The following is a 72,089-nucleotide window of genomic DNA, read 5'->3' as shown; positions in this document are numbered from 1 at the left end:
AATGCCTTGGACAAAATTGGGATAGATTCTGACACTACTCCTGAGGGATTAGCCAACTTCCTCACAAGTGACCTTCCCATTCCAGTTAATTTGATCACTTTTTCCGACAAAGATTTACCCCCAGAAGATGACATACATTACAAGGGATTAAACCTCATAGTAGTTTACAAGAGGATGAATGTCCCTTTGACTCTTGTAGACAATGGATCGGCCATCAACGTTTGTCCATTTAGAACACGAGGATGCTCGGCATTAAAGAAGAAGATTTAACTCCGTCTACAAAAGGAATAAGGGCCTACGACAACACTCGTCGTCAAGCTCTTGGCAGGATTACCCTAAACGTAACAGTAGGAGCAATAGAACATGCTACTACTTTCCAAGTGGTAGACATTAAAGCTTTGTTCAAATTGCTTTGGGACGCCCTTGGCTTCATGATCTAAAGGTCGTCCCTTCATCTCTCCACTAACAAGTAAAAGCTATAGTTGGAGGAATTCCAATCACCATCGATGCTTCGCCTATGAGGATCAAATCTATAGAGAACCCAATCATTAATGTGGAGCACGATGAGGATGATGAAGATTTATGGGGCTTTAACTAAGAAGTCTCTTTAATCTAGGAGGATGAAAGGACCCCTCTTTGCCATGACCCCCATTCCAACATGATTGTCAATGCCATGGTGAAGAAACAAGGACACTTTCCTGGGATGACCCTAGGAAAGAAGAAAGGAATGGCAAAACTGCTGGAGTCACCTAGCCTCCCTAAGTTAGACACTTTCGGACTTGGTTTCGAACTGACTCGGAAAGATCTCAAGCGAGCCCAGGAAAAGTCAAAAGCACGTAGGGATGCTCGCATTCAAAAGAAAGCAATCACAATGGATCAATACCCTCTTACGCTTAATGACAGTTTATAAAAGAAGGAGAGGACTATCCATGCCATGAATTTCCAGAGCCATTTGTTGTAAACGGCATAAGACAGCCGGGATTTGAGATTTTCTTGGATTGCTATTTCACTGATGAAATCCCAACTCCTATCTACAAGGAGAAAGCACCCCCATGCTTTGACTTTAACGTCATAAGATTACTGTTCGGGCGAGAAAAGAATGAGCCAACTTATAAAGAGGATAACTCCTCGCTCATTCAAACAGTCCTACAAAGGGAAAGCTTCGATCCCTCAAAGTTAATCACTCCAATTGAAGGATCCCTACAAGGGTGGCGCAAGACTATCAAGGTGACTACTCCAAGCGGAAGGAAGATATCCATCATGACAGGGCAAGGACCGATGTTTGAAGAGTCGTCTAAGTTTGAGTCTGAGTTAGAGTCTTTCCCCCTAGAGTCTTCTAAGTCTTTAGTTGTAACACCTCTCCCTCCTATTTCTCCTCCTAGGATAGTTAGTGATCCAGTCCCTGAGGACATATCACTCTTTGATGTCAAGAGTATAATAATATTTCTCGTTCTCCTTACTTCTCGTGTTCTTCTCTAACCCAAGATGAAGAGCATTGCTTAACTAACAATGAAACAGACAAAGAAATTATTAAAGCAATGGAAACACTCGAAAAGAAAACACCGGTAATTGAAGAAACTGAAACAGTTGATATCTCAAATGATTCAACTCATAAAAGAGAAGATATAATCGGATTAACACTGAATAAACAAGAAAGAACCAATTTAATTAACTTACTTAAAGAATTTATCGATGTATTTTCTTGGTCATATGAAGATATGCCAGGCATTAATAAAGAAATAGCTCAACACACTATACCACTAATTCCAGGAATGAAACCTGTAAAGAAAAAGTTACGTCGAATGAAACTTGACGTAGCTCTTAAAATAAAAGAAGAAGTTCAAAAACAAGTAACTACAGGTTTCATCAAGGTATCCAAATACCCCGAATGGGTCACCAACGTCGTCTCAGTTCCGAAGAAAGACGGAAGGGTAAGAATGTGTGTCGACTATCGAGATCTAAATAAGGCAAGTCCAAAGGACGACTTCCCTTTGCCACACATCGATGTTCTGGTAGATAAAACGACAAATCACGCGCTTCTTTCATTCATGGATGGATACACAGGTTACAACCAGATTCTTATGGCAGAAGAAGACATGCAGAAAACAACTTTTATAACACCATGGGGCACTTACTGCTACACGGTAATGCCATTCGGGTTAAAAAACGCGGGTGCTACTTACCAACGTGTAGCAACTGCCTTACTCCATGACGTGATGCATAAAGAAGTCGAAGTATATGTCGATGACATGATTGTAAATTCAAAAGACCATCCAGGCCATCAAGTAGCCTTAAAGAAATTTTTCGAAAGGCTAAGAAAATATAATATGAGGTTGAATCCATCAAGTGTGCTTTCGGAGTCACCTCAGGCAAGCTTTTGGGTTACGTCATAAGCTCTAGAGGAATAGAGGTAGACCCAACCAAGATCAAGGCAATCATGTCAATGCCACCGCCCAAGACTGAGAAACAGATTCGAGGATTTATTGGCCGGTTGCAATACATAAGTAGGTTCATATCAAAATTGACGACAATATGTGAACCAATCTTCAAAAAATTCAAGAAGAATGTACCAGTGATATGGGATGACGAGTGTCAAAAAGCCTTTGAAAAGATCAAAGCCTATCTCGCAAATCCTCCCGTATTAGCACCAGCACTTCCCGGAATACCTCTTAGGTTATAATAGACGGTTACCAAAGAGACAATGGGAGCTATGCTAGCACAAGAAGTAGAAGTCAAAGAGAACGCAATCTACTACCTAAGCAAGAAGATGCTCGAATACGAAGCACGCTATACACCGCTCGAAAAGTTGTGCCTCGCCTTGGTGTGGGCCACAACCAAGTTAAGACATTACATGCTAGTGCATACCGTCTTTGTAGTCTCATGATTAGATCCACTCAAGTATCTATTCGAGAAATCTACACTCAATGGACGCATATCGAGATGGATAGTCAATCTAACCCAGTTTGATGTAAGGTTCATGCCACAAAAAGCTATCAAAGGATCTGTGGTGTAAGATTTTCTAGCAGATTTTCCAATAGAAGACTCGACGCCAATACATGACAATGAATTTCCTGATGAAGACTTAATGGTCACTGAAGATGATACTTGGACCTTGTACTTCGACGGAGCCTCAAACCAAAAGGGATGTGGCGTTGGGGTATTACTAGTATCACCTACAGAAGAGCATGTTCAAATCTCCATAAAGCTTGATTTCGACGTCACCAACAATGCTGCTGAATATGAAGCATGCGTGGTAGGCCTTGAAACAGCTTTGGCATTGGGAGTAAAAAAAGTTATGGATATTCGGAGACTCTTCTTTGATCATCAATCAGATATCTAAAAGGTGGAAAGTAAGGAGCGAAAGCCTAACCCCTTACCAAACCTATTTGGAAACTCTTACCGATCAGTTAGAAAAGGTAGAATATACGTATCTACCTATGGAAGAAAACCAATTTGCTGATGCCCTTGAAAGATTAGCCTCAATGGTTAGGATTCCCACGGAAATTGAGCAAATGCCTCTAACTATAGAAAAAAGACACAAACCGGCATACATCCAGGCTATAGAAGACGATGAAGTAGTCGAAGGCGAAGAAGAAGAAGAAGAAGAAGAAGAAGAAGAAGAAGAAGAAGAAGAAGAAGAAGAAGAAGAAGAAGAAGAAGAAGAAGAAGAAGAAGAAGAAGAAGAAGAAGAAGAAGAAGAAGAAGAAGAAGAAGAAGAAGAAGAAGAAGAAGAAAGAAGAAGAAGAAGAAGAAGAAGAAGAAGAAGAAGAAGAAGAAGAAGAAGAAGAAGAAGAAGAAGAAGAAGAAGAAGAAGAAGAAGAAGAAGAAGAAAGAAGAAGAAGAAGAAGAAGAAGAAGAAGAAGAAGAAGAAGAAGAAGAAGAAGAAGAAGAAGAAGAAGAAGAAGAAGAAGAAGAAGAAGAAGAAGAAGAAGAAGAAGAAGAAGAAGAAGAAGAAGAAGAAGAAGAAGAAGAAGAAGAAGAAGAAGAAGAAGAATCGTGGTACACGGACATACTCAATTATGTCACAAAAGGAGAATACCCTCGTCATGCTGACAAAAGAGAAAAACGAGCATTAAGGCTTTTGGCTTTCCAATATGTACTCATAGACAACGAGATAAAAGGGTACCTAAGGGTCGAGCTCTCTTATGTGTAGGAAAGAAGGATGCACAAAGAGCAATGAGGATACTCCACGAAGGAATCTGTGAAACACATATAAATGGCAAAATGTTAGTCCAAAAGATAATGCGAGAAGTATATTATTGGACTACAATGAATAGGATTGCCATCAATACGTAAAAAGATGCCCTAAATGCCAAATTTATGCCAATTTACAACATGTTCCACCATCTTTGCTCTACACCTATACATCGCCATGGCCATTCTCTACATGGGGAATTGACATCATAGGCAAAATCATTCCCCCAGGAACAGAAGGCCACGAATATATCCTAGTAGCAATTGATTAATTCACAAAGTGGGTCGAAGCGCAATCATACGCTAAACTCATTGCAAAACATGTAGCCCTCTTTATCGAGAGAAATATTATTTGTCGATACGGAGTCCCACATGAAATGATAAGTGACAATGGAACTCACTTTCAAGCCGAATGTGAAGGATTGCTACAAAAATATGGCATTTAACATCATCATTCTTCCCCTAATAGACCTCAAGCAAATGGAGCAGTCGAGGCAGCTAATAAAAATTTAAAGACTATCATCGAGAAAATGACGGAAAATTATAAGGATTGGCCTGACAAAATTCACTTCGCATTCTAGGGTTACCGCACGTCAATCCGTACATCAACAGTAAATACGCCATTTTCCTTGGTATATGGAATGGATGTCGTACAACCTGTCGAATTAGAAATACCATCTCTACTCATTGTGTTAGAGAGTAAACTCGATGAAGTTGAATGGACTAGGGCAAGATATGAAGAATTAATTCTACTCGATGAGAAACGACTAGAAGCTCTACATCACACTCAGTGTTACCAGACTCGTATGGCTAGGCATTTTAATAAGAAGGTCAAGACAAGAAATGTTAGAGTAGGAGACATGGTGTTAAAAGCACTAAGGAAAAATATTTTAGATCCAAGGGGTAAATTTAGACCAACTAACTGATAATCCTGTCAAAACAATCACACTCAGTGTCTGGACCCTACATTGTCAAAACAATCCTGTCAGGAGGTGCAGCAAAACTAACTGATATGGATGGCAATGAATTCTCGAACATGACAAATCTTGACCAACTTAAGAAATACTACACATAATTACTTGAGTAGGATACTCAAGAGAGCTACGTTCGGCCTGATTCCTTAAGAAAGGATACGTAGGCAACCCTTTACGGGTGCGGCCACCTTATTTTTCGACATCCCCGTGTCCCAGAATTAATTAAAAATTCAACAGAAAATCGGCGAAATATCGGCGTCACAGAGTAAAACATGGCGCCAGCCAACAACCTTCAGCGCAAGCCGATGAAATTGGCGCTTGGCGCCAGACTTCAATGGCAAGCGCCAATCGCAAAAAAGTGGCGCCAATTTAAAATAAATTCTGGGCGAATCTCGGTGTTTTTTTGGAAAATTTTCGACTTCCGTACTCGAAGAATTTTTGGAAAATTAATTTTTTCGCTTTTCATTGCTTTAATAAAATAATATTAAAGTAAATAATTTAATTAAAAGCTGAAATTTCGTTAATATAATAAAATTACATTATTGATGGAATTTAAATAAAGCTGAAATAAATTAACTTTAAATGAAATAAGTCTAATAATTTGAAGCTTAGCAATGCTCCTAATCTTTCTTTTTTTTTTCTAGCCTTTTTCCAATTTTTGTCTGCTTCCTCCTCCTCATCCATAACCTTAGCTAGTAGGCATCCTTTAGAGGACCTACATTCAATCTTAGAATAGATAGTCTCCCCTTCAGCTAGTACTCCATGTTTCTTTTCCACCCAAGCCTTTTTATCTGTGGTGTCAGCCTTCCTTTTCCCTCTATCCTTGGTAGCCCTTTTCTTCCTAGGTATTGCAGGTGTTTTGAATTCAATTCTTGCACCTAGGCGCTCCTTGGCAGGAATCACACTGTCGCCTAAACGACTCTTCACATCAGTTTTACCCTTCGAATCCTTCGAAGGCTTCTTCAGCAACCACTTCTTCACATCATTGGGCAAAGAAGGGGGAGCCTTTTGGGTAATCACTTCCCATAAAGGTCTAGAACTCCAGTAAGCATCAAATCTATCTACTTCTTGAGAAACAGGGTACTCATAGGGAGGACGAAGATCCCCGGAAGGAATATTCTGAAGCAAGCCGTATTGTCTTTTTACCCTGCAGGGGTAATAATAAGTTACACGAGACAAGCTTGGAAGACGGCAGAAAGGTTGCTTGTTGACACCAACCATCCTTTCTATTTTCCACCATGGGACGACCTACTTGATAGCAAAATTGCGAGATTCGAAGACCTTTCTCTACCCGTGGTGCCCAATCTTAGGGAAGCGTTTCTTCCTCCTCATGAAGCAATTGGGAGTATACTTCTCAATATCGTCCGGAGGGCTAATTAATTCTAGCCTTTCCATTAGCAACATCTGTAAAAAAATTGCAATGCAAATAAATTATTATTACAATACAAAAATATATTTTTTGATATCTGTAATTAAAAATGTTATTTTTTTACCTGTAATAAAATTGGAGAGCCGCGAAAAGGTGCTTTTGGGTCCCTTTTCAATTCATCAAGACTAATCATAGTCTCTCCAACTATCAATGGCATTGGATTTCTCCCTGATTCAATTTGTTCTAAAACAATGTTTATAATTGATTGGCCTTCATTATTTTTACCACTACTAAGAAAAAATTGATTAAGCATGCAAAATAAGAACGCCCTTCTTCTATATATATGAAATGATTCAGAAAGAGGTTTATCAAAATAATAATGTGCAAATTCTTTCAAATTAACTATGTTTCCATCTACTATTTTTGATAAATCCCTTTCTTTTAAGTTAAAGAAGCGCTCGAAATCTTTATAATAATATGCATCTACTCTAGGGATTACTACGAGGTCTATTGCAGGGAAGCCTAAAATAGCACCAAATTCTTCTGGCGAAGGGCTAATCTCATCATACCCTATTCTAAAACAATGAGTATCAACATTCCAAAATTCTAGAGCGGTATGTATGAAATCTAAGTCAAGATTTACCCCTTTGATGCCATAAATTCCCCCCAAGTGGAACAAACCTAATTATTTTCTCTCTCTAGCGTTAAGAGATCGACACCATTCATGAGTGTATTGGGTGAAAGTTTTGGTGACTAGAGACATGATTATAATTTTTCTAAGGCAAAGAATTATTTTTGCTCGAATTATGAGAAGAATCGGCTGGGCAGAGGGCTATTTATACACAAATCGCGACAAATTTTAATCAGAGTGAAACACAGAATCAGCCCCAATTAGCCTCAGACTCCGTAATTGGCACCAGCCGCCAGCATTTGGCGCCACACGCCAAGTGTAGCGCCTGGCGCTACGCGCCATTGCGTGGCGCCAAGTTGCCACATCAGGCGCGCTTGCTTAACTTGCGTTTTTATCCTAAACTCGAGTCGGATAATGACTTTATGGCTCCGTTTATATTTTCTAAACATCTTTTAAAATTTATATAGCTATTATATTAATTATATTGCTCTTTTTTGGATTTTTTTTAGAATAATTTCCAAGTTTTTTATACACACAAACTTTTAGTTGATTCTTCCTTTTTTATTTTGAATTTTTGGGGGAGAGAGTCAGATACCCTCCATCAATAATAAATATGACGGAATTTTTGCGCAAAATTGTTTGTCACACTTCTCTTGCACACACAAACATACACATAATAATAGCAAACAAAATAAACTTATAACAGCATAAATATACAAAATATGTCTAAAAATAATGAGTCTAAGGCAAAGTTCTATGAAAAGTCAAAATAAAAAAACACAGGAACAAACTACGGCGCCGGAGGACATATACCCATCATATCGTGAAATTGCAACATACGAGGAGTCACCTCTCCACCAGCTCCAACTCCAATTCCAGCTCCAGCTCCAGCTCTAGTCTCCGCAGGAGGAGGAAAACTCAATGTAGGTCAACTCCACCCAAGATCAACCTAAGGCTGAGGCTGCTGCGATGACGAGCCTACCTTGTACATCCCACCACCTCTGAAAGCTGAGGTAGGCTCTCCTACCGGTGCAACATGACCACCCTCAGAAGAAGATCCCGATCCCTCTGCAACGTCAACACGAGCAGCCTCAGAGCGACCGCCTCTACCCCCTGACGTAGTACGACGACGTCTCGAGCTAGACCTCGCCGGATCCCTCCGCACCTCAGGTCTCGTGCAGGTGTGAGAAGCAATAGGTTGGCCCTGCAAAAAGAATGAAATCAGAAATAAGGCAAAATCGAAGCGGTAATGCAAAATATATATATAAAGAATGATTACCTCTCGGATTGCGTCGTCCCGACGGCAGGTGGCTGCATTCCTCATCCGGACGAGCTGGCTCCGGAAGTCATCTATACATCGTGCCATCGCCGAAACCACCTCGCGCGAAAACTGTTAGAGAAATAAGTTAGTAAATGTGCATGATATATGAATAGAAAAAAAAAATTTGAATAACTAGGCTTACTCGAGTCTGCTGGCAAGGAATCGACCGCTCTACGAAGCGCTCGCCTTAGGGAGCTGGAGGAATCATCTCCTCAATCGGCCCATATGTCCCCTGGTAGTGGATGGACATACAAGGTGGCACGAACTCAGTAGCACCGTCCTGATAAACCAAAAGATCAATAAAACATTACTTGGGGGCTACTCAATGGAAAGTAAAAGCTGAAAAATCTTACCCTCACATCCTCAGTCGGTACGGGGGCTGGAGCTAACAACGGCAGTAGCTCCTCAGCATAGCACTGCCCAGGGATCACGTAGGACAGCCAAGGGGTAGCAGCTCCCTCAGACATGCTCAACAACCGCGCGTCAACGAACATATGACGTGGTGGAGCAGCAGGAACAACGAAGACATCAGAGGAATGCTGTCTAGCAACCCTCTCTCCTAAGTATACGATCGCTCCATAATTCCCCAGGAAATAGCGACGCTCAGCAGAATACTGTGCGGCTAACCCAGGGACTGTCCAGCCGCCCCACGACCGGTATACCACCTTAGGCCCCTACAAAGAACATCAATCAGGCGAGAGTATACTTAAAGCATCGCGAAAAAGCAAATAAATAATGAAGTCGTACCGCGATGATCCAGTTCCGGACATGTGTAGTAGACATATCAACATGGCGGCCGCCCCAAGAAGCACTCACTGGAAATCCGCGCGGTGATGGTCTCGCCGGCGCAGCAGAGGGGAAGTGCTCGTAGAACCAAATCTACAAGTAGTTAAAATTGTAAGTAAATGCTAGCTAAATATGTAGAGCTAAAGTTTATAGGGAATAATGTTTACCTCTACAACCATCCAAAAGGCAGTCAAAGCAACATTCGTCCCAAAGGACCGGTGCCGACACGAGTTCCTCAGTGCACGAACGAAGTCAGCGTAGGCCAAGCTGGCCCAGTCATAAGTCCCGATCCGGTGAAGATCGCGGACAACAGGAAGGTAGTAAAGCAGCGCCCTACTACCTTTGTCAAGGGAGAATGTCCCTGACAACAACATCAACGCAAAGATGCGCACCCGCTGCTCTCGGGTGGTCGCATCGTCATCAAAAGTCGCTGCCAGCGTCGAACGGCGAATTCCCCTAGCACAAAACTGAGTTGTCTCGACCTCAGTTCGGGCCCGAATAGCGATCGGCCCCAACAGCCCGACCTCCGCAGAAAAGACGTCGATCCCACTGTCAAACGGCAGTGGCACAAAGTTTAACTCCAGTCTTGTAATGAGACTGAAGTCCGTAGGGGTGACCATCATCTCGCCCTAGGGCAAGTGGAAAGTGTTGGTAGTGTTCCAGAAGAACTCCACCAAAGCGCGCACTATATGGTGACCACAACTGGAGGCAACCATAGCCTCGGAGGTCTCGAACAGAGTAGACACTCCGCAAGACTCCCATAGGAGTCTCGTCTCAAGATCCCCGGCGATGTACATCTTGTACAAATCGCTCAAACCATCACAGCCGGAACCGTGATAGCGCGTCCTCTCGACCGTGACGCCCCGTCTCACCCTCTCGGAAATATGGTGGACGAGGGCGAAGAACAGGGTCCGCTCATCTCACTCGGGAAGTCGACCAAGCGAAGTAGAAGGTGTGACGTCATCCTTTACGGGTTCATGCTCCCGTCGGGTGTTTCGTGACCGTGAACCCAAGCCTCGCTGTCTAGCCATACTACATTCTGCAAAATCATCATAAATTAAGGTTCTATAGTATCTAAGGTTTTCCTAGCCGCATGATAATATGTTCGCAAAAAACAGAGTACGTAGTACTAAAACAGAGCACAAATTCAAATTGAGCATATACGGCATTTTTCAAGCAATCACACAATTTCTTGCAACACCATAGTGATTATTGTGACAAATTGGACAAGAATTTCTAGCAAAAACATCAAGAACAAGTCACATTGTTCTTCACGACCTTAGGAGGTCCAACAATGGCAAATTGCTCATTTCTTCACCAAATTGAGTCAAACAAGTCTCAAATTACTCCCAAAGCAATATATAAACATAATCAAGCAATTTCATGGCATAAAACTTGACAAACAAAGCAAATTGAGCATTTTTAATTTCGAATTTACATGAAATTCGTGAATAAACATGCCAAAAATTCATAAAAACTGATGTGCGTTTGAAGAAAACTTACATATATCGGGAAACTAGATGAAAAGAGCTTTGATTTGCAACAAATTTGAGTGAATTCGGTTGAGAAACGAGCAAGAACCGAGCATTTGAAGTTCTGCGGTTTTTCGAGCAATTTCGCGACGAGCAAGCAGCAAAATAAAGAGGAAAGGGGTATTTAAGGAAATCCCCGTGTTGGCACCAAGCCCTAAGCGTTGGCGTCAAAAATTAGGCTAAGGCTAATTGTGTGGCGCTGATGGCTTTTCAGCGGTGCCAGAACACCCACCCACTTGGTGAGGTGTTTCTACCTTTCTTCTACATATTTTGGGTTCCTTAGTACTCCAGTTAGCCCCTATAAGTAATTTGACATGATTTAGTAATCGGCTTGATTACATAAAGTGATCGACCTGATGAAAGATCGTCTCACTTAGCTTAAAGAGCCTAAGCATTGGCTCATTGACAAAAGGCACCGACATAGTGGTTCATTCGCAAAAGGCACCGACATACTGGTTCCTTCGCAAAAAAAACAAAAAAAACACTGACATACAGGTTCAAAGCAGCAGAAGCACCGACGTACAGGTATAGCAGAAGCAAAGTTCAAACGAACTTTTAAAGATCGACATATGGAGGTCTTCGGTGATTTCCTTAGGAAAATTATCGCATGAAATGAGGATGACTTCAAGCGAGGATATCCTCGACGGAGGCTTGCGGAGCGTTGTCACGAACAGCTGAAGGTGATTTCAAGAGAAATAATCTTCGATGGTATTCCCTTGGACGTGGAATATTATCATAGCGGAGGAGGATAGTTTCAGGCGAAGCAATCTTCTAATTTAGAAGCAGTTACGGGTGTAGCGATTTTCAAGTGGGATGGCATTCTCTAGCTTACAGGAGGTCATCAAAACAGTAAAGTGGCAACAATCGGTTACTTTCAGAGACGTGTGCTCGACGGTGCAAGATAAGCGTTTCTTAACTCTTTTATCTGTTTAACTAACGCTAAGTTTTGCAGGTATCGGCGTTACAAGAATGGTTTAGGAACGCAGAACGTTCAGAATCATTCTCCGTCCCTATCGATACTTTGACTTTTGTTTTCCAAAATTGCGTTTCTCCAAACTCAGTCAAAGTGGGGGCTTCTATAGACACCCATTTGTGTCTCCCCAAAACCAAACCCAGTGATGAGTACCTTTCACGTCGAATCATAATCGAATGAAGCGAAAGTGTGGAAAATTTAGTGTTGCGGATAGTTTTAATTTCTTTTCTCTTCTCTCTATTTTTGAAAACTTATTTTAAAGAAAATAGCCAATCCAGTTTGGTTGGTCCATGATATGGGTCCAATAGCAGTGTAGTTGGATGGGGCTTGACAAGACCTTTCCAACGATATATTATAAGCCCAATTCCGATGAATATTGAGGAAGTTATGGCTAATTTACTAAACTGGGCCCGGTTTGAGCCTTATATGCGGCCCAATGATCTAGGGGAGGGCCTAATATGATTTATCATTCCTAACGCAATTAGGAATGGTTTTAGTCTTCTACATTTTTCTGGAAGGTTCTTTTCATTTCTAATCCACAAGAGGACTGCAATGGGGAGAAATCTCTTATGCATAGCCAAGAAAGAAGCACACAGAACCATGGAAAACCTTCATGCCGGTATATGTGGAACGAACATGAATGCGAAGATGTTAGTCCAAAAGATTCAACGACAAGGTTATTATTGGACTACTATGGAGAGATATTGTCACGAATACGTCAAGAAATGTATAAAGTGTCAAGTCTACGCAAATTTACAACACGTTCCACCTTCACTTCTCTACACATATACTTCTCCATGGCCTTTCTCCACTTGGGGCATCGACATCATTGGAAAGATAACGCCACCAGGACAGGGGGGGCATGAATTCATCCTCGTAGCAATCGACTATTTCACCAAATAGGCCGAAGCTACCTCATATGCTAAGCTAACGGATAAACGCGTAGCTCAATTCATTGAGAAAAATATTATATGCCGCTATGGGGTACCTTATGAGATGATCAGTGATAATGGAACACATTTTCAAGCCAAATGCGCGGAATTATTACCGAAATATCATATCAAGCATCACAGATCATCACCTTACAGACCACAAACAAATGGTGCGGTCGAATCGGCCAACAAAAATGTGAAAACTATCGTCGAAAAGATGACCGAAAATTACAAAGATTGGCCAAGTAAGCTAAATTTCGCCCTTTGGGGTTATCGAACCTCTGTTTGTACATCAACGGGGGCTACCCCTTTCTCTTTGGTCTATGGAGTTGAAGTTGTATAACCAATAGAACTCAAAATCCCTTCTCTCCGAATCGCGTTGGAAAGCCAACTAGAAGAAGTCGACTGGATTAGAGCAAGATATGATGAATTAGTATTACTTGATGAAAAACGCTTGGCAGCTTTGCATCATGTCCAAACCTACCAACAGCGTATTGCGCGACATTTCAATAAAAAAGTCAAGACTAGGAACATCAAAGTAGGTGACCTGGTGCTTAAGGCACTCCGCAAAAATGTGTGCATCCAAGAGGAAAATTCAGACCAAATTGGTCAGGTCCGTACATTGTTAAAGCCATCTTGTCTGGCGGAGCGGCACTATTCATAGACATGGACGGTAACGGTTTCTACAATTTAACCAACTTGGATCAACTCAAGAAATTCTATGCCTAGTTGCATGGGTTCATGACCCAATAGAGCTACGTTTGGCCTGATTCCTTTTTAAGGATACATAGGCAACCCCTCATGGGGGCCCGGCCACTTAAAAAAAAAATTTCTTCCTCCGCCGGTCAAGTACACGCGCCAGTTCAACATTGCGTCACAACAAGACAAAACAAAAAAAGGGGGGGATTTGCCGGGCCACAGGAAACTGTACCGTGTCACGACAAATTTCCACCGTGGCGCGGTGAACCTGAAAAAAAAAATGTCGTGATGCGGGAACTTCCAACATGTCACGGAATTTTTCACCGTGGCACTATGGAATTTCATATTTTCCGATATTTTTTAGTGACGCAGTCTTTGCGAATTCAGTTATTTGTTCGATGTTTTTTATTTTCATTCTTCCATTGCGTCCAACTCCTTGACTCGGATATTAAACAAAAAAAAAGTCATTGTAATTTTTTTATTTAAGGCGAAAATAAATATGCTATTATTATTGAAATAAATGTGACTACAATTATTGGCATCATGCGCCTTATTTTAAAAAATTATAAATCATAAAAGCAAATAAATACTGATCTAATCTCTCTTCACTTTAGGAACCTCCTTCTCTTTTTCAACTAGGTCGGCCTTCACCATTAATGTGTCTTTTGTAGCCCGAACCGTTACACCTCTAGTCGAACTTTCACCCCTTTCACCTTTCTTAAAATTCTTTAGTTGTTTCTCTCTATAAATCATCTTCTCCTTACCCTTCCCTTTCACATAATTCTTCCTTTTCGGCATTATAGGAGTCTTAAACTCAATCCCTAGTGTTCTTGGAGCTAGACGATCCTTAGGAGGCGCTTTCTTATTTCCAAGACGGCTCTTCACATCGGATTTGCGTGATCCGACTCGTTCTCTCCTACTTTTAGGATTCAACCATGTCATGCACTAGATAAGGGAGGAGGAGCTTGGTTACTTGCAGAAATGGTCCACAAAGGTCTTCCAATCCAATAATTCTCGTATTTGTGAATGTTACTTTCATGCAACGATACTTCACGAGGACTATCGTTATAGCGTGGAACTACTTGTTCAAGTCCATACTGTCGCATGAGTCGAGAAGGACAATAAAAATTCAGTCTTGAGATACTAGGAACACGGCAATACGGAGTATCATTCGTACCAACCATCCTAGTGAGCCTCCACCAAGGCACCACCCAACGAATGGAAAATTCTCTCTTTGCAAGGAAATTCTTCCAGTCTTCATACGACATGTTCACAGAGTAATTCTTCTTCCTGCGGACTAGATCGTTAGGGCCATATTTTTCAATATCGTCGGGGGCTTCAAATAGTTCTAAACGCTCCATCAACCAAATCTGCAAAAAAAAAAAATAGTCGAAAAAAAAACTGAGTAAGCAGATTCCACCGTGACACGGCAGAGTTCACCGTGTCACGGCAGAAGGCCACCATGACACGGTGCCTGTTTTGAGACACGGGGGCTACTCGGAGCGTGTTTTTACCTGCAGCAGTACTAAAGAGCCCTTCCTAATGGCTTTCCGGTCAGCTTTTGCTTCATCAAGGCCACGAAATGTTTCTCCAAGGCACGTAGGCATAGGAGACCTCCCAGATTCTACATGTTCAAGCACGGATGATAGACAAGCATGTCCTACCCTACCGTTTGTGAATAAAAGCTTACTAAACATGCAAAAAATATATGCCCTTCTACGGTATACATGATAAGATTCAGAGACAGGGCGATTGAAATATAAATTTGCAAGTTTTTCTAATTAAGTCTACCTCATTACCACACACAATTCTATTTAAATCTAGATCTGTTAGATTCAGATGGCGTTCAAAGTCTTGGTAATAATACTCACGTAGGGTAGGCATGGCAATAAGATTTCTGGTAGGAAATCCAAAGATTGCACTGAATTCCTCCGGCAGGGGACAGATTTCATCGTAATCAAATTTAAAACAATGTGTTTCTGGACTCCAATAGTCTAATGCTGCCCTAAGAAAATCATGTTCAATCGCTACATGCCTCAGGGCTAGTAAACCCCTGACATGAAACAATTTCAACTCTCTTTTGTCAGCATTGGTCAAAGAATAAGACCAGTCGCGCAATGTATTATCAAAATTCTGAGACATTATTATTGAAATATGAAATTCTAATTATTTTGTGTTTCGTAATTATGCATATCATGAATATACTGGTCCTATTTTATAGCAAAAACGCTCGAAACTACTCAGAAATTATCTTCCTATACGCGTAAACCCCAATGTTGTAGAATACGCGCACCGTGACACAGGAATTCCCACCGTGTCACGGGAATTTGTACCGCGACACAGCAGATTATGCTGTGACATGGTGTACAGTGCCGTGTCGCGGCGCCCACGCATTTTCTTTTTTTATCCTTTTCCTATATCTATCCGGATTTTTTTATTGTTTTATCTTCACCGTTTATTTTTTTCTGTTTCTCGAGAGTTTCATTCTTAATTAAATTCTTAACCTTTTTTTATTTTATTAATATTTTTATTTATTTATATCATTTTATTTTTTTATTTTTTATTATTTTATTCATCGTTATTATTTATTATTTTATTTCTATTATTATTTTATTTTTCTTTGGGGAAGTTATAAACCTCGTTCCATTTCCAAACATATTTATTTTGGAGTAGTTGTAAAAATTATCCAGATTTTTCTTTTCTTTTTATTTCTTTTGGGGAAGGTCGGCACCCTCCACTCACTCCACATACGTCTTTTTGCCGAGTCATTAATAACTACACAATCACACACAATGAGTCTCAAGCACACACTAACACACACCAATAGATACATAAACTGTAAGTAATGTATAAAATGAGTCATAATAAATAAACAGCGTCAAGTGTCATCACAGTATGTAAAGACCCTCGATCAAAAATCTGCAGAACTAGAAGAGTTAGGATCAGTGTCATCTCCAGCCTGTGAATATGGGAACGGTGAGCCAAAAAGTCTCGCCATCATACGAGTACAAGGAGTAGTATCCCTACTAGTCCCTGTAACTCCAGTAGCAGTCAAACTCAAAGCAGGACCCGTCCAACTGGCAAACGGTGTAGACTGACTCAAAGAAACAGGAATCGTCGGTGGAGGCATTATCCCATACATTGGAACTGAAAACAAGCTCGACACCGGTGGAGGAACTCCAGACGATAAAGCTGAAAATAAGCTAAGATCCACGGGAGTCAAAACTGGCCTAAACTCAGGCTGTGAAGGCTGTGAAAACGATTGTCGCTGCCACTGACCCTGACCCTGAAGGTGTTGGGAAGACTAAGGCTGCTACCACTGAGCCTCCTGAAACGGCTGAGAAATCTGAGGCTCCCGCTGAGACTCAGAATGCCGATGAGCCTCAAGAGATCGTCTACCACGACTAGGCTCTCCCTCGATCGAGCCTCTATGCCTCGAGCGCGAGCGGGACCTCCGTTGCTCTTGAAAGATACAAAATCAAAAGACGTCAACAATGCAAAATAAAACAAATGGTAGAAATGGGAAAAAGTTAACATACCTCAAGAAAATCGCCATAACTGCTCCGACAACTCGCACCACGCCGAAGCTTGATGATGCAGTACTTCAGAGCGTCAACCAGCTTCATGAATCCCATCATCTTTGGGCGGGTAGGCTGAGAACAAAACAGATAAAAATCAGTAACAAACGGTGTTAAAAGGGATGAATAATGCATAAAAAAACTTACCGGCTTAAAAACCTCAGGCAGAGACTCCTGTACCTGTCTGAAACCCTCTGGCGCGTCAGCAATATGGTCCTCGGTAATACCGATCGACCCTAAGTAGCGGACAGATTGAGGCGGAATCTCAATCCTCCCCATACGGCGAACAGTCGTTTGAAAATACGGTCGAATAATCAATTTATTCGACTATTTAAACAGAGACTAGCGTCAAAACTCCTTACAAGAAATCATACCTCAAGAAGGCGGGGTGGAGGCGCCAGAGAGGGAAGCAAGTCCTGCGGATAATCAGCCTCCATGCGCACAAGCTCCTGCCAAAGAAAAGTGTAGCGCTCTCCCATGTTTATCAACTCCCTAAGCAAGCGCGAGTCCAGCATCGACTCCGGTGGAGATAAGGGTACCACAAAGCGATCACCATTGTGCTGACGAACGACACGCTCCCCCAGATACCCGACAAAGCGTCCGGTACCAACCAAAACAGTGCGGTACGCTGAAAGCTGCAAGGCCTCGGGAAGATTAGTCATCCTAGTCTAAGGACGATACTGGACATTAATAGCAACCTGAAAACCATAAAAATTTGCAATGAAGCACCGGAAATAACGTCAAGAGAGAAAATAACAGGCTACAAAACTAATTCATACGCAACAAAAGAGGTGCCTCGGCGTAGCATCCCGCGCAGCGCAGAGACATACTCCACCCGTGACTCTCCTCGGTCACGCCAGCTGGCCCCGACAGGGAAGTCATGAACTGCTCCACGACGCCGTCGATGAGCCAATCCTGGGAAGTACTTGTAGAACCATAGTTGCAATGAAAAGTAATCTTTGAGCACATGAGTCGAACAAATTAAAATAAAACAAGAAGAGGAAAGGATCGTCACCTCTACAACTCTCCATAAACCGTAGACACTGACAGGGGACTCGTCGTTCAGCTTCCTACAGCCATGACGTAACGACAAGAGAAGGTCGGCATATCCGAGGCTGGCCCAGCTAAAGGATCCTATCTCACTGATCCTGACTAAAAAAGGAAGGTAGCAAAGGAGTGCTCGCGAACTCCTATCAGGAGAAAGAGTCATGGAAATGAGAATCAAAATGAAGATCTGCACTCGCTGCTCAAGTGATGTCTCCTCCATGTCAAAACCATGGGCTAGAACCGAAGCCAACTCTGATCGCCCGCTCTTAGGACCTCCTCGAGACACTGGCTGGGTCCTGATATGCTGAATGATCGGACCTAATAAATCAGCTGCCTCAGCCGCTCCCCTAGAAAGATCAGACATCTTGCTACGGCCCGGTCAGTGAAGCGTAGACCGCTAATCATGCTAAAGTCCAGAGGGGTCACTGTCATCTCCCCCCAAGCAAAGTGAAAGGTGTTGGTAGTATCCCAAAAATACTCCAACAACGCCGCGAACGACAAAAGTCCACTAAACCAGCTAATTCCCATAAGGCGTTCGTAGCAGGATCCCTCATGATAATTAGATGAAGTCGAGGAATCAAATCTTCGGCTCCAGAACCGTGATGGAGAAGCGTGCCGTCAACTATGCCGGCAAGTGGACGATGAGAAACGTGGTTCTCACGACAAAAAACAACTGATCTGAGGTTCACGGAGGTGGAGCTCACCTACCGCTACCCGTAGAGGCCAGAGGCTCAGACTCTAAGACGTCATCATCCATACCCTCGGGAATCGTGGGAGTGTCCTCCTGAAAATCCTGACGCCGGCCATGAGTGGAAAGATCGCGATCCCGTCGTCTAGGCATGCTATTATAAAAATAAAAATCTAAATGCTTAGCATCATTTCCTAAGACATTTAGTTATTTATATTGAGTTGCATTTTAATAAAAAAATCTAAATGCTTAGCATCATTTCCTAAGTTATTTAGTTATTTATTGCATTATGCGCTAAATTTTTACCTCAAGGCTAAAAATTAGCAAAATAATGGAATTATTTATAGTATTTAGTTTCTCCATGATGAACTAATACTATGTTCTCCTAATTGTATGGTACTATGTTCTCCATGACAATGTAGTACATACACAACACAAAACATGTCTCAATATTGCACAAAAACAATGGATTGACGCATCATGGCATATTTTACAAGATCTACAACCAATATGTCATCATTTCAAGTGCAAAAGAACAACACGAACAACAAAGAACACCATTTACCACAAGTAGTACCAAAATTGGTGATTTGCTCAATTCTTCACCAAATCATGCAATTTTTGTCTCAAATCTCTCACAAACACACATACATACATTTACAAGTGATTTCATGGCAAGAATTTCAACAGAAACCTCAAAATCAAAAATCCCCAAATTGATTTTTAAGGGTTTTTACATGAAATTATTTGAAGCAAATTCGAGATAAAAATCAAAGGAAACTTACATAGATCCTTGTGGAGAACCAAAAATGAAGAAAGTAGAAAAAATTTAGAGCCAAATTGATGAAAATTTGAGCTCCAAAATTCGCAAAAACGTGAAGACACCAAAGCAGCCGCCGCGACACGGTCAAGCTACGCCATGACACGGTGATCAGATACCATGTCAGAGTGATTCCAGGAGTCGACGGAGCTCCGATAAACAACAACGAGCTCTGAACAGTAGCACAGCAATGAGCAACAACAAAATTTCAGCAAAAGCAAAAAGAAAAAAAAAAAAAGAAACCTGCAGAACCGCCGTGTCACGGGAAGGACTCCGATTGACGGGAAAAGCAGCCGAGCGCCGGTACGTGGTCGCCGTGGCACGGGAATCTGAGCAAATTGAAATGAAAAATTGAGAGGAGAAGTGAGAGCAGAAGTAGAAAGAGAAATGGTGAGTGAACAAAAATGGGAGCAATGTCTGATATTTAAAGCCAAAAATGACCGTTGCATGACCCCGTTACCGTTCCACGTTTCCCGTTACTGAGAAACGGTGTTCAGGCCCGTGGAACAAGGCGCGTGGGATTTTTTGTGCCAAAAAAAATTCCTGCGACATGGGAGTTCTTCCCGTCTGACGGCAATCCAGCACCGTGTCGCGGGATTTATCCACGTGGCACGGAGTTTGGGCTTTTGTCCTGCACACTTTTCGAAGCTGGCAGCGAATATTCCTGGCATTTTGACCAAAATTGCACGATTTTCCGCGCAAATTGGACAGTTAATTTTTCACTAAAATTACGCGGAAAATTCTAACTGATGGTTGAAGGGTATCAAAATTACTGTTTTGCCCCTAGGAAGCGTCATAATCAATTTTGTCAATATTTTAAACATATAATATGGTCGGATAATCGACTTGAAGGTGTGAATCATCTGCGGCCCATGTTCGGGGATAATCGAACCATCATACACTTGCAAATTTCAGCGATTACAGTAGTTGTCGGCTTTCCTCAAGCATGGAAAGCGTTATCGGTGGATTTTTCTTCAAGTATAGAAAACCGCCAAGCCGGCTTTCCTCAAGCATGGAAAGCCTTATTGGTGGATTTTTCTTCAAGTATAGAAAATCGTCAAGTCGGCTTTCCTCAAGCATGGAAAGCGTTATCGGTGGATTTTTCTTCAAGTATAGAAAACCGCCAAGTCGGCTTTCCTCAAGCATGGAAAGCATTATTGGTAGATTTCTTCAAGCATAGAATGACACCAAATTCATACTTCGACTTTCCTCAAGCATGGAAAGTATCATCCAGTAGGTTTCTTCAGGCTTAGAAAGCTACCAAGTTCCTCAGTCGGCTTTCCTCAGGCATAGAAAACATTTCAACAAACGTCATCCGGTGGATTCCTTCAAGTATAGGAAGCTGCCAAACTCATTTGCCACTGATACACTAGTGCCAGATACGTATTCTATCTTTTTACTCTTTTATCTGTAGAATTAACATTTTTCTGCAGGTATCGGCGTATATAGAGTGATTTAGGATCACATAACGTCTTAAATCATTCTCCGTTCCTCTCGACTACTTTGATTATCGTTTTCAAAACTGACGTTTCTACAAACTCAGTCAAAGTAGGGGCTTCTGTAGACACCTAAATATGTCTCCCCAAAACCAAAACCCGATGATGAACAACCTTTCACCGCCACTATTGGTCGGGTTCTGTATTTAATCCCGATAGTGCTTAAAAAATCGTATTTAAATAAATTAGTATTTTTGAATAGTCCATGGATTAGTCTTGATGTTTGGTCAAAGCATAGTTTTAATTTCAGCCCAAACTTATTATTTAATTTTAGCCCAAACCTTTTGTTATTTTACTGTTTTATTATTTATTTTGGCCCAAACTTTTTATTTATTTTAGCCCAAATAATAATAAAATCAGAAAATGGCCCGAAATTATCAATCGGCACTTAAAATGCTGAACGAAATTAGGGTAAAAAATGAATTTAGACGGAAAAGCGGGCTGAAAATTCCCGCATCACAACAACTGTTCACCGTGTCACGGGAATCTTTCCTGTTTGACGGTGGGATTTCAAGTGACACGGGAATTTCTGTGTCCTTTCCGCGTAAACCCTTAACGCGTTTTATTCCCCGTTCACTAAATATTTCCCGCGTCACACAAAATGTGCACCGTGTCACGGGAATGTTTCCCGTGTGACGGTGGGATTTCCCGTGTCACGGTACACTTTGCCGTGTCGCGGGATACTTGTTTTAGGGATTTTATCATTTTAGGGTTTCGTGTGTTCCCTCAGCACATTTTTTCTATAAATATCCCCCTCATTTCTGATGTACGGGGCATCAATTAATTCTCTAGTTTTTTCTCTCTTCTATGCTCTAGCCTAAACACTAACCTACCCCTATTTTTTCAAAATTCCTTCTTCAAGCACTCTTAGGAGTCCATACTTTACTCGTGGTCCTGTCCTTAAGCCAAGGCGTGAAAGGTAGAACTGTTTGAGGGTTTGGCCCCAAATCAATTCTATTTAATTTAATTTAATTATTGTTTTATTATTATTTCCTTGAAGTTACTAACTCCTTTATTATTTTGTAGTTGCAAACAACCAGAATCAAAATAAGAATTATGTTCCTTTTATTTCTATTATTTTTCTAACGATTTTGTATTGTTTGAATTATTGTTAAATTGTTTCCAATATTGATGTTATTCTATTATTATTTATGATCACCATATTGCATGTTTAAAGGGAATATGTAATTCAAAATCACGCCTAATAAGATAATTTGGACAACCGGTTTAGGTTCCTTTTAATCTTGTTATTAAACCAAGTGATCACTAATATTTTAGAATTATATGTTGCATTAATATTCAACCAATTTAGCTTAATTTGGAGCAAATTGAATTTTTGTTTGTATGCCTTTCTAATCGCAGGAATCACTTTTAACTATAAGAATCGAGTAGAGGCCAATACGGGCGAATGTGACTCCATGACTCACTTCGTACCATCATCCCCGATCCTCCTTTCGTGGTTCCGAACCATATGGAGTTAGTAATCTCATGGATTATGAATGGGGTGTAACCTTCACGGGTCAATCGTTGTCCCTTTATTCGTGGTTGCCTTTTATGATCCGTGAACGGTTTACAAGTTCCTTAAAAACTTGTTGGCGGCTCCCTACTTTTCTTTGTCCCTAATCATAATGTCAATTCCCACTTCCTATGATTGCCAAGCATATTCACCACATGCTTTAACGTAGGCGCACTTCGAGCGACGCCTACAATAATGCATTTCGTAACACTTAAACTTTGATCTAGCATGAAGAACAGGTTTTTGTAACATCATCACACTTCCTGTCAGTACAGAAGGCCAAAAGTAGGTGTCTACAACGTTGATCAAAGTTAAAATTTGATGGAATAGATTATGTTTCTAAGGATGTAATGTAACATATGGGTGTGTTCATTGAATTGAATTTATTGTATTATTTTAATTTTGGTGATCTTAATTTGTTATTATTTTGTAAGTTGTTTGATTATATGTTGAATTTTCACTTGTAAACATTTGTGTTAGTTATTATTTGATTGTTTAATCCCCTTATATGTGATTAGTAAGGTAGCCTTAACAAATTATTCATGATTTGTGTTAGGAATTTTTTAGTAGCTAATGCTCCTTCAATTTCATGAAATTACACGAGAAATAAAAATTGTATGATATGTGATTGTTGCATCGGTATTTATTGTATACATATGACGAATGGGGCTAGGTGAAATCAGAACGATTGGAGGATTGACAATCTGGGTGGTGCAATCAAGGTGATTGGAGGATTGAAAAACTGGTGGTGCGATCAAGGTGATTGGAGGATTGACAAAATGGATGATGCGATCAAGGCGATTGGAAGATTGAGTGGAGCATTGACACACAGGGTGGTGCATTTAAGGTGATTGGAAGGTTAACAAAATGGATGGTGCAATCAAGGCGATTGGAGGATTAGCACACTGGGTGGTGCGATCAAAGCAATTAGAGGATTGACAAACTAGGTGGTGCGATAAGGGCAGTTGGAGGATTAGTAAAAGGGAAGCTGCTTGCATCATTTTAATGTAAAATACTAACCCTTATTAAATTAAAATGAACTTATACAAGTAGGTGTTAGAAACCTAATTTAAGGATAAGTATTTTGTATATATTCCAAATACTTATTGAGATTAGTGTATAGCATAAAATTTGAAAGTGAAAAGGAAGAAAGGGAGAGATAGAGGGATTAGTTTCCTGATCTTTCTTTTCTCTTAGCCCCCCTCCCCCCCCCCCCCCTATCTCTCTCTCTCTCTATCTATTTCTCCCCCTACCCTAATCTAGCACAATATATTTAAAAAAAGTACTTATATATAATTCATGTTGACTACGAGATAATCAATAAAATTATCATATTTTTATGTTTCAGTTGTTAAATAGTTATCTAAAAGGCTTTTCAAATATTATAACATAGATTCTTGTTATTGTGTTGCAACTAAAAAAAATCGGAGGTAGTATTTATCCTATTTATTAACTTGTACCCGATTTACCTTCTTTAGTAATATCTCTTATTTAAGAATCTCTTTTTAAGTGGTCTCTTCTCTTTTTAAATGTTTTAACAAATTGCAGAGTTTATAGTTAAGTCGTACTTGCATATATACCTTATTCATTTGGATTCATGTTTATAAGAAATTTATCTATCTCAATTTTATCACAGGTTCTACTCTCTCTCTCTCTCTCTCTCTCTCTCTCTCTCTCACACACACACACACACACACAAACACACACACACACACATATAAAAACATTAATGTACAAATCTAGCATGATTCTACTATAGATTCTTACTAGTGTTGTAGTAATTTGACCCTACCTTACCTCATTTTCACTTGTTTAATATCTTTCCTTCTCATTTACCGTATCCCCCCATTTTCTAAAGGTTTTACAAATTTCAAAAACTATTTTTCAATTTGATTTTTCCCTTCCCTCATTAAGTACTTTTCATACTTGTCTTTTACGATTTTGCATATTTCATAACAAATTTCATTAATGGTTTTCCTTTTTCTTTGTTTTCCACAAAATAAACCATACACTATTGACGGTCTTTACAAAAATGATCAATATCTTGTCTTCAAATTTAATTTTAAAATGGTCATAACATTTTTTTTTCGTTTTAATAATCTTTCTCCTAGTATTTAGATTTGTTAATATTATAAAGTCAGTTCCCACCTACTCTCCTCCTTATCTCTCCTTTTATCACTTATTTCAAATTTGTACATCTCCTTCTTCCTCTTACCTTGAATATTCTTTTAGATTGACATGGTTTTGAAATTATACAGACTATTTCATACTCTTTACAAAGCAGTAAAATATTTCATATAACAAGATATCTTCAAAATAAAAAATGCTTTAAATACTTTTTACAAGCTAATCACTAAGTTAATGACAATTCTAAGTAAATAATTATCTTTAAGGCTTTTAGTTAATTATAACATGAGTAATTAGTTAAAACTTAAAACTAATTGATTGGCTATATTTGTATTTTTTTCGTTAACTTTTCCTCATTTTAAAAACAAAAATATCTTCTAATATTAAGAATTTTATTTAAATGTTCAACAAATGAGAAAAAATGTTAATTTTTAATAACTTACATAATCGTGTTTTATAAAAAAAAATAAGAATTTATTTAATTGAACAGCTAAGGAAAAATCAAAAAATTATAAAAGTTGTTTACATTACTAATGGCACATGTTATTTACAATAATCCTCAATTTTTCAAATTGAAATCTACAAAATTTCTTCTACTCAATACAATCTTACTAGAACCCATCAATATCCAAATAAATAACTAACTTTCTGCCATTGACACCTCTTGGTTACTTAATTAAATCGGCAGAAGAATATGAGTAGAAAAAACCAAAAATATTTCAAGAGGTTATTAGTCTTTATGTAGCTACAATATAAATTAAGAAACTCCAACTATTAACCTTAGGAATGTCTTTAGACATACTTCAACAACCACTAAGTAGTCACTGAACAATTAAGATACGAGTCTTTCAAAAAAAAATTAAGATATGTTGTTAGCTTTTACTACAGCTAGATATCTAGAATTGATTGTCCTTATTCATTTCCATAAGGAAGTAAGATATTGTTGTTCAAAATTCCAAAATGAAAGCAAGTTTTGAAAAAAAGCATCCATGCACATAAACATATTTTTTTACAAAAAAAAACTATTAGTTGATGTAAAAAAAAGCTCTAGAGTCTAGAACTTGTGAACTAGTTAATAATTATAAGAACATTAAGGTTAGTAAGGTTACCTTTTTCTCTCTTTTTTATACCCCAAAGCCTAATTATCTCATCACTACAAACAAAATATAGCCTTTTGACTCTTACAGACTCTTGGATCCACCTATACACATTTTTAAGCACACAAGCACTTTAACTTGAGAACTTAGACAACAACCCTGTATATTTGTCAGTCTTACAACATAATGTGTGATGTTAAAGCAACAATACACTTGTTTCTAATTCCAATCTTTAAATCTCTTTCGTTGCTTCATAGCTCTGCAGTCACAAGACAGTATATTGTAGGAAATAAGTAACTTATTAAGTACTCTGAATACATTGGATAATTAGTATAATTCAATGAACTATATTACCTGACAATCCATCAGAATAAAGTCAAATGGAGGGAATTTCCGTCTTAGAGTTGGATTTATGCTTGCTGCTCCTTCTGGTAACCTAGGGAGATGCTAAGAAGCATCCTTCGACATTTAGAGAGGATTTGAAAGTGTTTACTACATGTAGTCCATATCCGACATCCATTAGTCAAGCTCCTACTTTGTCTAATAATATTGTAGCCACTCTCTGAAGACTTGTCTTTTACAAGGAGGATCTTAATTCCTTCTAAAGATTTCTTCTGTTAACTCAAATTCTTTATAAAATATACATACTTCCTTTCTTTAGAACTGCTGCTGATCAAAGTGCTTTAATTCTCATCATAATCTCTCAGATAGTATGATCCATACAACCTTATAATTATCGTCCCCTTCCTTCTCCCTCTATCTCACACTAAGTATGACCCTCCCCCTCTCTCTCCTTCCCTCTCTCTTTACCTATCTCCCCCCCTTGCTCCTTTATATCTCTTGGCTTCTCTCTATCTTCGTTCCACTTTTTTCAATCCTCACTTTCTTTGTATTTCCTCCGACCCATCTCTCTCTTTATCAATGTATCTCTTTCTCTCTCTCTTTCTCTGTTGGCCATATATATATATACACACACACACACACATACACATACACACACACACACACATACATCTCTCCTCTCTCGCCCTTTTCACCCAGCCCCCCTTCTCTCTCTCTCTCTCTCCCCCCCCCCCCTCTTTCTCTTCTCCTATGAGTTAAGTAAAGGATTCCCATTGATTCAAATCCTAATTCCTAATTATTGTGATAAGGAGGCAACACTAACATGCTAAAGCTATATATGGATTGCTGACCTCTATTCACACCTGATTAGATTTTTGACATAATGGAAGCCAGAGAAGAAAGTAAACATCCCTTAGGTAATGAATTAGAGATGCAACTTTCCTTCACTTATTTAAATTATCCCACTTCATCCTGAATAAAGAACCCTTCCCGTTGTTATTCTCATTGTTTATAGTACCTCAATTGATACAACAAAATCGATTAAATAACTTCACATTCATTCTATTCAATATTGAATCGCTCAACGCTTCCCCCAATAATCCCCATGCCTATCACACTTTATGCTGCTTAACAAGATATTGTTGATTTATCATAATGTCTTCATTGTAAAAAAAAAAAAAAAAGTTTACAAAAATACAGCTCAATTATCAAAATTCCAAACAAAAACCCAATAATATTCATAATTCTTCAACCTTCCTAATACTTTAATTTTTAAAAAATTTAATAATAATAATCAGAAATACAATTATTATAATTCAGCAAACAATGCAACAACATTAAAATAAAATTAAAAACAATAAAATAAAATAGGTTAATATGAAGGTGAGCAGTAGTGGACTGGCGATCAAAGGAGTAAAGAGGGAGAGTCATCTTAATTGCTGATGGCATGTAAAGCACGTAATCAATCCGATTGTATACAATACAACTGTAATTGTACAAAATATTTAAATTTTTAAAGAAGAAATGTACAAAGTTCACAGATGAGTGATTATTAGGAGAATATTCGATTTCAATTGATCAAATAATACCCAAACCTGAAAATATACGAAATAAATTATTTTCGCTTATTTGGGATAATCTAAAAACCATGTTCAATGATACAAGATAAAGGAACCTGCAGTATCAGACTATCTATTCTTAATTCTTAATAGTCACTAAGATGAGAACTCTATAATATCAATTGACCACCAGAGATAAACAGACAATCAAAACTGTAGGGAATATTTCAAACATCCCACAATTGACCCCATTGTAATCATACACTTAAGTATGGTGGCGTCGAAAGGTAACGAAGCTAGAGGGAAAGAGTCGCCAACAAGTTTTAGGAACATGTAAATCGTTCATAGGGTGAATGTTTCACCCCTTCACGATCCATGAGATCGCTAACTCCATCGCGGTCTGGAACCATGACTAAATATACGGGATGAAGGTACAAATCCAACCTAAAAGAGATTGAACCTTCCCTAAAAATAGGCCTCTACTTTATTCTTCTCATATTCATGTGCACTTTCTTACTAACATACAATAAATATATGAATCCCAAACCTATTTAATATATGTTGGTTTAATATTAATACACAAACAAAACTATTATTGGCGATCACTTGAATTATAATCATATAAGACTAAACAAGTTTATTAATTATCTTGTTAAGCGTGATTACGAGTACAAATTCTCTTTAATCCTACAAGAGAGGGCGTGATCAAGCAATAACAATAATATCAAGCAATAATAACAATATTGATACAACAAATCATCATCATAATAATATTCTAATCAAAGCATAATAATATTAGCAAGATCCTATGCATGATACTATCAAGATTAATAACAAATCCTAGAATGTCACTAGACATTAAAGATCAAATATTTATCACTAACATGATACTAATATGATATAAGAAATTGAAAGCAACCTATACATGATACTAGAAAGCAATAAAAACATCCTAACATGATACTAGGAATTAAAACAATCAAAGGAACATGATTTATGTATCAAAAGAATAACTAAGAAGTAATCTAATTACTGACTTTGTTGCCTCATATCTCTTTCTAATAACAAAATACATACATTAGTAACTTTAAGGAAAATATTAAATCACACAATTAATTTAAATAATTGAAATAGGGATTTGGGACCAAACCCTCAAAAAAATATCAACCTTTCCCATCTAGGGAGAAGGCAACTTCGAACTTGGTTAGATGTGTCTAGAAGTCGCGAATGCGGTATGTTTATTTAAAAAGGCTAGGTTTAGAAAGAGGGAGAAAGAATAAGTTATTGCTTAAGAGAGATAAGAGAAAGAATAGAATGATTGTCAATGAATAAAGACAGGGAAACACGACCCTATTTATGTAGAGAATAGCCCGAAAACAATCAAAAAAAGACCGAATCCTATTAAGGAAAAAACTGCTCCAGTCGCCTCGCGACAGGGTCCAGCGCGACGCGACAGGTCTGTCGCAGAGCGACAAGGTCAAGCGCAACGCACCGGCCTTGTGTGGTGCGACTGCTTAGTCGTTTCAAGCATTTTCTAAAAATTCGTACGAAATCCTTAATCTAATTATATTCGATTAAAAATGATCGTACTTATCTTTGAAAATACGATTTAATCTCTTTAAAACAATTGTTTAAATCCAAGTATGATTCCTTATTTCATAAAAGATATACGAGTAATTATTATTCCTAATCCGATTAAAACTCAAAACAACTTTCTATATTATTCTAGAAGAAAATAAATCCTAATAGCTTTAGGAATATTAATTTATGGGCCCTCCACTAGATCATTGGGCCATAAAACCATTTCATACCCAATATAGTATTTTAGTCATAACTTCCTCATTATTCATCGGAATTGAGCCTATAATATATCATTGGAAAGCTCTTTTTGAGCCCAATATATCTACACTGTGATTAGACCCTTATTATAGACCAAAATAAATTAGACTGGATATTTTCCATAAATAAAGTTCATTTTCGAAAACAGAAATAAGAGAATTTTTTTAAAAAAAAACAACCGCATCACAAGACTTTTCACACTTTCACTTTGTTCGATAATCAAATGACGTGAAAGGTACTCATCACTGGGTTTGGTTTTTGGAGAGACACAATTTGGTGTCTTCAAGCACCTATATGTATTCAGAACAATGCACCTAAGGTTTCAATGTAGCTAAATATAAAAACTAACATCTCATTCAAATCAAGAGATCAATCAAGTAAATGTTTTAGCAAAGGAAAAAAGAGGATTCGTCCAGCTTGAGTATATTAAAGAGAATTAAGCCTAGCTTTTTTTTTTGTAAAACCGAGACAAGACTAAATGAAATCAATGGCCGCTAAAGTCGTAATGCTTTTGGGCGAAGGACCCATACAAATATACTCATCACACCCTTTAGAATCCCACATAGCTACTAAGTGAGCTAGGGTGTTACCCGCCCACTTTACATGAGAACACTTAAATAAATCAAAGAACAAAGATAAATCACCAATATCATCTACCAAATTGAAGAAAGGAGCGTATCCTGTAGCTTTAGTCTTAATGCCCGAGACAACCAAATAGCATAAGTCTCCAGCTTAACCTTCGAGTATCCCAAATGCCTAGCCAAGATCAGCCCAAACGTGCAAGCTGCCACTTCCGCCACATCCACAGCCTATGCCACACCAATATTCTTCACGCAAGGGGAGGGGTTGCAGCTAGTACCTCTAAACATTTTTTGGGAATATACATTATAATCATTGACTAACTTGACATAACCCATATAAATGCTTATTGGATCGAAAGGATCATCTCCAAAGGTCAATTTATTTCTACAGTGCCATGCTACCCAAATTAAAGAAGAGATTTTAACTTTTCAAGGAACTCGTCTTTGGTTGCAATCCACTCAAGTCTATCCCCAAAGCTGGATGACAGAGATTGGCTTACAATTTCCATAAAGTTACTGCTATCCCATATTTTTGATGCTGTTGTGCAATTAAAAGTGGCATGAATATAATTATCGACTCAACCTCATTCCCAAATAAAGAGCATTGCGGCACATTAACAATGTGACGATGAAAAAGTCGTCCGCGAACATCTAGGAAACCTAGCATTAAGCCTAGCATATTAAAAAGCATTAAGCCTAGCATTTTAACTTTAGTATATTAATGAGTATTAACCTAGATATTATATTAAAAAGCTAAAATGATTTTTATTATACTCAAGCTAATGTACTCAAACACTAATTGGTTTTCACTTCCCAACTAATTTTGTCAAGCTCATCATGTACTGTATTACTACTCCTCAAATTTCAGTTTTGTGGAATGGGGAAATAACTACAGAATTTAGGCCTTCAAGGGGTATAAGACAGGGTGACCCAATGTCATCTTACATTTTTGTTCTTTGTCTTGAACGCTTATCTTTAATGATCGAAGAAAAGGTGAATCAAAGGTTATGGAAACCTATTAAGGTAACAAATTCTAATCATCTATCCCATATTTTCTATGCTGATGATGTTTTTATGTTTGGGCATGCTTCTAAGTCCAATATAAAAATCATCATGAATGTTCTAAATGACTTTGGGAATGTTTCAGGGCTAAGAGTTAATCAAACCAAGTCATCAGTGATTTTTCCAAAGAAGATGTGTTATAATATTAGAAAAGATTTAACACATGAATTTAAATTTTCTGTTTCTACTTCTTTTGGGAAATATCTTGGTGTGGAAATTAATCCAAATAAGCGAAAAAAAAAGTGATTGTTTTGACCTTCTTGATAAAACTTTTGATAGAATAAAGGGATGGCAATCTAAGTTACTTAATTTAGCAGGAAGATGCACTCTTGTTAAATCTGTTTTATCTTCCTTTCTTGTATATTTGATGCAGACTAGTATGTTGCTTCTCTCAGTCTGTGAAGATATAGAAAGGCATTGTAGAAAGTTCTTATGGAATAAAGTTGACAGAACTAAATATACCACTAGGCTAGGATGGAATCATGTTACTAAACCTATGGAGATAGGAGGGCTTGGGATTAGAAGATTAAAATTATGGAATATTGCTTTTATGGCAAAGTTAGGGTGGACTATGTTAACTAACCTTACAAAGCTTTGGGTTAGAATTTTAAATGAAAAATATTTAAAGCATAGTGCTCTTTTTTATTGTAATGCAAATGCTTCTCAATCACAAATATGGAAGGATATTTTGAAAGGAAGAGAGTAATTGGCCTCGGGTTTAAGGGTAGGTATTGGAAATGGGAAAACAAATTCTCTTTGGTTTCATCATTGGGTGGGTAAAGCTCCTTTGTATACTATTATGAATGTTGAAGTTCCTAACTCAAAAGGACATTGGAGTGTGGCTCATATAATCAGAAATGGATGTTGGTATTTGGAAGACATTGAGCATCTTTTACCCTCTTATATTGTTCCATTGATTAAAGCTACTCCTTTCTCTAAAATACATGACTTGGAGGATTTTATTGCTTGGGATCTTAGCAACACAGGATATTTCACCATAAAATCAGCATATCATTTCTTATTAAAGGGTTCTTGTACTCCTTCAAAAAATATACATTCACGGAAATCATTGTGGAAAATACAAGCACCTTTTAAATATAAGATGTTAGCTTGGAACTGTGCTCATTCTATTTTACCTGTGGCAGAAACAATATCTTCTTACACGCTTTTAATCTCTCCTATTTGCTCAAGGTGTAATCTGTATAGTGAGACACATATTCATCTCTTTCGAGATTGTTTTACATCGTCAATTTTATGGAATGATATTTTTGCCAAAGTGTACCAACCATCTAATTTTGATTTTTATTTATTCAAGAATGAAAATTGGAAAAATTGGTTGAATTATAATTTGGGATTAGATAAAAAATGGAAACTGATATTTGTTACAGCTCTTTGGCATATCTGGTTACAAAGAAATAATATGGTCTTTGAGAATAAGCCTATTAATTCTTTCTCTTTGTTCACTAAATTTCATTTGGATTATCAGTTTAACTATTCTATTTTGCAGATGGAAGATAAGAAAAACAAGGGGAAGGCTTGGATGCTCTACTAGCCCAACTAGGAAGCTCCAAAGGAAGGATACATAAAAATCAATACTGATGGAGCATGGATGAATTCTACAGTTTCTTCAGGTGGAGGTGTTCTGAGGCGTTCTGATGGGACTTGGTATGTGAGATTTTTGTGTAAGTACTCAGCAGTTTCCCCTCTTGCAGCAAAGTTATATGCCTTGAACGATGGTCTCTCAATTGCGGATGATTTTAGGATAAAGAAGGTTGAAGTTGAAACTGATGCTGAGTCCTTGAGGACCATGCTTCTTACAACAGGTGCCAATCCCCATCATGAACTGGCAGCTGCTGTATGTGATGTAGCTGCACTCCTTAGCCGTTTCGAGGTTGCAATTATTTCACATGTTCCACGTGAGAGGAATGTTTTGGCACACAAGCTTGCTGTTTTTGGCAAAGAAATGGCAGTGGGATACAAAACTCACTACCTAGTTTCCGAATGTGTTCATGCAGTTTATGAAGCTGACTTGGTTCATGTAACCGCTGCTGCAAATGAAGTTGATGCTGCTTCTTCACACTTCACAACTCCTATGTCAATGTAATCCTATGTTTAGCTTGGATATGGATGGACTTTACTTTTGGGGTAGTGTTATGTTAAGATCTCTATGGTGGATATGTACAGCGATGTACTAGTTTTAGCCTATAGTTTAGGCATTCTTTTGGTAGGCATTAATTTTCATTGTACAAATTATATGGTGCTTGATGTAATTAAACCTAAGGCTTTAGCCTATTAATATAATTATCTCCAGTTTATGTTAAAAAAAAAAAAAAGCCTAGCATTGTAATGGAACTATGCTCTGCCTTAATCTTCCTTAATAAAAATAACCCTCTAATTTTCCATGGGAACTTAAAAGCTCACTAAGGTCTTTCTTAATGCCAAAATGAAGAACAAAAATAAAATTTTCAACAAATTGTATGAGGATATGTAAAATGGGCCGACATCTTTATAAATACGGGTATAGATTCAACAATGTTATCAAATAGGTTGATATGTTTAAAGGCAGACATGTCGGCTTGTCGGTACTCGGCACGTGGTAGCAACAGCTTGACACTTGGCAAGAAAAGCCCTGCATGCCATGTAGCAACCTGTCATGAAGAGTATTATAAATAGTAGGTTAAGCTTCATTAAGGAGGTTAGCATTTATTACTCTCTCTCTCTCTCTCTACTTTTTCTCTCTTACTTCTCTTCTTTTTCTTAAACACATTCTAACTTTATCATTGGAGTGGTTATCCCCGAATCATCCCTGGGGCTAGCAAACTTTTGCTCATTGTGTAGGTTCTTAGTTTGCCGATAGAAGTATCAAGATCTCAGGCTCGGGTTCTCGGGTAATCGGATCCAGACAGAAACAATTTGGCGCTAGAAGGAGGGGGCAGTGATCACTTCTATCGCCTAAGAACCTCACATACAAATTAGTAACGTTGATGGATGGAAATAATGAAACACCTGTGATTAGTAGGATAATAAATCAACCAATAACATCACAACCTGAATTTGAGATAGAGGATGAAACTCATACTCTAGAAGGTAATCAATTCCACATGTTGTTAACCCTAGAAAGGCAGGCGGAGACGGTAGTAGACCCCATGGCTGAATTCACACTAGAAGAATTGGAGGTAGCAGCTAGGGTGATTACTGCAATGAGTAAAAAGAGGAAAGAGGCTAAAACGGCTCAGGTTGGAGGAGGGGCGCCGCTAATAAATCATGGTGAAAAGTTAAATCAAGCAACAAATTCACCAAGGCGTCGCCGGGAAGAAACGCCGGTAAGAACACATACAACACTGCGACAGACAGAGGGTCAATCCTCGAGCCACACTGTTAGCACAAGAACTCAGCAGCAGAGAAGATCCCAAGTTGAAGGGCAAGCACTGCGAACTGTGGTGCAGTTAAGAGCATCACCGTTTGCGCAAGGTATCTTCGATCAACCAATGGAGAAAATTAAAATGCCGACTTGTAGATATGATGGAAGAGGGGATCCCAGCAGATACATAACGTCCTATGAGGGATATATGATGTTGTATACTAACTCGGATGCCGTTTGGTGTAAGGTTTTTCCAACTACTTTAACTAGGGCTACAGCAGATTGGTTCAATGACCTGGGAAATGGAACGATAGATAGCTTTGAGAAGTTGATTGAGATGTTTATGGGGCAATATATTAGTAACAGTGTGCGGTAGAAAACTTCAGGGGAATTGATGGCGGTGGAGCAAAAGCCAGATGAGTCTTTGAGGGATTATATCAAACGGTTTAACAACGAGGCAAATATAATTCCAAAGTTACCACAGGAGATAGCAGTTATGCCTTTGATGAACGGCTTGAACGATTCTCAGTTTAAGCGTTATCTTACAAGAAAGAATTTGCCGACATTGGCAGCAACTTTTAACAAGGCTCATGATTACATCAAGAGTGAAGAATTAATGAAGACAAGTAACAAGAATGTGTTTGCTGAAAAGGGAAAATATCAGTTTGAAGGTGCATCCTCAAGAAGTGGAAGGCTGAGAACTTCGACCCTAGGTAGGGGAGGGGGAAATCGGCAGGAGGTTAGGGCTGCAAAACCACCAATGCGATACAGTACATATACGCCCCTGAATACGCCTAGGGCAGCAATCTATTCGGTGAATCAAAACAGATAAGGATGGACAAGGCCAATCACGATGAAGGCGAGGCCGAGAGATGTCAAGAAGTATTGTATGTTCCATAGAGATGTGGGTCACTATACTAAGGAGTGCACACAATTGAAAGATAACATCGAAGAGCTGATAAGGAAAGGGCACTTGAATCAGTATCGGTTGAATGCAGGGGGAAGTCAACCACCACCTCGGCAGATAGAAAGACAAAAGTTAGAAGCAAGGCCAGAGAGGTCGCAGGTTGGAATAGTCTGAAAAGGGGACGGAGGAATGCCACCGTTATCAACTGGAAGGGGAGTAAATGTGATAACGGGGGGGCCCGTGCATGGAGGAACAATCAGTGGGGCAAAGAAGCACCTATCTGAGCACCGTCATATAGTGTATGCCTTAGATGTCGATAACCGTCCTCGGCCAGATTCAATCCCTGATGTGGTGTTTATAGATGAGGATGCAAGGGGAATTGTCTTCCCTCATGATGATCCGCTGGTATTGCTAACAAAGATAAACGGAGCTGACATTAAGAGAGTTTTGGTTTATGGGGGCAGCTCGACAAATGTTCTGTTTAGGAAGGCCTTTGATGAAATGATGATTGGAAGAAAATATTTGAAGCCGGTATCTTATCCGATCATTGGGTTTAATGGATCAACAGTGAGACCGGAAGGAAGCATAGTTCTACCAGTGCGGCTAGGTGAAGGGCCAACATCAAGGGATGTGATGTAAGAATTCCTGGTGGTAGATGTGCCATCGGCTTATAATGCAATTATCGGCAGACCGATAATTCATGATGTGCAGGCAGTAGTGTCAACTTATCATCTCACGATAGCTTATGTGTCGAATATGGGAGTTGTTGAAAAGATCCACGGAGGCCAGGTAGTGGCAAAGTCTTATTATGTAAAAGCTTTGAAAAATCCAGTTGGGAATTGTCCGATACCGAATAATCCTATAAAAGAAAAGGAACCAACGGTATAGGATTTGGCCATGAAAAACTTTGATGCAAGGCCAAAGGAGACCCCAAGGCCGTCACCAAGTGGAGAAACGGTGCAAGTTGAGTTGCAACCAGATGATTCAAGTAGGATGGTTAGGGTTGGAGCAGATATGGCTGTAGATATGAGATTCCACTTGATAAGTATGTTTCGTGAGAATGCGGACGTTTTCACATTTTCGGCAAGTGAGATGCCGGGAATACATCCTGAAGTGATGGAGCTTAAGTTGAATGTGGATAGAAAGTTCAGACCGATAAGGCAAAAGAAACGCAATTTCTCAACTGAGAAGGTGGAATCCATACAAGCTGAGGTTAATAAGCTCTTAGCGGCAGGGTTTATTGAACCATGCACTTATCTAGAATGGTTGGCAAATGTTGTAATGGTGAAAAAGCCGACAGGAAAGTGGCGAATGTGTGTAGACGTCACTGATTTGAACAAAGCTTGTCAAAAAGATTGCTATCCATTTCCTCGTATAGATAGATTGGTGGACTCCACTTCCGGCCATGCTATGCTCAGTTTCTTGGATGCATTCTCAGGATATCATCAGGTCAGTCTTCATAAGGCAAGTAGAGCAAAAACGGCCTTTATAACATATGCTGGTGTGTATTGTTATAAGGAAATGTCGTTTGGGTTGAAAAATGCGAGAGCAACATATCAGAAGTTGGTAGATAAGATCTTTTAAAAGCAAAAGGGGTGTAATGTAGAGGTAAATGTGGATGATACGATTGTGAAGAGTAAGGAGAAGGAGGATCACATAGCGGATTTGAGGGAAACATTTGAGACTTTACTAAGATATCAGATGAAATTAAACCCAGAGAAGTGTGTGTTTGGAGTTCGATCAAGGAAGTTTTTAGGCTTCATGGTCAGTGAACGGGGAATAGATGCAAATCCTAATAAGGTAAATGCATTATTGGAGATGAAACAGCCGAAAACTATTCGAGATATACAAAGGTTGACTGGAAGAATGGCAAGGTTAACTCGGTTTATCAGCAAGTCAGCTAATAAGGCCCTTTCGTTTTTTATGATTTTACGGAAGAATAAGACATTTGAATGGGGGTAAGGAACAAAGTGATGCGCTGGAGGTGGTGACGAACCATCTGATATCTCTTCCGACGATTGCAAGAACGGAGAGGGGAGAATTGTTACAACTTTACATCTCGGCTTCCCAAAAAACAACTTCAGTAGTGCTGTTAGTAGAAAGGAAGAAACAACAATTGCCATTATACTTTGTTAGCCATGTTCTGAATGTGGCTGAACGCAGATATCCGGTAATAGAAAAAATGGTGTTAGCAGTGGTGATGGCGGCAAGGAAGTTGAGGCCGTATTTTGATGCTCATCCTATAGATATTCTAACGAATTATCCATTGGAAAAATCATTGCATAAGATGAACACATCAGGCCAATTGTTAACATGGGCAGTGGAGTTTTCGGAGTATGAGTTGCGTTATAAGCCCAGAACATCAATCAAGGCTCAGACCTTGTCCAATTTCATTGTTGAAACCTCATATAATGATGAAGAAGAAGAGTTGGGAACTTGGTAGGTATCGGTGGACGGTTCCGCGACATCAACAAGGTAAGGGGAAGGAATAGTGATAACGAATCTAGATGGGAAAGTTTTTGAGTATGCAATGAAGTTTAAGTTCAAGGTCACCAATAATAAAGTTGAGTATGAAGCAGCAATAGCCGAGGTTTAGTTGTCAATAGCAGTGGAAGCAAAACGGTTGGTTCTAACAACCGATTCTTAGTTAGTATCCAGCCAGTATACCGGAGAATATGAAACGCGAGAGCCAACAATGATAAAGTACCTTGAAAAGATGAAGCAGTTAACAGCACAATTGCAGTATTTTGAAATCAGGCTGGTACCGAGAGTATAGAATGCACAAGCTGATGCCTTGGCAAGGTTGGCCAGTTCAAGCTTTAATGACTTGGAAAGAACAGTCATGGTAGAGATCTTGAAGCAGAAAAGTATTGATGAAGAGTCAGAACAAGTACTTTCTGTCGGTAACGGCACACAGTTGTTTGATAAGATATTGGTGTACTCCTATATGGAGCATTGCCATTTGATAAGGGGGAATCCAAAAAATTGTGGAAAGACAATGTGTGGTTCATTATGTGTCAAGTTCAGTTGTATAAAAGAGGATTCTCATTGTCGTTGCAAAGATGCATAACATATTTTGAATCTGCCAGGTTAATTGAAGAAATACATTAAGGCACTTGCGAGAATCATCTCGGTGCAAGAGCTCTGTCACGAGAAGCAATGAGAAAGGGATATTACTGGCCGACTATGAACGAGGATGATGTCAGATATGTGAAAAAATGTGAGAAGTGTCAGATGTTTGCACACGCAATCAATTTGCCGCCAAATGATTTAACGCCAATACTAAATCCAGTCCCTTTTGCACAATGGGGGATGGATATAGTAGGGTCGTTTCCTTCGGCAAAAGGAGGAAGAAAGTTTCTCATAGTGGGAGTAGATTACTTCACAAAATGGATAGAGGCAGAGCCAGTAGCGAAGATAACATCGTCGGAAGTAAAAAAGTTTATCTGAAAAAGTATTTTCACGAGATTTGGGTTGCCGATGGCAATAGTCTTTGAACATGGATCTCATTTTGATTGTAAGCCGGTCAAAGATCTTTTGGCCATGTACAAAGTAAAGTTTATATATGCGGCAGTGTGCCATCCGCAATCAAACGGCCAGGCAGAAGCAGCGAACAAGCAAATCATAGCAGCAATTAAAAAGAAAATTGAAGATGCGAAGGGTTTGTGGGCTGATTTAATACCGGAAATTCTTTGGGAAAACAGAACAACGATTAGAGAAGCAACAGGGGAGTCACCCTTCACATTGGTATTTGGAACAGAAGCAGTGGTGCCGGCTGAAGTAGGGTTGCCGACATTCAGAATTCAGCATTACTGTGAAGATCAAAATGATTTGTTGTTACGACAACAACTGGATTTCCTACCTGAAGTACAGGAGAAAGCAGCAATTAAGTCATCTGCCTACAAGGGCATATAACAAACAGGTTGCTTATCGGCCTTTGTGTAAAGGAGATCTGGTACTGCTAAGAACAGTGCAACAGGGAAAGGTAATGAAGATAAAAAGTTGACGGCAAATTGGGAAGGACCATACCGGATAAGAGACATGGTAATGCAAGGGTCCTTTTACTTGGAAACAATGGATAGAAAGCCGTTAAAAAATGTTTGGGATACGGTAGTACTTAAAAAGTATTATGTGTAAGTAATGTAATGTCATTTTGTAAGCAATGAAACTGACATTAGTTAGAAAAATATCAGTGATGAATATAAGAAAGTTATCAGAAATTGTGTCGTCGAAAAAAAAGCATCGTCCATTTAACAGATCACCGTTAAGTAGGACGGACAGCTTAAAACCGCTTCCGTGAAGTTAATGCACTTACAATCTGATCAGTTGTGATCATTCACTCGCGAGGGTGCTGGTTCAAAATATAATTCCGGTAGAATCAATTCAAGTATATGCCGACAAGAGGCATAGCTTTGATAATGATCGCCGAGAGGGTGCCTAACTGACTCTGAAAGTAGTGCAGTAGGTGACCGATATTGTACTTTGAGTCAGCAAAAGAAATTTCGACCTAGTGCATATAATTGTGTAACAAATATATAACACTAGGGGGGCCGGAGATAAGGGTAATATATCCTAATTGATATTATCCTTGTTATAATTGAAAAGTTAAAGCTGGAAAAGGCAACAGTTGATAAAATTGCAAAAAGTATGACGTCGATATAGATAAATTTTTTACGAAAATTTAGCAAGTATAAAATTCGTGATAAAACAGGAATAGCTGATAATTAAAAATTCAAGAACAAATATGACATGTTCACGATAATCAAAGATGACAATCAACAGGCATCACCACAAAAAAGGGTATATGCCGATAAAACAGCATTGTAAAAAAAAACAGTTGAACAAAAACAGATGATTACATATTTCAAATTATAGCTGATAAGGCCCAATTATGCAAGACCCACAAGAGGATGTCGGTGATGACTGCCCGCGCCTTCAAGCTTGTGTGTTTTCAGGAACAGGAGAGTTTAAGATACAGGGATCTGAAGGGCCATCATCAGCGTTCGGCACGAGGTTGAAAAGATCTTCATCCGCAAACTTCTGTTCCTCGAACCCGGAAGGAATCTTGTAAGCTTCCTCGTTGAAAGCCTTTTCAACTATAACCCAGTCCTCTTTCTTCCAACAAGCGGCATGAGCAATGCATCTCTTGGCAGCAGTCCATCCTCCATCAAAACGGTCTTGAAGCCTGTACAAATTCCTGAGATGCCAAATAGCGGCCAACTACTCTCTGTCGGATTCCAGACTTGTCAGCTTCCAACTTCTGAACCTTGTCTTCAAGGTTGTGGATGGAAACCTTGGTGTCATTGAGATCTCTCTCAAGGGCAGGAAGACACTCAATGGCCTGGTTCTTCTCAGCATTTTGGGTCTTAAGTTGTCGAACTTCCAACTCGAGACCCTCCACCTTGGAAGCTTTATCCCTGAGAGTCGACATCTCAAAATCGTCCCTCTCTTTGGCTTCTTTTAATTTGTGTAAAGCCTTTATCAACATTGTCTAAGGCCGTTTACAGTGCGCTCTGGCTAGCGGAAGCTTGATGATGCTGCTCTTGGTAATATCGGTACATCTCAACAAGCTCAGTGCCAGACATAACAGCCTGAGTATGGGAAAAGTAAAGATAAGTCAGCGTTCCAATAATAAAAATAATAAACATAATAAAAAGTTACAAGTATATGAAAATGGTAATAATGAAAAATGATGAATACCTTCATCATATTATGCATGTGCATGGCGGCAAGGGGGCCAATGGGACCAACAGGTCTGTCCATTGGGAGGGTTAGATTGCTCAGAAGCCCATAACGAAGAGTCCCACCTTACATTGGGTCATCAGTGATCATCCACTCATTCCGGCATGCATCAATGTCAAGTTGCCACCGATCTCCAGAATGGCCAGAAGGGACAGAGAACCCTTTAATAACAGCTTCCGGAAACCTCTCGTTAGGACGCTCAATCCATTAGTTAGACCGATAGATGAGGCCGGGAACGCTAGTGTTAGAATCGCCGGCAGCGGTAGGAACGATATTGCGATGTCGGCTGGCTGGAAGTGTTAGGCTGAGTTGGGGGGAGATTCAGGAGTATTGGTGAGATCTTCAATCTCCACTCCATCTATTACCTTTTTAACGATTGGTTCAGAGCTGTGAACAACTGTTTTCACTTGAACTTTGGGGGAAGGAGGAATCTCTTTGCTGTCAGCCTGATTTTTTTTGGTGACACGCTGTTCAGGTTGTCTTGGGCTGTTAGTCCTGACACCACCACCTCGCCGATTAGTAAGGGATGTCAGCTTCCTCTTCTTATCATTGTCGTCGGCCATACTTTCAGCTTTTCTCTTAGCACTGACAGCAGGAGCGCGACTACAATATGTGGCAAGAGTATCGTAAGAAGGCTTAGAGGCTTTTGGATAACGCTTTATAACCTTCTTCCCGTCGGCCGACAACCCAAGTTGTTTGTTGTCCAACTTAACAATACCTGAAATTTTGAAAAGCAAAGAATGTGAAATTAAGCTCAAATTCTATCTTAAAGCAAAATTATATGCACATGATAAAATAAAAAATGCAAAGGCGTAAGGTTAACAAAAATGAATGAGTTAGTACCATAACTGTCAGTCCAGCAAAGACCGACATGAGACAAAGGAGCGTTGCCGAGAATGTAACTCACATTCGGCACCCACACCTTAGGGGTTAGACGTACTTTACCGTCACCGTTATCAGATTCTAGAACGTCAAAGTGATTGACAGCTCTGCGCTCATGTTTGCCGAGATCTTTCTCGGGAATAGACTCGAACCTTAAATGAGGTTGAAAAAATGTTCTCCTGAGTGGAAAATCCTCAGGAACCGATATGAAGAAAAACTTATCTTGCCACCCCTTACATCTTGAAAATTTAGGGTGAATAGTATATTTACTAGGTTGAGTGTACAAGGACCACCACCCTTCCGATTGATCATCTCTTTTCAGGGTGAGCAGTCGTCTAAATGCATTAAGGGTTAAAGGATAATTTCTATATAACATAACCCATACCAGGGCTATAAAGGCACGGATGGTGGGAGGAGTTAGCTGTACTAAGCACACATCCCAAGCCTTCAAAATTTTGGCAACAAAAGGATGGAGAGGAAAATGAAGGCCGAAATCAAAGTGCTCAGCATAAACAACAACATGGCCGGCAGGGAAATCCAACACTGAAGATCTAAAAGGGGGAATTGTTAACTCATACCTATCAGGGAGTTTGTAAAATTTTTTGGCACGACAGCAGTAATATCTTTCCAGTGTCGTTTTCCTAAAATTGTCATTTATTTTAGCCTCTGATACTTTGCGGTTAGCAGCCAAGACAAGGGGTTGTCGGAATTCCGCACCATCAGTCTCAAAATTATACCCCTCATCCAAACTCTCTTCTTGAATAACTTCCGCGTTCATATTAACCACATCTTCTTTACTCTCGGTATTGATACTACCTTCTTGAGTCTCATCGTCGTCAAGAATAGAGTTGACGGCAGACTCATGCACAGGAGATGGCTGATTTCTTTGTGGGTTTGGAGGAGTTTCCATATCTGATTTAGAAGAATTCACAACCTGAGCCTGCCCAGGTTTCTTACTGGATTCAGCCTCGTCAGCGGCATCATGAGCAGCAACCTCAGGCTGAAAACTGGTACGCTTTACTCTCGGCATAGTGTTTATACCTATATTTCCAACATTAGTGTCGTATTGATCAAAATAGTGTTTCTCGGCAAAGCTGCGTAAATGATAACTGACACTAACAGGCTCAACTTCAAGTATTTCAGTCTCAGCAGGGATATCAAGATTGTTTGGATTAAGAGCTTGTTCACGGTGGGCAATAATTCTATGGCGAATATAGGCACGCTTTTGCTCCTCGGAGGTTAAGGGTTCAAAAGGATCGTCAATATTGTCAGAAAGACATGATGTATTACCCTGACCCCTACCGATATCTTTGCCTAAAGATTTCCTAATCAAACGACGCCTAACATTGCTAAGACTAGGCACCTCTTCCTCAATGTTGTTCTTGGACATTTAAAAAAGAAAATAACCTAAAAATCGAGCAAGGAAAAATAACATGCAAAATTAAAGTTAAGGTTTGAAAATACCTTCGACGGGAATCAGCAAAACGAAAGTGACGGAAAAACTTTCACTACCGCAAAAAGATAGCGCAGGGAAATTGAACGGTGAAGAATGTCGAAAAGACACAACAAATTGTCAGAAAAGATATGATGAAAACGGTGGTGAAATAAACGCTTCTTTGAGAGAATTGAAGGAAAATGAAAAGTGAAAAGTAAGAAGTGAGGTAGTTTTTTTTATCTATAAAGGAAGTTAAAGAAGCAGTTGAAGTGAAAGGCGGTTCATAGATCCAACGAACGAAATAGAAGTAACGTTTTAAAAAGCAGCAGCGGGATAGAAGACACGTGTCCTTAAGTTTGCGAAAATTCCCACCCAACGAAATAAGGCCCTAAAACTTCCGCCTATCAGACTTTACTTAGTCAAGTAGACCTTGTCTGCTATCGGAAAACAAGGTTACTTGGGGGGGGAAAACGGAGTTTTTTCGCTCCCAGTTATTTTGTCAAGTAAACCTTGTCTGCAATCGGCAAACAAGGTCAATTGGGCGGGGGGGAAACGGAGTTTTTTCGCTCCCATTTATTTTTTCGAGTAGACCTTGTCTGCTATCGACAAACAAGGTCACTTGGGGGGAAACGGAGTTTTTTTCGCTCACAGTTATTTTGTCAAGTAGACCTTGTCTACTATCGGCAAACAAGGTCACTTAGGGGGGAAAACAGAGTTTTTTCGCTCCCAGTTATTTTTGTCAAGTAGACCTTGTCTGCTATCGGCAAACAAGATCACTTGGGGGGAAAAGGAGTTTTTTCGCTCCCAATTATTTTGTCAAGTGGACTTTGTCTGCTATCGAAAACAAGGTCACTTGGGGGGGAACGGAGTTTTTTCGCTCCTAGTTATTTTGTCAAGTAGACCTTGTTTGCTATCGGCAAACAAGTTCACTTGGGGGGGAAAGGAGTTTTTTCGCTCCTAGTGATTTTGTCGAGTAGACCTTGTCTGCTATCGACAAACAAGGTCACTTGGGGGTAAAAAAAAAGGAATTTTCTACTTATGATATGGTTAACTATAATTTCCGAATCAAAAATACAACGAAAATGGCTATAAACACCGGGGAACTCCAATAAGATGTTACATTTCAACTTACAAGAAGTCATCCTAAATATTACATTACATAATTCCAGAAAAATGCTCGACGGAGTACAGGAAACGAGCTACATATATCTAACAAGTACCCTAAAGTGAGAACGTTGATTTGCAATCTAACGTCCTCACTTGGGGGACTAATTGTATGAGGAGATATGTAAAATGGGCTGACATCTTTATAAATACGGGTATAGATTCGACAATGTAATCAAATAGGTTGATATGTTTAAAAGCAGACATGTCGGCTTGTCGGTACTCAACACGTGGCAGCAGCAGCTTGACACTTGGCAAGAAAAGCCCTGCATGCCATTTAGCCACCTATCATGAAGAGTATTATAAATAGTAGGTTAAGGTTCATTAAGGAGGTTAGCATTTATTACTCTCTCTCTCTCTCTACTTTCTCTCTCTTACTTCTCTTCTTTTTCTTAAACACATTCTAACTTTATCATCGGAGTGGTTATCCCCGGATCACCCCGGGGCTAGCTAACTTTTATTCATTGTGTAGGTTCTCAGCTTGCCGATAGAAGTATCAGGATCTCAGGCTCGGGTTCTCGGGTAATCGGATCCAGACAGAAACACAAATAGAATAATTCAAAAAACCTCGAAATTGCAGAATTTTGTCAACTAAGCCTTTGGTGTTTTTAACTGATTTCATCATTGGCTATTTATTGAAAAAAAATTAAAATATGAAATCACATTCAACAATGCCAAAAAGCTCATAAAGACAGCAGTCCACAAACACTAATCATGTTCAAAGGATTAAGGATGCCTATTGTATTTAATTGAAATGCATCTATTGGCTATAAAACTTTTGTTCAAAAACCTCGTTTAAGTGGATACGGACATAATGCTACCTGTCTAATTCCGTAGTTTATACACATATGATCCAAGATCCTACCCATTCAATCATCATATCTCCATAATACAAATTTAAAGCCAATAACTGGCTCATAAACCAAGCACAACAACAAGAAGCATTCAACATTTTCCCTAAAAACCCATAATTCTATCATTTTATGCAATCATTGCAATTGGCAAAATCATGTATTTTCAGCACAAAGCAATGTTTATTGAAAGAAATCAACATTCTATTAGCAATTTCAATTACTAAAACTTAAATAAAGCCCAAAAAAATTTTAAACAACCCAACAAACCTTAATCCTAAACTTGGTTTCTGGAGTGTCTATAATTTTAGGTCCGACTTCATAATAATAATCTGCAGGTTGCTCGGGATCCCTTCACGTCATCACCAATCAAATCAAGATTTTACATAAAAAAATAATTATTATTATTATTAATTTGATCTTTAACACCCAAAATCGAGAAAGTTATTATCCTTTACACCCAAAATTAGAAATTCCATTTAAACAAAATTATAATGAACGCAACAACCCCTGAGATGGTGGGGATGGGGGATTGATTTTTTTTTTTAAAGTTTTTTTTTAATTTGTTTATTTAATGTAATTATATTTAACATTTTATAAATTATTTTTAATTAAAAAAATTACTTAATTAGTAGGTTGTAGGTCATTGGACTTATTAAAAGAAAACACTACTAAAAATTCGACTTATTTTGGGTTAATCGAAATTATGACTTATTTTGAGCTTATCATGCAAAGTTTGGCTTATTTTTGACAATTTTTTTCTAAAAAATATTCATCTTTATATTGATAAATTCATTTCCATTATGATTCATCGCGGAGAACTCGAACAGCAGCAGGAAACTCACCATGGCACGGTGTCTGAATGCCGCAACGCGGTACGGTATAAGTCGTCGTGTCACGATGCTGAAGGCTGCGGTGCGATAACTCGAACGAAAATTTAAAAAAAAATAAAGAAAACAAGAAGGATGAGCTTCAAGAACAGCAAAAAGGTTCGAGCAGCAGCAAAATGAAAATAGGAAGAAGCAGCTACCGTTTTTTGATTTTAAAGGCACCAAAAGAGCACCGTGACACGGGGACACATGTCGTGTCACGGGAAAGCTCCACGTGACGCGGTAATCAAGCGAATCAACGGGAGCAACATTTCAGTACGCTGACCATTTCAGTAGAAAAAAAATTATCGTGCCACGCAAATATATGCCGCGTCTCGGGAAGAACTGTCGTGTCACAACATTTAGCCACGTGACACGCGTGCACCCCCGAAATCTCTCAACAACTTAGCAGCACGAATAAATAAAATAAATAAAAACAAAAAAAAGAAAAATGTCGTCTGACGGCAAATGACGCAGTGTCACGACAATTTTCCATGTGGCACGATGCAAAGGCGCGTGGCCTGCACGCTCCTGGAAGCTCTAGCGAATATTCCTTGCATCTTTGACCAAGTTTGGACGATTTTTCGCGGCTTTTGGACAGTTATTTTCTCACCGAAAATACGCGGAAAATTCTAACTGATATTTAAATTGTACCAAAATTACTATTTTACCCCTAGCAAGCATCAAGGCCACATTTTTGACATTTAAACACCCAACATGGTCTGATAGTCGACTTGAAGGTATGAATCAATTACAACCCACGTTCGGGGTAAGCGAACCAATTACAGCCCACATTCGGGGACAATCGAACCACCATCATTTCACGGTGCAAGGTTCTCAATACACAGAGACTTGCAATCTCATTAGACAAGTTTTTCCTCAAGCATGGAAAATTGTCAGTCGTTGTCACCTCTTAAAGCGAAGAAGTCAGCAATCACATCATATGTCGAATTTCCTTAAGCATGGAAAGTATCTCAACCGATGGGTTTCTTCAAGTATAGAAAACTTTCAAAATTATCTAGCGACTTTCCTCAAGCATGGGAAGTATTTATTATCGGTGGGTTTCTTCAAGCATAGAAAATCGCCAAATTCATCAGTCGACTTTCCTCAAGCATGGAAAGTATTAACAGTGGATTTCTTCAAGCATAGAAAGCCGCCAAATTCATATGTCGACCTTCCTCAAGCATATATGGAAAGTATCATCCGGTATATTTCTTCAAGCTTAGAAAGCTACCAAACTCATCAGTCAACTTTCCTCAGGCATGGAAAGTATCTCAACAAAACGTCATCCGACGGATTCCTTCAAGCATAGGAAGCTACCAAACTCATTTGTCACCGATGGTGTCAGATAAGCATTCTATCCCTTTATTCTTTTATCTGTAGAACTAACATTTTTCTGCAGGTATCGGCGTATAGTCGTATACAGAGTGATTTAGGATTGCAGAACGTCTTAAATCATTCTCCGTACCTATCGACTACTTTGACTATCGTTTTCGAAACTGATGTTTCTACATACTCAATCAAAGTGGGGCCTCTGTAGACACAAAAAAATGTCTCCCCGGATCCAAATCTGATGATGAACATTTTTTCACCGCCATTATTGGTCGGGTTGAGTATTTAAACCTAGGAGTGATTAAAATTCATAGTCAATCAAACTCAGGTCATAAAATCAGTCTTAATGTTTAATCAAAACATAGTCAAATTTTTTATTTTGGCCCAAATCTTTTTATTCATTTTGCATTATTTATTACTTTAGCTCAATTAATTATGAATCGGCACTTAAAAATGCTGAGCGTAATAGGGTAAAAGTGAATTTGGATCAAAAATGGAAGTAAAATCCACCGTGTCATGGGAGCAGTTACCGCGCTACGGGGTTTTGCACCGTGTCACGATATAATTTCCCGCGTCACGGTGCCAATCCCGTGACATGGGGCTATTCAATGTTTTTTCGGCGTAAATCCTTCACCCGTTTTATCTTCCGTAGGTTAATTATTTCCCGCGTCACAACAAAACTATCCCGCGTGACACCATGTTCCCCCGTGTCACGACATATTTTGTCGTGTCGTGATAGTATTTTGTAGGGTTTTTATCTTTTTAGGGTTCCGTGTGTTCCCTCTGTTCATTTTTCTTATAAATACCCTCTCATTTCTGTTGTTCGGGGCATCAATTAATTCCTTCTTCTCTCTTCTATGCTCTAGCCTAAACACTAGCCTACCTTATTCTTTTAAAATACCTTCTTTAAGCACTCCAAGGAGTCCGTACTTTACTCGAGGTTCTGTCCTTAAACCAAGGCGTGAAAGGTAGAACTGTTTGAGGGTTTGGCCCCAAATCAACTCTGTTTAATTTGATTTTAATTATTGTTTTATTTATTTCCTTGAAGTTACTAACTCGTTTATTGTTTTATAGTTGCAAGCAAGCTTAATCAAAGTAAGAATTATGTTCCTTTTACTTCTATTATTTTTCTAACGATTTTATAATGTTGGATTATTGTTAAATTGCTTCCAATATTAATGTTAATTCTATTGTTATTATGATCACCACATTGCATGTTTAAAGGGAATATGTAATTGAAAATCACGCTTAATAAGATAATTTGGACAATCGGTTTAGGTTTCTTTTTAATCTTGTTATTTAATCGAGTGATATTTTAGAATTATGTGTTGCATTAATATTCAACCAATTAAACTTAATAATAGTTTGTAGCAAATTGAATCTTTGTTTGCATGCCTTTGAGATCGCAAGAATCACTTTTTACTATAAGAATCGATTAGAGGCCAATACATGTGAACGTGACTCCATGATTCACTTCGTACTATCATCCCCGATCCTCCTTTCGTGGTTCTGAACCATATGGAGTTAGTAACCTCACAGGTCAGTTGTTGTTGCCTTTCGTTGTCCCTTAATCGTGGTTGCCTTAAATGATCCGTTAACGGTTTACAAATTCCTTAAAAACTTGTTGGCGGCTCCCTACTTTTTCTTGTCCCTAATCGTATTATGTCAATTCCCACTTCCTATGAGTGCCAAGCATATTCACACATGCTTTAACGTAGGCGCACTTCAAACGACTCCTACAAGTACCAAAAAACTTATTTTCTCCGTTAATTGTTAATTGTTAATTGCAACAAAGGGGGTGTGCACGGAACCCAAGGTAAAATTTCTTAACCGTGATTAATGAAAAGTAAGGGTATGTACTTAATATTAAATCAACAAAAACAACCACCACAATTAAACAGAACCACCAAGCACCAACACGAAACCATAAACCACCACGAACCTAGAAACCACCCATGAACCCACCATCACGAACCTAGAAACCACCACCCACGAACCTAGAACCACCACCACGAACCCAATCCATTTCCTAGCTTACACACGCAAACCCAAATCTACCACGAAGCCACCACCTAGCTTACCCACGCGAACCCACCACCACAAACCCACGAACATACCACCTAGCTTACCCACGCGAACCCACGTACCACCACAAACCCACAAACCCACCATCTAGCTTCCCACTCGAACCACCACCACTAACCCACGAACCCACCACCTAGCTTACCCACACGAAACCAAATCCACAATCCACCACCTAACCCACAAACCACCAACCCACAAAACCACCACCCACGAAGCACTTGTGCAACCCCCAAAACCCAGATTTGAAATTGAATAACTAAAAGGTGATCTTCTTCATCAATTGATGAGAATAGTTGAAGGAGGGGAGAGAAATATAATTGGGAAAATGAGAGATGAAGATGGAGAATGAAGGAGGATAGAGAAAGATAATGGGAAATGGGGATGAATCTGATTTTAATTAAGTTATATTGGGATTATAATGATTTGTAATTGTATATAGTATTATGTGTTAATAATTTTTAAGTGATGGTATATTCGTCATTTCGGTAAAGAAAACTTACCAAAAAAGGAAAGAAATTTTTTTGTTGTAATTAAAGCTTAACATCCAAATATAGTAATTGTTGCAGTTAACAAATAATGGAGGAAGAATATTAAATTGAAGTTTATTATATATGCTTTTTTTAGGAAGTTCACTATATTCTATTTAAGCCTTTTATATAATTGAACAATGAAGATGTGTTTATGTCAAAAAAAAAATTGGTAATCCGTACCACTCCCTCCATTTCTAAATACGGTTTCCAATTGACTTTCCACGATCTTCAAGACGTGTATTAAAGCGTTTATATTTCTATTTTCATACACGTAAATATTAAAACTTGATATTAGTAAAATATAAAATGTGGGAATCCTACAAGATCCCAACTATAATTTCTTATAAAGTAACAAGAATTTATGGTCAAAGCCTTCAAATTTTGACTCAAATAAGTCAAATGAAAACTATATTTAGAAACAGAGGGAATATATTTTTTTCCGTGCAAATTAAGGGTTAATTACCAAAAAAAATATGTTGCTCGCCAAAAAAAAAAAAAAAAAAAAAAAAAAAAAAGAAAAATTCATTTGCCAAGATATTCATTAACATTTTTAAACAGAATCACATGCCAAAACTTCTGACTACACAAGCAGAGCTAGCAACTACAAGAGCAGCAAATATTGGAGACACAAAAAGATCAATCTTTGAACGTTGAAAGTACTTCGCCGGCAAGCAAACGACATCCGATGGAAGGTCTACCGGTACCCTTAAGCTACCTTCTGATTTACAAGCAGTTGAAAACGGTGATGTTGGTGTTATAGCCCATATAAAGGTAGTTTCCGGGGTTAAGGCCGCCACCGCCACAGTCACCGTGAGAAGGAGTGTCCACACTCCAGCATATATTATCATTGGACGACGCCACGAGCTCAAGAATTGTGAAAGAGTAGAGGTGATCAAGAGGGAAATAGGCATTGTTGTAGGAAGTTATGTTAGAGGAAATATGACTTAAGATGAGGAATAATGATATTGAATTGAAGGAGCATAAATATAAGGTTTTATTGTGTAAACTATATAGTATATGGTTGTATTAGTTTAGTTGCTTAACTAATTCAAAACAGAATAAATAGATGGTGTAATTTGAGGAAATACTAGTTTGTACAAAGTAGTTTGTATTGGTGGAATTGGAAGATGACGTTACGTTATAGAATTGAATATTAGGTTGGTCGGGTTTGTTGATCAACTGCTCACTGTACTACTGTGTTTTCTACCTGACTTGTACGCTGACACGTGGCCATCAAAGCTCAGCTCGTCGTGTACATAGTAATTGTCATTTAAAGTCAATGTTCGGAAAGTTGACTTTCTCACCGGAAAATGGAGCATATATGCTAACTTTTATAATTTTGTTATGTAACAAGCAAAAAGATCAGAAATGAAGAGGGATAGGGGAGACAAACAGAATGCTCGAGGAGTAATATGTGCGTTGTCACAATTTTTCCTTAAAAAAGTAAATCATATTGTAAATAACTTGATATTTTTGTAATCATGTGGAAATTAACTTCCAAAATTATCCCCCAATACATGTGATTTTAGTCATTTTACACAAAATTACATAAAATGCCATTGTAATATGCACTATTCACCCTATAACTGTTACTTGTAAGTCGTGATATTACCTCCGTTAACTTTTAGTTGCAACTTTGGGGTATCATTTATGAGATACAAAATATTCCCAAGTTAAAACTAAAAGTTAACGGAGGTAGTATTTTTCCTTTAGGAAAAAAAAAATACATTTGGACTATAAATTTAAACACAATGTTCAATAACTATGCCTTTATGAAGATGAGAGCAATGAATATATGTATTATAAAGGGGACATTTTTCATCAGGGAGTATGAACTATACAAGAGATGAAATTTATATTTGCATCAGCAAATTGTACAGGTTACTGAAGATGAGAAGAGAAGCCTACAAGGCTTTTACAACTTTTTGGGTGAGGATAAAAAATGTACTCAAAGAAATGCAGAGTGCAGTAAGCATAATTGCAGCCATCATATGCAGTGATATGTAAGGTGTCAGGAAGAAGATAACTGCGATGGAAAGGCTCTGCCAAACCTTCAACTGTGCAAATGCTCCCTCCTGTAATCAATTTCATTAGAATTTACAGGAATTTAAACAACAAAATAGGTTTTAGTATCATTCAATCGGCCCAAGGGAAAAACTATGTGGATTTACTTAACAGAAATAAGCAAGTAAGAAAAAGCTAAGCCCTATCCATATATTTCTTAAAGCACTTTGTTAAGAAAAGATACTTATCTCATCTTAGTTGACACATTTCATTAAGTGCATTTGCCAATCCATGCTTGTGTGAGCATAGGGATAACATGTTTGTGTGGGTGGTGGTATGGTTGTGCCTTACACAATGGTTAGATGGTGGTGGTTTGGTGATGAAAAGGGCAGGTTGGTGTTGGGATGGTGGTTGAATGGTGGTAGGACAAGGTAAAGGGGTGGACATGGTGGTTAGGAAAGAAAAAGTGGTACAATTTTGGTATCAAAATATCAAGCAATCACAATTTTGTACCAAAATTATTTCCTCTGTCCCCGATTGATAGTCACTTATGTCATTTTTGGGCACCCCAAATGTTAGTCACATTTGTTTTTTTCAAGTACCATTATTATTATTTTTTTACCAAAATTCTCTAACATTTGCAAAAATATTTGTGCAAATTTAACTTTCCAATGTAAATTTTACTTTCCCATGTACTTAAATTACTTTATCTCTCCACTTTTTTGCATACCCAATGTAAATTTACTTTTTCAATGTACTTTTTTAATTCTCCTTAATTCCCGTGATTTTTCTTCAAAAGTGACTTATCAATCGGGGACGGAGGGAGTAATATTTATTGTACCAATTTTTTCGTAACAAAATATGTGGTTTTTGTACCAAAATTTTTCGGTACCAAAATTGTACTTTTTGAGATTTGGTAAATACCTCACGTGAGGCATTGCGACCGACTCTAGAGGAAGAAATTTTTTTCTATAAACATATGCACAGTGCAGTACATAATATCAGATATGCTGGTATGAATATTCCACTAATATAACTTCAACCTGAGACAAAACATCTACCAACATGAACTAGGAATATACAGAGAACTATGAGGCTCATATTGGTATATTATTGGTCATTTGAAGCCAATTGCAAAAGATATACTTTCCAATAATAGAGAAAAACATTTACCATGTCATGTTTGAAGAGCATTCCCAATAGAGCATTGATTTGTGTCATCATCACACCATCACCAATGCCCAATGCTGCGGCCATTAAGAGTGGATAAACCATCCCAAGAACTCCACTACTTGTGCTGAATTGTTGTGTACATTAAGTGTCAGATATTATAATCGATCAATAGAACAGATATCTATACAAGTAGGACATTTACCTATACTTAAGAAGAATCCAAAGCAATACAACAGCATGAGCTGAAGATCCACCCACAATTATCCAAGTAACTGAAGAAACACTGGAAGTAAGCCGACCAGCAACAAGAGAACACTGAATAAAAGTTAAACATACGCTTAGTCGCTCAGTGATCCACACCACAATTGATAGAGTATTTTACCACAGTTAGCTTACCAAATCACAGTGGTACACGTAAATTCAAATATCAGAAGTCAATAAATTTTGCCAAAATCATGTCATATGCAGTAAGATATAATAGGAAATAGGAATATGGTACTGAAATATTTGGTTGTATAAAATAATCTTTATGTTCTAAAATCACATAATGCTACTAGAATACATCTATCTCAAAATTAATCTGCTTTTTGTTCAAAATAGTAGAGAAAAATCATTCAGATGGAAGTATGCTGAGTAGACTCTCAATAAAAGTTTCCCTTGGAAGTATTTTCTAGAAGGATATACATATCATAGCAATAAGCAATATATACAATGAAAAACAATAATAATGTGAAACATGGACATTTTGTGATCCTTGACTTAAAATTCAGTATTCGGCTTCTGATGGTGTTCAAAAGACATTGGACAATGCAACTTCTTTCAAAGGACTTACAAATTTACAATAGTTAAAGTATCAAATAGAGCAGAAAAATTATGTAATTCTGCTTTGTTGTAATAATAATAAGGAAACATTCGGAAAAATAATCCCAACTTTGCTCCGTCCGCCCAAAATAATCCCAACTTTGGATTATTTTTTAATAATCCCAACTTTGGATTAATTTTTAATAATCCTAACTTTATACTTCATCCGCTCAAAACAGTCTCATGTGACCCGGTAACCTATTGAACATGTAATTTTTTTTTTAAGGTTTAATGCACACGTGTCCTCACGTGATTGGTCAAAAAAAAATTAAAAAAAAAAAACTTAATTAAAATTATAATAAAAAAAAAACCACCAATTCAATCCCCCGTACTGCCAAGCCACCCCCTCCGGTAGGTGCCACCCTGTCCCCCTCCCTTTGCCTGCGCCGGACCCAGCTTCCCACGGTCGCCGGTGCCGCCCCTACCCCTCTCCCGCGCGTCAGCCCTCCCCCTTCCCCTTAAACCACCATCTCAAATAGAAAAATATATCCCAAAAGAAAAATATATCCCTAGATTGAAAATCCGATCGAAATTATTATTCAATCAATGCCCATTTCCTACGTTGCGATTTTCATTACTACGGTAACATTTCATATTTGATAATATTTGATTTTTTTTTTTATTTTTCTGGGTTTTTTGTGTTTTTAATCTAGAGTTAGATTTTTCAATCTAGAGAAGGGTTTTTAGGCTGTTTCGTGGGGGTTTTGGGGTGAGGGGATGATGGTTTAACGGGAAAGGGGAGAATGGTCCGAGCGGCGCCGGCGCAAGGGAGGGGGGAGGTGATTGGGCAGCGGCCGGTGCCTGGGACTTGCGGTGGCTGGGTTGAAGGCTGATGTTTAATTTTTTTTTCTTTTTCTTTTTATTTTTTTAAACCTATAGTAGGATGACACGTGTCTGGTAATTTGAAATAACAAGTTAGATGACTGGTTGGGACTGTTTTGAGCAAATGGAGTATAAAGTTAGGATTATTAAAAAATAATTCAAAGTTGGCATTATTTAGGGCAGATGGAACAAAATTGGGATTATTTCTGTCAACCTAACAATAATCATAAAGAAAAAGATATTACCCAATGGGAATTAAAGAGTTCATTATCAGCATGATCTAGTTCATTTCAATGTGACCAGCTTAGTTATCACTTTACATGCAAGCAATCTTTTGTTAATCATATGACTGTACAAGGCTACAACCCTAGCACCAAGTACAGTAGAGTCAAATAAAGCTTACAAACAATTCCCACTTTCAAAGTTTCAATCACAAACTAATTGGGGAAAATACACTCAAAAGCCTGTCCTTCTTTTGCAGTTCAGGGATTAGTTTGCGATTTGACAGAAAATATCTAAGAATTATCTGCAAAAGTTTGATGATAATGATAAACTTACAACTTGTCAGGTTAAGTCATACTAAAATTGGGTAGAAGTTGAAATGTCAAGGACAATTACAAGTTGCAACTGCCAATTTCTATCCCATTGCAATTACAAATTACAACTGCCAAAGTCAGTGGAGATCCACAAGTGTATAGCCTTCTGGAAATCAATATGAAATGACAAATACAAATTACTTTTGTTTTCACACACCCACACACACACAAAGGAAAACAATGCTGAAGGATTGGTAGTAACTTCATGTCCTACACAGCAATGTCAAGCCCAAAAGGCAGTGCCATTTCCAATTATGAACAACAAAATATAGGCATCATGTAAAATAATGCGACAAGTTTAGTAACTTCAAATGATTATATTCGATCCCAATCTACAGACAGGATATTCAAACTATATCTAAGTTGAAGTTCTGGCCTCATGGTGTGCAGCATACATGAATAATGTTAGTGTCAAAACACTATTAAAAAATAAATAAAATAAAAAAAAAAAAAACAGATGCAGATTGTAAGAACTTACAATAGCATCAGCAGCCCCGTAGATCGCCATTGAACCACCTATACCAGACTCTCCAAGAGCAGGCTTTACAATTTTCTTGGTGAACTCAGCCCTAAGAAGTTTAACATGAAGGTGACTATAATCACAATGCAATTAGGATGAAAACAAAATTAGAATGCTAGCATACTTACCAAACAAATGCTTGCTGTAATCCAGAATATGCAAAAAGGGGTATTATCAACAGAATGCGAATATCAAACAATGGTTTAATAACTGTTTTTGCAATAGAGACCACGTAAGCAAAGCAGTTGATGGAAGATTCTTTAGGTTGCTCTTCAAATGCGCCATCTCTTGAATTCAAAAAGCACATTAATATGCAACCAAGGGTCAAGATGCAAAGGAATACAAAGAACAACAGCTTGGTACAACTACCACTACTATCTCCCTCCTGCAATAAATAAAATATATTATTACAAAGAACTATGTCACAGCAGCTATGAAGATTAAAAAAATAATACAAGATCGCCAATATATTTTACTTGCCAGAATAAAGTCAAAATGGAGCTAACATGACATGTACCACATATATTGGGTACATCAAGTGTAACTGAAAAGGGATGAAGTTGACAACTAGGTCATCAATGATAAGCCTAAGATGATTTTAGGCTAAACCAGGGTGGTACCAATGCCTTCTATACAAACACTCTTTACATGTTCAACGGGAAAAATTTCAGATGCCGAAATTTATACAAAAGAAATAAAGAAAGAAGCTAAAGTGTGGAGAACTAGGAGTCCTCTGATAAAAGAATACTTAACTTGACTTCCTAGCACAACTTTTGCAAGCATACATAATATATAGTTCTTGATATCCTTTTTTGATGATGCAACATACCTCAACTCTATAAGAAACTCCCTTACTTATGAAAGTCGAGAAGCATAGAATTTTACATATTTATTGCTTTATCATGTGGGTCGAAAAGCATAAATGATTCAATAACATGCTTTCAGTACAAAGCCCTTTTTCTCCACAAATGAATATGACGAAGACATGAAATTACGTTAAATCCACAATTTGACTTACACCCCATTACCTCAAAATAAAATAGAAGTGAAAACAGACATAAGAAAGTCACTAGGAATAAATAAAACAAATTTCTTTTACTCTTTTGTATATCATTCATCCAATATAAGCGATCATAGTGCACTACACAACTTGTGCTAATTCGTTTTCAGACACGCTTTAAGTTTTTTACAATTTAACCAATTCACCTTAATCTTGTCATTACTAGTTACTACAGCCGAATACCACCTCTGGCCCCCTCCCAAGTTCATGTTGACATAAAATAAATATCTAAAAAAAAAAAGTTCCAGTGAGATGTTTGCCGTGGCAATGTATATATCAGTCCATAGATTGTCTTTTAACTATGTCAGATAAGAATATCTAATTTATACATTACACTTTGTATTTGACAATACACCACCAGCACCTCATGCATAGGACCTCATGCCATTTATAAATGAAATAACAACAAAATGCATAAGTTTTTATTGACTTTTACCACCTTTTAAAAACCCATTTTTCTATTACCTTAAATAGTTTAATTATATTTTCTTTAGTATTTTACCACCTAAAAATAAAAGGAAAATTTAATTTTTACCACCTCCAAAAAAACCTTTTTTATGGAGGTGGTAAAATAAAACATTTTTTTATGGATATGGTAAAAGCAAATAAGTGGTTTTTTTGGAGGTGGTAAAAAACAAAATAACCAAAATAAAATTTCTTTTATTTATTCCACCATCAAACAAATTCCATCCATGAACCTCTTATTGGCCCACACAATTTCATTTCTCCATTATTTATCACAATCTTTATACATTCCTATATACTTTTTCAACCTCCAAAAACTCACTCCTCAATTTTTTTTACAGAACTGTTACCTCTCTAACACTATTGTTCCACATCAGAAGAAAAAAAAAAGAAGCGAAGAGAGGTAGAGGTGGAGGAGATGGAGATGGAGATAGAGATAGAAATGGAAGCTGCAAGAATGAATGAGGGAACTATATATATATATATATGAAGGGGAAATGGAACATGGTGGACCCCTCTTAACAAATTTATGGATAGAATTTGTTAAGTGGTGGTAAAACCAAAAGAAAACTTTTGTTTTAAGGGTGGTAAAAAAAACACAAATTTTTTAAAGATAGTAAAACACGAAAAATGGTTTCTAGATGGTGAAAAAAAGAAATAGAATCCATATCCATATTATTAAACATTACCAAAAGACTTTATTTTAGTTAGAGACCTAAATCTAGGAAATGAAGCTTTGTAACTTAGTATTGTAACACTTACTTTTCCATCTTTCAAGAGAAAGAGAGCCAAAAGATTTCCAATAATCTGAAAACAATGCAAATATAGTATTAAAAACAATAATCTAATTGTTTTTGCAAATATACCTGTAAAACAACATATGTTGATGGCCACAATAAACAAGATTTAAGAAGAAGAAGAAAAAAACACACACCTGATGTGTTGCATAAATCCCCCAAAACTCTCCATTGAAGTTACCAATCACAGTTCCCTCGTGTAAATTGCAATCTCTGGCATGACTGCGTGCAGTGGAAGTTAAATATGTTCCCTGGCAGCCAATACTAATATCAGAGAACAATCTGAAAGTTTCTCACTCGTCAATCAGTCAAGGAAGCAAAGTAAATGAATCTCCAAATATTATTTCCAATCAGACTTCAGCAAGCAAATTGAAAAGTAGGGGAGAGCCATATAGTGGTTGAAAGTTAGTTAAAAAAATTAAATTTTGAAAGTGGTATGAGAGGGAAAGTAAGAGAAACTAAGAAAGTGCAGGATTAGTAAAATGATGGATAAAGAAAAAGTAGTAAGAGAAATGGGGCAAAATTTTACAAGGGAAGGCAGGACTTTTCCATAACGAGTTCAAGAAATTTTATATAGGAACAAGACAGGGGAGTAATACAGTGAGACACATTGATTAGTTTTCATGCATGAGTACCTGCCCAACCCATATTATTGAAGCACAGAATCCCATATATACAGAGGCAGGGACCATTGTGTACCTGCATATGTAATCCGTAGAATTCAAAATTATGGATAAGTTCTGAATACAAAATAAGATTAAATTTTCATTGTATAAGGTGTCAAAATTAAGATTGCAGGATCTAAGATATGTGCTCACCTCAAACTTAACAATTGTTAGTGCAGTTTAGGATTACCATACAATTGTACATTCAACATGATATTGCTCTTTGTCGATGATAATAAATATTATATCAAAAAACACTGCTTACCTAACTTTTTACATAATTCAGCCATCAATAAATTATGAAGAAAAAATAATCACAATTCACTTACCACTATTAATTACTTTTTCCTAATTCTACCATTCTACAAAGTCAAGTGTCTTAAATACTAATTAGAAATTGCAAAGTACAGCAATTAATCCTTCAATTCGAACTTTTAAATCACATCACATTTCACATATTACACACTTATTTTGGGCCATAGATAGACCCAATTATTTTTTTTTAAAAAAGAGCTCCTCTTTTCAGGGACGCACGACATTTACGGAGAAACGTAGCAAGAATTTTATGCATTAAGAACTATTTCCCATATTTGAGCAACAGGTTCATCTTTGAGGGAGATAATCATATTGTTATCTTTCTTATCAACAGACAAGAAAACATCCCATGAGCAGATAGCAAACGCCGTAAATGGAAGTTATAAGAGCACTAACCAGTTTGTTCAGTGTGAATCAGGGGGAAAAAAGGCCACTAGATCGAAGACCAACATTAATACACGGATTCTAGGAACAACAAAAACACCGGCAGAGTTTATTACTAAAGCTGTATAAAGCTCATAATTGCACCACAACATTATAGGATGAAATAATCTAAAAATTACTGGAATAGGAAAGATCTTCCAAACTTGTATTTTCTCCTATCTCAAGGGAGCCCTCGTTTATCTTCATGATAAACAAAAATCGTATATCTAGTGCCATTTTTGTATGCATAGATTCATAATAAAGGCTCCATAAAGAGATGCTACACATGCTATCAAGCAAACTAGAGAACAGTGCCACTGACTGCACATAGTTGAGTTATTAGACTAGTATAGGTGTACAAAGTTGAAATAGCAATAATTAAGGAGCTGTAAACAACCAAAACATGGAAACCAAGAGTAGAACTTACCAATTTGGCACCATATTTGCAGCTGTAAATAACCAATACCCAGTAGTTCCAAGGAGCAGAGCACTCTTTGATCCCAATTTTCGAACAAACAACGAGGCGAAAAACGAAAATACCATGAATGATACATACAAAATCCCCAATGATATTGTACCCAGATCACCTTCCTGATAAACAGAAAAAATTCAGCAAAAAAATTTTAAATTTGGACACAATACAAACGCCCAATTACTCAAATTATAATTAATTATGTGCCAAACAATCAATTAATCACAAAATTTAAAAGCAATTACAAAAAATCATGCGAAATTCAAATGATTGATTATTCAAAATAATGCTGAAGTTAATGAAATGAAACTCACATCGTTGACCGTACTCTCTAAATTCTGAACAGCACCATAAGCCGAGAAAACGAGCAAGAAAGCTAAGCTGAGTATATGAACATCTCTTGAATGAGTTTTAGGGTGATAAATCGACGCATTTTGATCAACCAAAGGTAAGTTTTCATCAGGAGAAGTTATAGACCCCATTTTATATTGAAATTGCAAATTCCAGCAAACGCTAGAAATTGAGCAATTCAAGTAAGGAAATCCTTGAGTTGAAATGTTGAATACTGAAGTAGTAGCTAGATCATGGACGCTTCAAATGAGTGATTATGAACTCACAAAGGATTTTAGAAATCAAACATATGAAGTACGGAGTACTTCGTTTCGTAAAGACTTTAAAGAGGAAGCCTTGTGTATGAACCCAAGAAAAATCAACACTTCTTCCGTTTCTTTTTAAGTTCATACCGTTTTTTTAGTCACGTTTTTTAATGCACAACTTAAACCATTTAGGGAGCGTTTGGTTCACACAATTAAGGTATAAGGTATGGGTTTAGAATAGTTTAAACCCATACCTTATGGTTTTTTTATGATTTTAAAGAGTTTCAAACCATTCCTCAAACCCCCAAGGTATGGGGTTTAGAAACCTTGGGAGGAGGTGGGTTTGGCTCATTCCCATACTTTTAGGTATGAAATAAAAGAAAAAAATTACATTCCATAAGCGTACCAAACATATGGTATTAAGAATCAAGTTCCAAACCCATACCACTATGATTTCATTCCTGATTCCAACCCCATACCAGTTTGCGAACCAAACACCCCCTTATATTTATAACGTTAGGTTTTTCACCATATACCCATACCCCGAATTTTTTTGTTTATTTACCATATACCTATGAAATTTTTCAAATTTATGCCCTTGAGTTGTTACAAAAATTAACCATATACCTTAATGACAAAAAGATGAGTAAAATTTGATTGATTATGTATCGAAACCACCTTAGATCTCTCTCTCCATCTCCGAAACCAGTCCTCTCATTTGTCCAATCCTTGAAACTATTCCAAATCTCTATAATCATATACGTATAATTGATTTTGAGGATGAGAAAGAGAAATTTGGGATGGTTTGTGGGTGGAAAAAAGAAATGTAGGTGATTTCGGAGGTAAAAGAATGTAATTAGGGTAGTTTCGTGTCATAATTAACTCTAACTAGGTTACATTTTTTGTTATTTCAAATATGATAATTTTTCATTCACCAACTATGTTAAGTTGAAAAATATATATTCATGATTTTTTTTTCTATAAATAATCATTATACATTAAAAAGTAATTAATAATATAGAAATTTATTTATACAAAGATATGGTTAGATATTTAAGTTTATAAATATATTATTCTACAATTTTTTTTCCAAAATTTTGAAAGTAAATATTTTGCCAATATTTTCTATCAATTTTTAAAATAATAAAAAATTAAATATACTAATTGTTTCGGGGTTTTCTGATGTCCTGCGGGAGAGTTACAATTCCGAGACTGGAACCGGACGCCTGTACCTGCAAAATAACGGAGACTCCTGAGAGCTCCGCCTCCAACGGTCAAGTTAGTACCTGATTAAGGAGTAATTAATACAGAAATTAAAGTAATAAGGTCTCTCTAGGTGAGAGTATTTAATGTAGGTAATCTGCTTTGCTAGCGAGATCAGCCGGTTATTAGTGTGTTCCGTAATGTATTCGGTCCCCCGATTAATGAGGATTAATCGAGTATTTATAGCCTTGGGAAGCGTGCAACTCTCTAGGTTTAAGGTAAACCTAGGGCCGATCGGGCTTCTAGACTGAAATGGGCCTTGATGGCCGGTTGTCCCATTTGGCATGGGTGGACACGTGGCGTGTCTTAAGTGGTCCATGGAGGACGCGTGGCGGAACCTGGTTGGTCCACTTGTCAAACGGTGCTTGGTGGATAAAAATCCCCTAATCATTTGCCCCTCACAGGTGGCACGCGACTGGTCACGTGTCGCCTGTGACAGGCGTCGCACGGTGACAGGCGACGGCCCGTTACAGGTGTCACCTTGCAGACGGCCGGGAGATTCTCCCGCCCAAATTTGAATTCGGAAGCGACCCTTCGCCTTCTCATTTTGCCTATAAAAGGAAGTGCTGACTTCGGTCATTTTCACATTTGAGAATTTTTGCGAGAACATTCGGACCCCTGAACTTGCTCTGACATTTTCGGACTTTTTCTGCCTACCGCCTGTTCTGACAAGCCGACTGACCCGAACTTTCAGGACTTCATCAACTGTCATCCATTCAGGTAACTCAGTTCTCTTACTCTTAATTTTCTTTTTATTTTTTGAAATGGCACCATGGAAGCACACGACACGCCCTAAGTTAGTGATCAGCCGGTCACCGGGGACGGCTGAATCTAGGACTAGGAGTGCCGCCTGCCCTTTTCTGGACCCATCTTTGCCCTTTATACAAAGTCCGACTGAATCTGTGTCTATGCAGAACGTGATGGCCAGAACAAAAAAGACTGCTAGAATATCAAACTCAGACGGCTCCTCCCAAAGGGTACTCCTTAGCGAAACATCTGACCAGGCGCCAGATGTGGAACGAGGCGACTGTCAAGCTGACAGTTCTGAGAGAGGGACCAAGGTGTTCCCTTCTCATCTAACCGTGGACATGTCCAATTTACCTTCTGCTCCTTCTAAGGGAGAGGAGGCGGGCCCCTCTAGGAGAGGGGAGGAGTCGTCCTCTTCGGACTCGTCAGGGGACGAGTCCGATTCCAGCTCTTCTGACCATAGTTCTTCTGACTCAGAAGAAAAACATAACCGCCTACAAGAGGCGAGAAGTTCCCATGCAGTGGAGAAGGGGGATAATTGGGCAGAGCCGTCCGCCTCTTACAGAGAGGAAAACACCCCCTACTACTGCAGGGTGCCCCGGGGCCGGATCGCAACCATGCGAGACAACGTGGCGAGCTTTATTGCTAACCACAAAATGAGCCCGGAGTATTTACTGTTTGTGCCGGATCCAGAAGATACTGTCGTCTGGCCGGCTGGTACCAGCTATGGTGACGGCTGTTTTGGCTGCTATGTGGCGGCCATCAAAGCTGGTCTGCGCTTCCCATTACATCCGGCTGTTCAGCGGATTTTAGATGGGTATGATCTGGGGTTATGGCAGTTAGCCCCCAACTCTTGGGTAAACGTACTCGGCTATGTGGCCGGGTGCGAACTGAACGGGGTGGAGCCAAGTTTTGAGGCTTTCGCCCACATGAACTATCTCAGCCGGACCCCTAAGTCGGGAGGTACCGGCTGGTATCAACTAACAAGCCACAGGGGTTACCTCATGACGAGAGGTAAGGCAAACAAATGGAAGGATTGGCGGAACACCTTCCTTATTATCGAGAGTTCAGACACGGAGCTGAACAAACGATTTAACAAGTGGAACAGGGATCCGCCTCTTCTTGCAGGCGGCCGCAGCATGCCGCCTGTTCCCCCAAAGGCTAAAAGAGAGATCCTAGACAAAGGACTCTTCAAAGTAGAGACTAGGGTGAACTCTACTTCAGGGGTACGAGAGCAAGTACCCCTACACTGCGTCCCGAGCTTCAAGTGGCTCTATGATGAGTACTTCTTGGCCGCCTGTGGCCTCGGCAGTCGGTGCTCTAGAGGTAGCCGGCCTGACGAATACTCTGTTTTCTCACGCCTTGTTTACTTGGGATTTTTACTAACTTTGCTGTTTATTTCTTTCAGCCGACGCCATGAGTAAAATAACAGCATCTAAGACTGCAGCGGCCATGCTGCGGGTTTCGCTAATGAAGCAGTCGTACGCCGACTCCCCCAGCAAGGAGGCACCCTTGGTAAGCTTTGAAAACTCTTCCCCTTTAAGTTGTATTATGCATATACTAACTCTTTTTGTTTTCAGTCTGGCACTCCAAGGGCTTCTTCCTCGCAACAGCCGGACCCCAAGGCCCGGAGAACGACTGTTGCAAGCTCTCCTGGGTCTTCCAGGAAAACAGTGGCGGCTGAGAAGCAGCCGGCCACTTCTTCAAAAACCCAGGCGGGGCCGCCTAGATGTATGGACACTTGCTTGTAAAAACTCACTCTTGCTTCCTTCTTGATTAGGTCTAACTTGTTTTTCCTTCTGCTTAATGCAGCCGGCCCCCAGGGACTTGACTTGGTTGAGGTAGCCAAGTCAATGGTTAAAGTAGTTCCTCCCTCTGACAGGGAGGCGGTCAAGGGTGCCGGCACCCTTGACCTCGATGGAATTTCGGGGATCCTAGCTGAGGTATACCCTTTTGAAGTTCCAGGACGCCTGTTAACCCTTTTGATTGGAAACTGACGCCTGTTTTTCTTTGTACTTAGGCCCTGCTCCGAGTCAACAGCCTTCGCAAGCCGATTGATCGGAAAAACAAAGAGGTAAAGGCCGCAAAGGCTATGGCCGCCTCCAGCTGTGATAAAGCAATGTTTCAAATTGCCCAAAATGAAGTACTGACCATTGATCTTCTTTATTATCAGGCGCAGGCGACCGCCGCTGTTCGGGCTCAGCTAGAGGCGGCCCAAAAGAAGGTTGACGAGCTGGAGGGGACCGTCACCAAACTTAAAGCCGAGCTGAAGCCCCTTCGTCAGAAAATGCACTCTTACGAAGCCATGGAGAAATCTTTGGCTAACGTAAAAGAACGCCTGGTGAACCAGGAGAAGAGTCTTACCCAAGAGCTCTCGGACAAGGCCGAGCAAGAAAAACAAGAGCTCGTCCGGGAGATGGTGGAAGACTCCGCCCAAATCCAACGCATGACCTGGGAACGACTGTTCCCCAGTGCCGACTTTGCCTCATGGGAAAGAACGTACCGCCAGTGTTCGGAAATATATAATCAACAGATCCTGGCGGCTGCTGAAGAAGAGGCGATGGACGTTGCGTTGGAGGAGGAAGAGCCTGTTGTGGCGCTTGTGCCACTTGGGGGAAAGGCATCAAAAGATGATGCAGCGAAGGCCGAGTCCAGCAAGAAGAGTGCTGACCAGGCGGCTGCTGCTGATACTGAACTGCCCCCTTCTTAAGCTTTAAGTATATTTTTTCTTTTCACGGCCTGCGTGCCGTTTGCTTTGTAATTACCCGGCCAGGGGGCCGGGGTTTTGAATATTCTGCTGGTCTTTATGGCCGGCTCATTTTAATCAAATTTTTTGTTTTTGTTCAAATTTGTCTAAGTATTTGAAATTTGCTCACTAGACAGACTGTTGTGCATGGCCGAACGTTAAGACAGGTACAAATAGTAAGTATGCCGCCTATGCCCCTGGACGACTGGTTGTCTGTTTCCAGGATAGATGATCAGTCGGCCATTTAATCAATCGGTATTCGAACTCTTTATTCAATTTGACCAAGTAAATAGAATTACCAAGTAGCCAAGGAATTTAAGTAGGAAAACAAGCGGCGGGTACCGGTTGTTTCCCTTTATTGCCAATGTTGGCCTCTAATTTGTTATTTGTTAACCTAGCAAGAGTATTGGTTGAGAGCCTTTGTTTATTAAAAACAAGTGGACGACTCGTACCTTTTAGGCTCAGTACTAAGTTTGAGTGACTATTAAGTTAACATAGGAGTTACTTAGTCTTCGTCACAATCTTGATTGAGTAGTAAAGGTATCAGGCGGCGTAGGCCGGCTAGACCCCTTGATTTACCAATGTTTGTTGGCTATTTACTCAATAGGTTATCCAGTAGGAATAGGGGTTCGAGTGCCCTTGTTTGTATAAAACAGGCGGACGACTCAAACTTTTTAGGTTCCATACCAAATTTGAAGGAGTGACTATGAGTTAACTTTGGAGTTACTCAGTCGCCGTCACTTTTGTTTGAGAAGTAGAGGTACCAGGCGGCGTAGGCCGGCTAGACCCCTTGATTCGCCAATGTTTGTTGGCTATTATCTCAATAGGTACCCCCTGCATTTATCCCAAGTAATACAGGCGGTCATCTGACTCAGATGTCAACTGCTACCACTGGTTTGGTTAGTGATAGAGTTATCCTTGTCTCAAAAACGGCTACGTGGTTGCCCTTTGGGACAGTCGTATAGGTGCCGTGTAATTAGTTTATAGAACAATGTTCCACCCAAAAGGGAGCTGCTCTCTGCGACGAATTTCATCCGAATGGATGCCGCCGGACGCCTGCTATAATGTTGGGACAGGTCGGATTAGTTTTTAAAAGTTAGATCAGTTGACTAGGCGCCTGGTCTGATCATTCGGCCGGTGGCCTTGGTAAGTTCTTGGTGAACGTAGGTGCTAAGTCAAAGAAGGGTAGCCGCCTGTTAGGCACAGGGTCGGCCAGGCCCTAATCTTTTTAGCTAAGTATTGTGAGTAAAATACTCAATGGAGAGTAGCCGACTGTAAAGGTACAGACGGCATGCCCCTCTGAAGATAGAGTGAAAAAACTCAATGGAGAGTAGCCGACTGTAAAGGTACAGACGGCATGCCCCTCTGAAGATAGAGTGAAAAAACTCAATGGAGAGTAGCCGACTGTAAAGGTACAGACGGCATGCCCCTCTGAAGATAGAGTGAAAAAACTCAATGGAGAGTAGCCGACTGTAAAGGTACAGACGGCATGCCCCTCGTAATACAAAATTGAATAGTAAGTGCCAACTTTATTAAGTAGCTCTTTACTTTACATCATTCAAAAGAAATATTTCTTAAGGTTATCTACATTCCAAGTTCGAGGCAACGGTTGTCCGTCTGGTGTTTCCAGACGGTAGGTACCGTCCCTGACTTCCGCATAGATTCGGTAGGGTCCTTCCCAGTTGGGAGTTAGTTTGCCAGACTCGTTAGCCCTACCAACTGCTTCCATTTTTCTAAGTACAAAGTCCCCTACTTTGAGTGGACGCCTGTGCACTTTCTTGTTGTATGATCTAGTCATTCTCAGGCGGTAGATTTCATGGCGCAAAACAGCATTGCCCCTCTTTTCAGGAAGTGAATCTAATGCCAGGCGCATAGCTTCCCAGTTTGCCTCTTCGTCATATAGCATTACTCGAAGAGTCGGCTCGTAGTGTTCTATTGGAAGAACAGCTTCTGCACCATAAGTTAGGAGGAATGGAGTTTCTCCAGTCGCCCCTTTTTCAGTCGTCCTAATGGCCCAAAGAACATGTGGTAGTTCATCTGCCCATAGGCCGCCTGCTCGTTCAATTTTTTTCTTGAGACCGTCTGAGATGATTTTATTAAAGGCTTCTACCTGGCCGTTTGCTTGTGGACGGCCGACAGATGCAAAGTAATGTCCAATTCCTTGGTCTCCCAACCAGCTTTTGAGAACAGGCGTCTCAAATTGGGGACCATTATCAAAAACCATAGACATGGGAACCCCGAACCGAGTGATGACGTTTTTCCAAATGAATGAAATTACATCTTTCGTCTTGATTCCCTTTACAGCCTCCGCCTCTACCCATTTAGTGAAGTAGTCAACGGCAACAAGTATATACCTTCTGCCGCCTGTAGCAGGCGTATATGGACCCAGAATGTCCATGCCCCACTTAGCAAACGGTAGTGGGCTGTGAATGGTAGTGAGGTCAGTAGCCGGACGGTGAATTAATTTGCCAAACCTTTGGCACTTGTCACATTTTTTCACCATCTCCATTGCATCTGCTTCCAAAGTAGGCCAAAAGTAGCCCTGCCGCCTATATGGGAAGCACAGAAACCAGAGTGAAGATCATCTAGTATCTCTCGTCCCTTTTCAGGAGTAACACACTTTAAGAAGGGTTGAAGGTGCCCCCTCTTGTGCAGTTCCCCCTGTATCATTTCAAAACAGGAGGCTCGTTTTTTCAGTGATGCCGCCTGTTGAGGATCATCCGGCAGTGTACCGTTTGTCAGATATGCCCTGATTGAATCCATCCAGGTTGAGCTTCTGTCTAGAATTCCAATAGGATTTTCCTCGATGCTTCTCTTCTCCATTACTTCCCAAAACACAGTTCGAGGAGTATCGGAGGAGGCGGATGATGCTAATTTCGAGAGTGCATCTGCCTGGTTGTTTTCTGATCTCGGTACTTGGATCAGATGGAAATTCTCAAGGGAGCCGACTGCTTGTCGGACCGCCTGTAAATATTTGATCATGGCCGGATGTGTTGCTTCGTATTCGCCATTGTACTGACTATCAGTTGTGAATCAGAACAGGCGTCTATTTTCCTTGCTTTTCTGGCGGACTCTGTCTGGGACGCCTTTCTTTTTCTGTCGCCTGTTTCTTGAACAGGCGCACTTTCCTTGACATTGTCAAGGTCTGTTTTTTCTCCACTTGACCCAGTGGCCTTAGCAGTGGGTTTGACATCCGAGAGATAGCACTCTCGGGCCATCCTCTGATCTCCCCTTAGGGAGCCGACTGTTCCATTGTCCCTTTCAAACTTAAGCAGCATAAGTGACGGGATTATAACAGCCTTGGCACTATTCAGGGTTGGGCGACCCAGAATCATGTTGTAGGCAGAGAGTTCCTCTACAACTAGGAATCGGACTACCATGTGTCGTCCTTCCCCTTTTTCGCCCAGGCGGACGGGTAGATCAACTCGTCCCAGTGGGTGGACGACTCCTCCTCCAAACCCTATTAAAGGGTGGGAGGCCGGATGTATGCAGTCCGTCTGATATTTCAGTTTTGACAGACATTTGCTGCTGATGAGATCTGAAGAGCTCCCAGTATCTATGAGGATTCGACCAACTCTCTGGTTGGCCACTTTACATTCAATAACGAGAGGGTCGTCATGCGGCCCCCTTATTCCTCCTAGATCCTCTTCAGTGATGACAATCTCAGGAAATGTATATTTGGACGGTCGTTCTTGGTGAACGGAATTTACATCTAACCGCCTTATATTATCTTTGTTGCCCCTAATAGTGGGGCCGCCTCCTGAGAAGCCGCCTGCAATGGTGTAGACGACTGCATCATCTGTATCGGAACTGTCGGCCTGTTGATTCTTTTTGGCCGACTGCTTTTTTGAGGAAGTATTCCCCGTAGATTTCTTGACATAAGTGTCAAGATCACCTTGATCAGCCAAGCGGTCTAGGTACCGCATGAGACTAATGCAGTCGTTGGTGTGATGACCAACGTCATCATGATAAGCACAGATTTTGTCTTGGTTCCAGTTGCTCGCAGAACCCTTCATGGGGAGCGGTTTCTCAATTGAGAGCCGTCCCTTTATTTCTTTTAGGATAAACTGGTTATCCTTGTTAAACACATACTTTGGGGAGTATGGTTTGAATTCCTTTTTCTTCTTGGCCGGCTGTTTAGAGGAATCAGCCGCCCAGACCCCTTTTCTTTTATCTTTGTTGGACGACTGTTTCTGTCGTCCTTCTCTATTGTCGAACCTCTTTCCGTCCGACTGTTTCATTGTACACAGATCAGTCGCCTGTATATAGGCTTCTGCTTCAATCAAGGCCTCTTGAAGAGTCGCCACCCTTTTTCGAACTAAATCAAATTTGAAGGTAGACCCGTCTTTGAGACCTCTAAAAAAGTCAGTATAAGCTACCTCATCCGGTAACCCTTGAATCTGTATTCTCATCAGGTTGAACCGCCTGATGTAGGAACGAAGCCCCTCCTTTTCACCCTGTTGAATTGTTCCCAAATCAAGGGTCGTTTTCTTCGCAGGGATGTTCATTGCAAAGTTGGAGGCAAATAAGTAAGCAAGCGTCCTGAAACTGTTTACACAACCAGTCGGCAGGTTGCCGAACCATTGCTGTGCAATTCCCTTGAGAGTTGCTGGGAAACACTTGCACCAAGTGGGATCATCCAACCCTTGAAGGTACATCAGGTTGGTGAATGCCATCAGATGGTCTTCCGGGTTAGTAGTGCCATCATAGGCGCCTACTAAAACATTTTTTACTTTGGCCGGCTGAGCGGCTTCAGTAATTTCCTTGGAGAAGGCCGACGGCTGTTCACCAAGTCTAAGCAGCCGTAGCTGCCAGTCCATAGGTTGGACGTTTTTTGCTGCAGGTCCACCAAATGGAGGTGGCTGCATAAAATATTGTTGTTGCGGCACAAATGGCAAATTTGGTACCGCCTGCGCACTATGAAAGCCAGACTGTCGGGAGGTGCCGCCTGACTGACTCTCATGGTACGACTGAGTTGGCCTCATCGAGGCATTTCGCAAACTGTCCTGAAAATTTGAAGTAGAAGCCGACTCTGATAATCGGTCACTCCTCTTCTGCTCTAGCAGGTGCCGAGCATCTGTGAACGTTTGCTTTGACCCGTCCGCCTGAATATGACGAACCGGTTTCCTATTTCCCGTAGGATAACGGAGTTTTGTGAAATCAAGAGCAGACGGCTCCCGCTTCTTAGATTTAGGATGGGGAGTCGCCTCTCGCCCTTGAACTGGCTTCCTCTTCAATGAAGTGGAAGGTTTTTTGGCCGCCTGCTCTTTGACTGAAGCAGGCGGTTTTTTGTTGATCAACTCTTGGATCTCTCCCTTGAATCCCCTCATGAAGGTCATGAGTTCGTTCCTTGTGATCGGAGCAGACCCATCAGTCGGCTGTTGCCGAGCAAGCGGTGCGCCTGCTGGCTCGCTTCCTGTTTGAAGATACTCCCGTTCCCTTATTTCAGTATGACGGGTACGGCGGGCCCTTAGGGTCCCGTCTGGAGCTGTATGAGTTTCAACTTCAAATTCACTTTCGGTATCATGGTCCGACTGAACTTGAGGGTCGTCTAGGGGACGCCTCTCTTCTGGAGTCGGTACAGACTTGGATGCCATCTCTGAAGTACTCTCCCCACAGACGGCGCCAAATGTTTCGGGGTTTTCTGATGTCCTGCGGGAGAGTTACAATTCCGAGACTGGAACCGGACGCCTGTACCTGCAAAATAACGGAGACTCCTGAGAGCTCCGCCTCCAACGGTCAAGTTAGTACCTGATTAAGGAGTAATTAATACAGAAATTAAAGTAATAAGGTCTCTCTAGGTGAGAGTATTTAATGTAGGTAATCTGCTTTGCTAGCGAGATCAGCCGGTTATTAGTGTGTTCCGTAATGTATTCGGTCCCCCGATTAATGAGGATTAATCGAGTATTTATAGCCTTGGGAAGCGTGCAACTCTCTAGGTTTAAGGTAAACCTAGGGCCGATCGGGCTTCTAGACTGAAATGGGCCTTGATGGCCGGTTGTCCCATTTGGCATGGGTGGACACGTGGCGTGTCTTAAGTGGTCCATGGAGGACGCGTGGCGGAACCTGGTTGGTCCACTTGTCAAACGGTGCTTGGTGGATAAAAATCCCCTAATCACTAATGACACACCAGAAGATGACACGTGTCATTGCTAGTGTGGTGTCTTTTAGTATATTGTTATTAATCATAGATAAAGTTAACAATCATTAGTCATCAAGGGTATATGGTGTATTTTTGTGAAA

At 39.4% G+C, this 72,089-nt stretch overlaps 4 protein-coding genes across 4 annotated transcripts; 2 read left to right on the top strand and 2 right to left on the bottom strand.

Moving 5' to 3' along the window:
- The first annotated feature begins 34,918 nt into the window (after positions 1-34,918).
- Positions 34,919-35,356, top strand: LOC110735276. The gene has a single exon (XM_021915455.1). The coding sequence runs from the start codon at positions 34,919-34,921 to the stop codon at positions 35,354-35,356; it is 438 nt and encodes a 145-aa protein (XP_021771147.1).
- Positions 35,357-35,620: 264 nt separating this feature from the next.
- Positions 35,621-36,070, top strand: LOC110735275. Its single transcript, XM_021915454.1, has one exon. It carries the CDS (start codon positions 35,621-35,623, stop codon positions 36,068-36,070), a length of 450 nt encoding a protein of 149 aa, XP_021771146.1.
- A 14,811-nt stretch (positions 36,071-50,881) lies between these two features.
- On the bottom strand, positions 50,882-51,232 carry LOC110735274. The gene has a single exon (XM_021915453.1). The coding sequence runs from the start codon at positions 51,230-51,232 to the stop codon at positions 50,882-50,884; it is 351 nt and encodes a 116-aa protein (XP_021771145.1).
- Positions 51,233-52,075: 843 nt separating this feature from the next.
- Positions 52,076-61,198, bottom strand: LOC110735311 (UNC93-like protein 3). The gene is made up of 10 exons (XM_021915486.1): positions 60,809-61,198; positions 60,450-60,613; positions 59,255-59,318; positions 58,757-58,870; positions 58,585-58,629; positions 56,426-56,682; positions 56,256-56,346; positions 53,701-53,813; positions 53,499-53,622; positions 52,076-52,396 (listed from the first exon to the last, which is right to left on the bottom strand). Exons 1-10 carry the CDS (start codon positions 60,974-60,976, stop codon positions 52,226-52,228), a joined length of 1,311 nt encoding a protein of 436 aa, XP_021771178.1. The 5' UTR covers positions 60,977-61,198; the 3' UTR covers positions 52,076-52,225.
- Between the last annotated feature and the right edge of the window lie 10,891 nt (positions 61,199-72,089).

The sequence above is a fragment of the Chenopodium quinoa genome, unplaced genomic scaffold (genome assembly GCF_001683475.1).
Source record: "Chenopodium quinoa cultivar QQ74 unplaced genomic scaffold, ASM168347v1, whole genome shotgun sequence".
NCBI lineage: Eukaryota > Viridiplantae > Streptophyta > Magnoliopsida > Caryophyllales > Amaranthaceae > Chenopodium > Chenopodium quinoa.
This window is presented reverse-complemented; position numbering and strand designations above follow the sequence as displayed.

Coding starts and splice junctions, on each gene's coding strand:
- LOC110735311 (XM_021915486.1), bottom strand. CDS start 60,976: ATGGGGTCTATAACTTCTCCTGATGAAAACTTACCTTTGGTTGATCAA. Junction 56,347..56,425: donor TTACAGCAAGCATTTGTTTG/GTAAGTATGCTA, acceptor TAAACTTCTTAG/GGCTGAGTTCACCAAGAAAA. Junction 53,623..53,700: donor TGGATTCTTCTTAAGTATAG/GTAAATGTCCTA, acceptor ACAACAATTCAG/CACAAGTAGTGGAGTTCTTG.
- LOC110735274 (XM_021915453.1), bottom strand. CDS start 51,232: ATGCCTATTTCCCTCTTGATCACCTCTACTCTTTCACAATTCTTGAGC.
- LOC110735275 (XM_021915454.1), top strand. CDS start 35,621: ATGCCACCGTTATCAACTGGAAGGGGAGTAAATGTGATAACGGGGGGG.
- LOC110735276 (XM_021915455.1), top strand. CDS start 34,919: ATGGCGGTGGAGCAAAAGCCAGATGAGTCTTTGAGGGATTATATCAAA.